The 64,932-nt window shown below is 31.5% G+C and overlaps 4 protein-coding genes across 8 annotated transcripts; 1 reads left to right on the forward strand and 3 right to left on the reverse strand.

Moving 5' to 3' along the window:
- The first annotated feature begins 1,903 nt into the window (after window positions 1-1,903).
- LOC125065238 (acidic leucine-rich nuclear phosphoprotein 32 family member A) lies at window positions 1,904-7,679 on the forward strand. Of its 2 annotated transcripts, XM_047672750.1 has the most exons (7): window positions 1,904-2,094; window positions 3,603-3,979; window positions 4,089-4,180; window positions 4,392-4,529; window positions 5,002-5,052; window positions 5,363-5,488; window positions 6,148-7,679. In XM_047672750.1, the coding sequence occupies exons 1-7, from the start codon at window positions 2,047-2,049 to the stop codon at window positions 6,219-6,221; spliced, it is 906 nt and encodes a 301-aa protein (XP_047528706.1). In that variant the 5' UTR covers window positions 1,904-2,046; the 3' UTR covers window positions 6,222-7,679. The 2 variants fall into 2 exon arrangements, with proteins under 2 accessions (XP_047528706.1, XP_047528705.1); XM_047672749.1 differs by lacking the exon at window positions 4,392-4,529.
- A 724-nt stretch (window positions 7,680-8,403) lies between these two features.
- LOC125065218 (origin recognition complex subunit 2) lies at window positions 8,404-13,438 on the reverse strand. The gene is made up of 8 exons (XM_047672721.1): window positions 13,266-13,438; window positions 12,883-13,050; window positions 11,981-12,178; window positions 11,639-11,727; window positions 11,095-11,262; window positions 10,420-10,954; window positions 9,630-9,863; window positions 8,404-9,042 (listed from the first exon to the last, which is right to left on the reverse strand). The coding sequence occupies exons 1-8, from the start codon at window positions 13,285-13,287 to the stop codon at window positions 8,837-8,839; spliced, it is 1,620 nt and encodes a 539-aa protein (XP_047528677.1). The 5' UTR covers window positions 13,288-13,438; the 3' UTR covers window positions 8,404-8,836.
- Window positions 13,439-14,342: 904 nt separating this feature from the next.
- On the reverse strand, window positions 14,343-55,778 carry LOC125065134 (protein roadkill). Of its 4 annotated transcripts, XM_047672589.1 has the most exons (9): window positions 55,660-55,778; window positions 44,223-44,258; window positions 32,894-32,929; window positions 24,574-24,742; window positions 21,048-21,385; window positions 19,328-19,569; window positions 18,645-18,823; window positions 17,151-17,293; window positions 14,343-16,696 (listed from the first exon to the last, which is right to left on the reverse strand). In XM_047672589.1, exons 3-9 carry the CDS (start codon window positions 32,896-32,898, stop codon window positions 16,543-16,545), a joined length of 1,230 nt encoding a protein of 409 aa, XP_047528545.1. In that variant the 5' UTR covers window positions 32,899-32,929; window positions 44,223-44,258; window positions 55,660-55,778; the 3' UTR covers window positions 14,343-16,542. The 4 variants fall into 4 exon arrangements, with proteins under 4 accessions (XP_047528545.1, XP_047528546.1, XP_047528543.1 ...); XM_047672590.1 differs by lacking the exon at window positions 32,894-32,929; XM_047672587.1 differs by lacking the exons at window positions 44,223-44,258; window positions 55,660-55,778 and adding an exon at window positions 39,817-40,067.
- A 2,166-nt stretch (window positions 55,779-57,944) lies between these two features.
- Window positions 57,945-59,990, reverse strand: LOC125065282 (huntingtin-interacting protein K). The gene is made up of 3 exons (XM_047672812.1): window positions 59,697-59,990; window positions 59,138-59,245; window positions 57,945-58,094 (listed from the first exon to the last, which is right to left on the reverse strand). The coding sequence occupies exons 1-3, from the start codon at window positions 59,853-59,855 to the stop codon at window positions 57,999-58,001; spliced, it is 363 nt and encodes a 120-aa protein (XP_047528768.1). The 5' UTR covers window positions 59,856-59,990; the 3' UTR covers window positions 57,945-57,998.
- Between the last annotated feature and the right edge of the window lie 4,942 nt (window positions 59,991-64,932).

The raw sequence follows: 64,932 nt of genomic DNA on the forward strand, positions 1-64,932 counted from the left end.
CAGAACTGAATAACTCTTTTAGATATAGAGATTTGACCTTGCCACGGCTCACGTAGAAATTAATAACCCCTTTTTTGTTTCGTTGGATTCTGTTTAAAATAATTATAAAGTTATATTAGGTTAAGATAATTTCTAAAACACACGAATTAAACATGTCGTCTATTTTAACTTTCAATAAGTTTTTTTTCGTTCTAAGTATAAGAAATAAGGGGTTGATTTATGCTAAATCAAACATGAACAGTAGATTTTTAATAAAAATTAAATTAATTTTAATATTACTATCGACTCGAAATTTCATATAAGGACAGAAAGACAGGTGTCTTTATAAAGTTTTCTTCGCTGTGATTAAAATATTATGTTTGAATTTTTTAATAGAGTTTTGAAGTTGTTTTATTTTTATTTAGAGTTAGTAATTGTAAATGAACATATTGTACATGAATTACACATGTGTGATTATGATAACGTACTTTATTTAGGATTTGTTATTTTTTAAGCTTATATTTTGTGCCACCAAATAAATCCTTTAAAATATATCTCTAAGACCGCGTTTACACCGAAATAGCGTGAATATAAGAATGCAATTGCAATTGGCCGACCAACAACAAAAAGAAAGATTTTCATTGTTTTTTATTATTGATTTGAAGTTTTTGTATATATACATTTACACGTATCTACATATTATACATTTGATTTTGATAACAATTTTTTATGGAATAGGATTTCATTAGATTCGCCAACAACGACTACAGTTGCTTTATTCGTCATCATCGTACACATAGTATTTAGTGGTAAAATGATTAATTTAAATACATTATATTATTCATTTATTTTGTTCGATTCATATTAAGAAGTCTTAAGAAAGAATTATATGCTATTATGATGCTGGCGCTAACTTTACATTTTCATACTCTGACTATATTGTTACTATTAACTTTAAATAATCTTTATGTAATCATAAGGTTGTATGGATATATTGAATGTAGTTATCGTATGTATGTAATATAATAACCAGTATTAGGTATATAAGATAATTTTATAATTTCATAAATGTAATTTAATTCTCAATTACTCTTCATTGTAAAAGTAACAAAAATAATAATTAAGAGTAATAAATGCCAATATGTTTATTCTCTTCATATTCAATAGGCTCTTCCTATTTATATATAATTTTTATTGAATAAGTACGCACTTTTGAGTTGTCCAGTTATAGGATTTGATTTAATATATAGCTACCACCCGTTCGGAACAGTTCCAACAATGGAATAAATAAAATACGAAAAAAACTAAATATACCTCATTTATAAGTATTTAATTATATTATTTAGTTATGAGGAAACAGCAAAACCTTTTTATTCAATGTTAATATTTTATTAACATTCACTGTGAAACAAAAGCAAATATGTATGTTATACTGAATTTATGTTTATTTATAATATCAAACTTAATTACATATAGATAATTTAATTTATAGTGCATAAAAAAATCTGAAATCGTTTTAAGCAGACAAGTCTATTAATATAACAATATCTAGATTAATCTTTATTGATTTTGTAATCATGTTAAATTACGTAACATTAAATTTCATTTCAATTAAAAAAATATACATATTATAAACAAATACATTACCTTAAATTTAGATTGTTTAGAAATGCCGCCTAATTTAGTAGGACAGTAAGTTATGATAAGCAAGACGCAAAGACAAGTTTACTTTATTAATACTACTTAACATCAATCTTAAGAAAGAAATATATTATTTAATCAGTTTTATTAATACACACTAGATTTTATTATAATAATGGTACATTATTTTACTATTTCAATGCAAGTTTTAATGAGAAATAATAAAACGAACCGCTAAACGACAACGTAGCATCCGGTTGCTTGAATTGACCGCTAGGCGGCGTCTGTAGTATAACGTCAGTCGTGTGTAATGTGTATCTATAGTTTCCTTCTGTTTTGAAACCCAAGCAAGCTAAGTGATTTAGTTCCTTTAGCAATTAAAAAGGTTTTAAGGTGAATAAAGTGTGAATCTTCAGTTTCAAGAAGATGGAAAAGAGGATTGCTTTGGAACTAAGGGGAAGAAATCCCTCACAGGTACATTATTTGATTTCTTCGTTATATTGGAATGTTTTGTCGATACGTATTTCCTGGGATACTTATTGTTTCTAGACTACTAAAATTATCACTATTTTCACTAAATCATGAATATTGTCACGTCGGATTCAAATGCCGCTTACCAAGTACATAAATGTAGTTTTAAGATGTGGCGTTATTGTTTATAGCAGTCGCAATTACCGAATGTTACGTTCGTTCATATCCACGTTTTCACTTACAAACAGAAAAAGTACTAGTTTATTTATCCTTAAACCATATTTGATTACATTTAAGGTTTTCTTATAACAGAAACAAGATTTTTCTCATAATTTCATATTTGAGGTTAAGTGTTAAAATTACATTACCACATATAAAATGTAACTTTCGAAAGAAATACTGCTTTAAGAAATATCGACGGCATATTTTAATGTGTTTTTGACTATTTTTATAAATCATTCTATGCATTAAAAGCTAAGCCGCTATCACCATATCTATATAATATTTATATTGGTTTCATGAAATTTATCTACATCATGTTAATTTCATGCTGAATGTCTATATAGTAAATTAATTATTATAATATTCATATTCTGATTTGATAAGAATGTGTAATAAAATAGATTTAATTGTTTATGCGTTATTAATATCAAATGTATCCTACTCGACGTAATTTCGCGCCCTTTCACCCAACCTCGTTTTTTTAGATAAACTTTGTATCGATTACACAAAAAAATATTTCAGAAATAATCGATACGTCTGACATTATCAAAAAGTTTTCTAACTATTAAGTTATTGCAATTGTATTCTATTGACGCACGCCTTACCAAAACAGCGGCCATTTTTATTGCGTCGCGATGATTCGTGTCATCCGCCATTGCAAGACGAAAATTAACATTCCATTTTCTGATGAAAAACACGATGATCTACATATATCGACTCTAAATACGATTTCATCTTACACGTCTCTTTATTTTTAACTGAAGGTATTTGTGAAATAAACACTAGTATGTTGTATTTTCAAACTACGTTTTTCGGACCCATTGACAACTTGCAAGTTGCACCATTTTGACGTTTGGTTAGCTTGACTTTCAAAATTCTACAGAAGAAGCCAATTGCGAGACTTATTTCTCGTAAAATTCTTATATTACAGTTATGTACATTTGAATAAATTTAAAAAATTGAAAAATATTTTTGATTTGTCTTATATTTATTTTGATATGTTATCGTAGCCAATTTTATCATAACCTAATTAAATACAAGTAGATCTGCCACCATTTTCTCTAGTATATATAAATATACTATGTAGGTATACCATTATAAATACCACTATACCTACATTTATGTATAATAAGCAATCTATATGAGCTATTTAACTTTTTTCAACATTTTCTCAAGTTACTTTTACGACAATTTCATTTATGAATATAATTACAAACATGTTGCAATAATTTAAAAATACTTAATATATACAGAGTACATACTTTTATAAAGGTTCTTTCAATTTTCAGATTAAAGAGCTCAATTTGGATAATTGTAGAAGCACCAACATAGTTGGCCTTTCAGATGAATACACCAACCTCGAAATTTTAAGTCTTAATAATGTTGGACTCACAACTCTTAAAGGATTCCCCACTTTGCCCAAACTACGAAAGTTAGAACTTTCAGACAACAGAATATCAAATGGATTAAACTTCCTCAATGGATGCAAGAAATTAACACACCTAAACTTATCAGGAAATAAGATAAGAGATTTAGACACACTGAAACCCCTGCAAGAGTTTGAAAATTTGAGGAACTTAGATCTTTTCTACAATGATGTTACAAATATAGAAGATTACAAAATTAAGGTGTTTGCATTACACCCATCATTAAAATACTTGGATGGGTATGTATTGTTTATTTTAGCTATTGTATTTTTATTTGAATGATGATGATATGAAACAATCTTAAAAAATTTGTTATCATCTTTGTAAAAATAATTTTTTACACTTCAGGTTTGATAAAGATGATAGAGAAGGGGAAGACAGTGATGCAGAAGAGGAAGATGGAGAAGAAATGAATGGAAACAATGATAGTGATGACGAAGGTGAGAAATTTAAATTATTAATTCTTTATATACTTTATAACTGAGAGTAAGTATCTCAATACAATATTAATTGCTTTATAATACTGACAATTATTATAATTATAATAATTATCAAACTGACAGACAAAGTATTATTTTAAATAAGTTTAAATATTTATGAGTATTCAAATATAATTAATATATATTATAAAATGGAGTAAATGACTTACAGATCTGGACATAGACTTGGGTCCTCTAGTGATTGATGATGAAAGTTTATCAGAGAGGTTGCCCGAGGAGTCGCCTAGTCTTCTGGTCTCATTGTATACTGTTTATGGTCTCCTATTCCACATGGGTTATCTTTTAAGAAGTAAGCATCATGTGTTTATGTGTCCAGTGATGCTTAACTCACATCCCATGTGGTTTCAGTTTGGTTATTGGGATTTTAATAATTTACTTTACTGAATAATGAATTTTATATTTTCTATAAACTATTAAAACAGCCTGATGTTAAAAACACTATTATTAATATTTATGATTTTTATTACAAGTATAAAATATATTTAGTGCAACCATTTTAAATTGCTCTTTATAATTTATTGCAAAAATATTAAAATATATATAATTTTTGTGTTTAAAATTTATATAATTATATACATATAAATTTTGTAGATTGAAATAAAATCATGGTAACTTGCTTCTAAAATACAATTAATATAAAGTTTCGCATTATATAGCTATATTATGTATAACTTTCAGTTATACTATTTTTTTTTTCAAAGTATATTTTAATACCATTATGTAACCTAACATACTATTAATATTTTTTGTTACATGACCAGACGTGGATGATGAGGACGTATCTCTTAGTGCAGTCTACAATGCAAATCTAGGTATTCATATTTATTTAATTAATTAAAACAATATTTGATAAATATTAAACTACCTATCCTGAATTCACGAGGGTTAAATTAAGAGTGAAATGGCAGCCTAAATTATCAGCATTGTGGTACTGATGTGGTACAAAAATTGGTACTATAACTGTTCAGGTCTCTATCAGATTAAAAATAAAGTCTAGAACATTAACTTTCCATTGCGTAACGTCTAATAAGTGATCTCTCCAGAATAGAAATAAATTTTGATTAAAAACTTTTTTTCACTTATTTAATGAACATTATTAAACAAATATTTATTTGTTAATAGAGGAAGAGAGCTCCGCAAGTTCCTTATATGTCGGCAGCGACGTAGAGGAGGAGGAGGATGATGACGACGACGAGGACGGCGATAACGACGCCGACGCAGACGGAGACCACAACTCTAAGGCCCAAGGTAAACAGAACATTTAACATTCACTTATCAATATCACATATAGTCATAGCAATTTTTAAACAGGAAGAAAAAAATAATTCGCACATTTTATAGCCAGCTACATCCATGGGAGTAGAGCTATCCTCTGGCAACCATAGCCAGGTATCTGGATAAAACTGGACATAGTTAAGCTTTTTTGGGGTGTCTGGATAAATTGGATGGTGTCTTGCTTTTCTTTCTTTTTTTATTTAACTCTACATTATGAACTGTTTGTAATTGTTGTATTTAAAAGCATGTGGTATGTAAAGAAATGCAAATATGAATAAAGTTTTAATTCAGTAATAATGCAATAATAACCTGGTAAATAATGAAAAAAAGGCCAGTTTTATGGAAGAAAAATAGTTTTATTACTTTTAAAAAAGTCTTTAATATCCTTTTAGGTTGTCCTAATATCAAATGCAAACTGAACTTATCACTTTTTTAGTACTATCCTACCTGCTATGTCGTCACGAAAGCTATATACAGACATATTTAAAAATATGTCTGTATATAGCTTTCGTGTTAACTACAATATAAATTATGAATGTCTGGAGAGAATTTAAAAAAAATGATTGAATTAAATGCTACCAACAAAATAAACAATGTTCATTGAAAGTGGATAATAATTTAAATGTCTCTAGATGGAGAGGACAATACCCATGAAGAGAGCACTCGAGGTAAAAAGCGAAAACATGAAGATGAAGATGACAATTGAGAGTTGCCTTAAGCGGAGTTATCTTACTAGTTTGTAAGTGTACAGCACTCCGAAGCATCGGACAATAAACCTGATCATAGTTACGGTGTACTGAAATCATCCCATGAGCAAGTCATAACATATTAGATGGAAACTATCACCCAGCATGGTGTATCCGACTGCTCAGTGTCAATAACTGTAAAGGGGTCCATTGCGCGACAAGAACAATTAAAAAGAAATCTTCATCACGAATGGTGGTATCTTTTGTGTGAAATCTGTAGTTTGTTGTCCGAAAGTTGATATTTCAATTAAATTGTTTATGTAATAACTATTTTTTATTCTATTGACATGCTTATTTTAGTCTAATCATTGAAATGCAAGTGCATGATTTTAGATTTAAATTAGCTCTCGGGAATTCTTAAATACAATGTAATTGATTAGCTTTAAGTGATAGGAAGTTGAATAAACTTGCAAGGCGGTCAACATACCTTTGTAATTCTGTTTTCAATGCTGATGTAAGGTGTTCCGCCTGATTGTTGATATGACCAACTATTAGACTGGTTGAGACATATTTAAAAAGTTATAAATCCAATTGCATTGGTAATTTATTTACATATTTACCTACAAACCCGGTCTATTATTAAAACTTGATATCTATAAACATTGTTTAGTATTACTTACAAAAGTTGTCTTTCATTATTAAATGCAGTATTTAATAGAGTTCACTGTCAGTGTTATGTGATCCAAAACATGAATACAATAAATATAGTCAATTGCTTCATACATAGCTTCTAAATCATGTTTTGTACATTTATATGAACTAAATGTATTTGCGCTTCTACATACTAATTGAAACACGCGTATGTCAACCAAAACATGAGATGTGATGAAATTTTACTTTATAAATCTAAGGGACATTTGTAAATTGAGTACATAGGTCGGATAACTTTGTAATATCATTTAACGTCTCAAAAACTTGTGGCAGAGTGCGATAAAAATAGAGAAAAGATGTTGTTGTCGTTTTCAAATTTTTATATAAAAAAAATCTATATTACATTTGAAAATTATAAAGTAAATTTATATAAACGTGTTATTGATCAAAGTTGTTTTATATATACACACAACAGGTACTACATCCTTCATTAAATTCAAAAAGAAACAAGGCATAATACACAATTGATATATATGAGTTTGCATTTGAGAATAGAATACATTTCCTAACGTTAGTAACTGCACTTCTTTTAATTCTTAATTACAACCAGCTATAAAGCTTATGGCGCAGTCTGCCGTGAGTTTTTGTGTATAATAAATATATTAGATACTACGACATCGGTTTACCCCTTAAATTTATCGTAATAAATATGTAAAATAATTTGATTAAATTAGATGAAATTCTTTGATATCTGACGATTTCAGAGAATATTTTTCTACAATCTTTTTAAATTTTAAAAGAGCAATTTATGCACTAAGTATATCAATGATAATTTATGAAATGTTTGGTTAATACATCATGGTGAATGAGCCAGATATGTTGAAGAGAATTTTAGTTAATAATTTTATTGTATTATGTAAGTCATTAAGTTTAAGTAATTTACAACTTGGCCTGTTGATATATATTATAATCCTATTAAGACTTTATTTCTGGGATTGTAAAATAAAAACTACATACAAAGAAATCCTTTTATTGTTTAACATTCCTTGATTATCTACAACCAAATAAATAACTAAAGATATCTAACGTTTATTGTTAACCAGTGGCAAATTATAGAAAACTAATCACATTCATTGTAATTAATATTTTAAGTAATGCTATGCCATCCTCCTTGTTATAATACCCAATATATAACAAATAATGTACTTCTATTTTATTAACCCATTCATTGCCCAAGAAATTAATTAATTAATAATAAATAAGGTTTTCAATTAGGACGCTAATGTGCAGCGCTCTCGGCAGTGTACAAAAGTAATTTGGACCTCGATGGGCATCCCTAACATTGAATGGGTTAATTGCTCTCAGAATTCTGTATTTACGGCACCACAATAAAAAATTTCCATATTCAGTAATTGTTAGAATTATTTGTAAACTTAATCTACAATATTTACAATTCATAACTACGTACTTAGTTGTTTCGTTTTAATTTTCATGTAAACTAAAACTGTAAAATAATTTATTATTTCATAATAAAACTAAAACATCAGACTTAGAAAGAGATTTTTGTTCTTTTTAAAAATAACAAAGTAGCCTTTTTTACATTTTTCCCTAAATCTAAAATTTTAAAATCTGATGTGCAATCAGATCTTAAAACAATAAAAAGGAGTCTTCCAAAGTAAAGTAAACTGATGAATATCAACACAACAGTCGAAATAAAAGGATTGTTGACTGCCATTAATAAATTAAAAAAGAAGTACTTTTAAGATCTCATGATTTATGAAAAGAAATCAGTTCATGTGGTTCCATGAAGGATAAAAGAATGCTTTATATATAGCTTTTATAGGATTTTTGATAGCAATAAAAATATATCACCAATACAATAGGTTATTTTTGCAATCAAAAACTTTTTCTTTTGTAAGTATAAACAAACGACGATGACAAGAAATTACACATTAATTATAAAAAATGTCGTATAAAGACACAATCACTGTATTTTAATTTGTTGGTCCAAAAATTGCTGTAGTAAAGAACTTTCGATGGGTATGACAAGGTTTTCACTACCATCTAAGGTTCTTTTTATTTTAACTAATTTATGATCTAAAAACTCTGTAAGCTGAGCTCTTAAAGCAAGATCCGAGCTTACCAGGAACTGCTCACGAGCTTTTGAATATAAATCCTTGAATGGCAGACCTGAAAACATTTCAAAATTATTATAATCAAACAAATAATAAAGATATCTGATATTACACTAGTTATATATTACGAGATATTTCAAAATGAGAATTGTTTTTTCATATTGGGGACGTGGGCGTGGGACTAACTGAAAGTCTAGTGATCCATCCCACATTGTGCTACTAAATATGTAAATATATCATCAGTAGCATAGTGCGCAGTTTTCTCGTCCTGTCCCACGCTTTTAATAAATTATGTAGATAAATTCTACTTAAATAAAATTTTACTTGTATTATACTATATTTACATATGCATATATTAAAACTGTTAACTTGTCAGTATTATGTTTTTTTAGAAATCTCAATCGTGGTTGGGCGGGGATAGCCTCGGATGCCCTGATATATATATTTATTTTAAAATTTCAATAGCAGGATGAGATTTGGAACTTAACAATGTTTACTCCATGCCTGTAAAAGGACGTAACGCCGTTGTTGTCCTGCACCTGGACTTTACCAGCTCGGTCGGATTTATCATCCCATCAAATTGGGAAAGTTAGGGAATAAGGATCATTAATTAATCATTTACAGAAAAATTGCAAAAAATACCTTGGTAGTGGACTTGTTTCTGGTTTTCAAGTTGGTATTGGATAATGATTTCGAATATCCCCTTGGCATTAGAGGTCAACGACTGGAACACGCTCTTCAGCGACGACAGCTGCAGCGCGCCGCTGCGCTGCGTCATGAGTGAGTTCTCGTATGACGTCTCGTCCACGTACGGCAAAAATGTCGTGACGTCCCACCAGGTAAAATTAAACTTGCTGAGTTTTGAATGGTCCCATACTGAAATTTTTTAATTTGTGATTTGTCAGAGATTTTAAATATCCTATGGAGCTTATGACCGCATTCATACTTTTTTTATTATACAGCGTGATTCATCAGAGTTGATTATGTTGATTTTAATATATAAAATGCATTATATTTATTTAAATGTCAATGTAATGTCCAGCGATCCGTATGTGATATTATTCTTTGAGAGAGATCGGGAAGGTGAGAATTTTCATACACGCTTTATATAAAAACCGATAACGTTTTCTCCCTGTAAACAAAGACTAATTTTCATATTTTTTTGAAAATTATGTAGATATAATGAATGACGAGATCTGAAAGTTTTTATTATAAAGAAATATTGCGTTTGTTATAATTTATTAAACTTTCAATTTTCGCTATCAAACGATACGGGTCGTCGAGGCAAGCGGTATGAAACAGATATCAGTTATAAAAATATCTACTCGCGCCGCAATCGGCTTTTTACAATCCTGTTCATGTGTCGTATTAAATTTTATGAATAGTACTTCCGGTTTATTGGCGTATTAAGTAGAATACATTTATAACTTACGAAGTGGTGCGTTGATATGGTCGATCGTCGCGATCAAATGAACATTCTTCAATTGCGCCAAGCTTGCTAGGACAGACTGCGCCTTAGAATTCCTTAGCATGTTACCGTCAATGTTGTGAACTATAAGGAATAAGTCAACACCTAACTCGTCCAATTGGGCTTCTATTAAACTCACAACGTCTCCAATATTGGACGGAACGTGCGTATTCTCTAAGAAGTCGATGACGACTGTTTCTAAAATGTTCTTAATGGTGAGGCTGGGAAAGAAACCGTTCACTACTATACATGGCGTATCTTGAAGTTTCTCTGTTTGGAACCGTTGTAATACTGCACGTTTTGATCCAATGCCATAGAGAATTACATTGAAATTTTCACTTAAAACGTAGACCCATTTGTCAAACAGCTGGTCGTAGGTTTGCACGAGATCGCCGACTTTATCGCGATGTCGTTCAGACATATAGGCTGCTACCTCCTTCATGTTTTCATTGATATTCATCATCTTAAGTCTAGCTAACGTATGATCTGAAGTTGTAATCTAAAAATAAATAATGAAGATATCAATTGTGTTTCACTTTTTCTTGCCAAAAATAATAACTTATTAAACAAAAAATAACTGTTTTACATTCATTAAAAAAATAACAGTATTTTAAAATAATTTCAATTAATCTTACTCACTTTTTTACTAGAATTCATCATAAAATAATTGTCGGGCGTAACAAAATATTCAGTATCTTTTGGTTTCGTTCTGTTATTCCTGTGTTTTGTAATTTGAACATTGCCTTTTTTGCAGGTTCCCTCTTCTTCTTCAACCTCGGAATCTGTACCGGAAGATGAAGAACTACTCTGCATAAAAATAGTCATAGACATAAAATTGTAGAATAATTATCTTTTACAACGAGAATTAATACAGCAATTTAAAACGCATACAAAGTATATAGAAGTTGCTGTATAATAAAAGGATAGTTTTAGGACAAAAATCTGCTTAAGATTAGAGAATCTGGGATCAACTAGGGAGTTGACTTAAAATATTAGTAAGCATTGAATGACAGTAATCTACAAGAGATTTATCTGCCAAATATTATTATCTAGTATGTTATATGTTCATAGTATTATGTTCTAGTAGAGAATATATTCTTGAATGTGAAGTTATACTGGCTGACTTGAAATTTAAATGAACCTTTAAAACAATTATATTATATATTCAAAATTGGAATAGTACCTCATCTCCGCTTTTGTCTGGTATAAAATCACTACTACTGCCAGAGAAATCACTGTCTGAGCTATTACTGTGCACTGCTTGAATTATTTCTGAAAGAAAAAAAGGTATTAATATTAAAATTTAAATATTTATATTAAAAGCAAACTTGAGTAACAATTATTTAAGAAAAAGTACAGACTAAGAAAGAACTAAATAATTATAAAGGTTATATGTAAAAGAATTTAATTTTATATGTAATGGTTTACTAAAAAATCAATCTAAACAAAACTCTGATAAAAGTTTCAAAGAGATGAATTATTGTGATAAGCTTAAAATTAAGTAATACAGATGTTTAATACTAACTTTTCTTCATGATGTTAACCACATGTCTTGGAGTTGCCTCATTAACTTTTTGTAATAATTTTTTTCTTGGAGTTTTCATTGGTGAGTTTATAGAACTACTAACAACTGCCTTTGCTTTATTATAAAGATCATTTTTAGTGTGCCGGGATTTAAACTTAAAGATATCTTGTCCGTCAACATCATCATTACCAAAAAGCGCTAGAAACATTAAAAGGAAATAGTTAAAATATAGAATACAAATTATTCAGTAATTTTATAACAATGTCAGCATTTAGTGAATAATTCAGTTATTGTATTATGTAATGGTCTTAAATGTATGAGTAATTATAGTTAACTAAATAGTCCCATTAGTCGAAATTTAACTATAATTCATTGCTAATAAAATATTAGATGCATTGATTTGAAAGCATGTAAGAAAAATGAGGCTCAACTGGAAGATACCTTGTCACTAGTACAAGAGGTATAAAGTTGTTGCTTTACATATTAATATATAGTTTAATAAGTTTGAATACAAAAATATTATATTTGTTAATCATTTGTCACAACACCTGCTTTTTTAATATGCTCAAGCAACCATATTACTTCCTTTACTTTGTAAATATTTTTTGTTAAAAAGTTACATTTTTTATTTTTTTATCCTTAACTACCTATCTTGCTCTGACAATAAGCCTACAACATACTTTTATATAATATTAATACATATTGTAAAGTAAAACCAGCAGTAAAATGGAATACAAAGTTTTATTTAATTGGTTTTGTTTTTTGTTTATTTTTAAAATTGTAAATAATTAAATTAAAATTATTTATTTTATTCCATTTAATTGTTATCTACTGGACGAAAGTTGTAAAGTGGCAAGAGCTTAATATAAAATGATATTTTTTATTCAAAAAATAGAATTCACCTTTGGGTTTTGGAGTATTCTCTTGAATTTCTTCATCAGAACTTTCAACATATGCACAATTTTTTCTTTTAACTGGAGTCATGTCTAAGAATTCATCATACTTCTTAGGTTTTGTTCTGTTTCTTGTTAATCTTTTCGGCGTATACTCAGGACTAACAAGAATTTCATCTGTAAGGAATACTATTTTGTTTATAGATGGTAACTATTTTCTTAAACTAAAATGTGATCTTAAATATTATTTCGTAATTTAGAATACCGTAACTGATCTTATATTAGTTTTGTAGATTTTATGTTTATTTAATAAGTATATAAGTTTTTCTTTATTTAATTATTGTTCAATAGAATAAGATACTATACAGTTACATATAAAACATTTGACGTACCGTTATCTTCAAGATGGTCCATTTATATTTCTTTATACTACAATGATTTTTGGGTGACTATCAGATTAGGATTCCCAGCTTAATTTGGTAATTACAACAATTTTGATTTTGTTTATTTTTGTATAACCGCCAAAACTCATTTATACCTGTACACGTGACCACAGATTACCACAATGCTGGTTGCATTGCTCTGTCACTGTCATTACATCATATGTCACTATGTAATATAGATAGCAAATCTTGGCATAAATAAAAGCCAAAACTAAAAAAAAAAAAAAAATAGATACCAAATACATTTCTCTCTTACTAATGAAATACCACAAATAAAAAAAAATACCGTATGATTCTTCTTGAAACGGTTGAAACTTAAAATATCGACTATTATATAAGACTATTGTCTTGAAAATTATTTGAAATATTAATAAAGAGTTCCACGTGGTCAATTGTTCTGCGATATAGTTATGTATATCGCAGAACAATTGACCACATGGAACTCTTGGAAGCTAACATAGGGTGCGTCTGTACCGAAAAACTAAGACTTATTTACTATTAAAACTGGACCTCTAGATTGTGCCATCAGCATGCCCCTAATAATATTTCTAAAATATATATACTACATTACTTTTTTTAAAATTGACACATAGGTACTATATACACCTAGTCAAAAAAATAAAAAGGTACTGAACCTTTAGATATTTTTGTAAATATGCTTTGAACCTGCGTCGAAAGTTGATACAATTATATGCAAATGGTATTAGCACATATAACCTATCAGGATTATTTATTATAAAGATATTCGAATATAACCAATTAGTAATTATAACTTTAAGCGTGGTGTCATGTTTTTAAAGAAACAATGAAAGCCGAATATTCGGGCTCGTAAAAAATTCGGTTCATTTCCCGAACATGTACTGTATTTAATCCGTATGTTTATTATTCATATTTATAGACAAATTTAATATAAAAAGACATTTAAAATAGGTATCCAAAATATTAAGTTTAATGATCTATAAAATGCAACAGTATGAACATTTTATAAAGGAATGCTATTAAAAATTAAAATGAAAAAGACGGTGGTATTACATTATTTCATTTATTTGCTCAACTTATTGACAATTTCGAAAATCACAGTTAATATTTCTGACAATTGTTTTGTAACTATCATATTACGCGACAACAGCTGCCAGTATGTAAATGGGAAGTGGGTATAAAATGGTATTATAAATATTATTAATTTTATTGGCCACAGTATATTTCTATTTATTTATATATTGTAGTTTTTCATGGAAATTGGTACATTTTCTTAAGAAAATTATAGAATAGGATATTTTATTCGAAATTTTTTTAACTAATAGAAACAATTAAATGTGAACTGTTTTCAAATAACAATAAAAAATAATTGTAATGGAACGAGCATAAATGAAGAGTGATTGACTGACTTGAAAGACACAAAATACATAAAAAGACACAAAACCAATGACTATATTTACTTAAAATAATTTTAAATAAAGCCAACTTGTCAATCTAAATTTAAAACATTTCTAACTTTAAATATACAGAAATTTTAATGAGAAAAATCACAATATGCCATTGGAATATCACCTATGTGTACTAAAAAAATCATGAATGGTGTCTCACAATGATACCACTTAAAATTTAGTACTTAGAAATATTTTAATGGTGGGATCATAGCTCATCTATATACAACACCAACAAATTCAATAGACTTATTACAATCACTCGAGTCACCTACAACATCTAAATTAATGTCACAGAGCTTTGTACAGTAAGCAACACACAGAGGCCAAGACATTGACTTTGGACTCGACATTGATAATGTTTGTACAAAACTATGTTACAGAACTTTATAAACATTTATTGCATTCGATTACCATACTACTTCGAGTAGATCAAAAGTGCTACTTTAAACGTCTACCGAGAAATTTCTGAAAGCATTTTTTGATTCAGTGAATCATTGAATACCAATTATTTTACTAGGCGAATATACTTTTCCAATCTGTTCAATTTTAATCTTCCAACATCTCAACAAAAAAATATGACACGGCCGACATCTTTTTTTTAAATATGAGGTCTATATTGAATACATTGCAATAATTTACATTAAACATAACCATAAAAGAATGTTCACAGAAACGACATATATAAAATATACCTTCGAGTCTACATCGAAAACTACGTAAACGCGCAAAAAGCGTCCAGCATATTATCATAACATACACATTAAAAGTAATTATTTAAAAGCGGTACAGTAAAAGACCGCGAGAGACAAAAACGTTAGGATCGAATATCGTCTTGAGATCAATAATAGTAAACAAAGTGACGAATCCGTAGATTCACAACTAAACATACGAACACATCCACCGGCCACTCTCCTTCCCAATCTGGTGTAAATATATTCTATATTCATTTAGCTCACACACACGAGGCCCAACGTTAGTATAAAAGTTGGCTGATTGAAAACTTTAAATACAAATACTTTAAGCGCTAATATGTTTTGGCGGCACTATATGTCACCCGAACCACATCCAAGATAATATATACTAGTGGTCATTCTGGTCTGACGATTATATAACAAAACTGTCGACAATCCTCTTATAAAACGGCACAATTTATGGGAAGCCATATTCTAGAGCAATTGCTAATAAGACATTGTATTTATACTTTCACTTCCATGTATCCAAAATAAGAATGGCAATAGTTATCCTTTGGCATAGAAACTTCGTGGAAGGATATACCCAAAATGGGGTTCTATTTTTAGTCACTTAGTTCATTACAAAAAATCACTTATAGTATTGCTCTCGTCGCTATTTTATATTAACTTTACATAAACGCCGCTCACGCTCGCAGCCGTATCGGCCCGAAACCGCCATGTGCGGAGACGAATTCTTCACTCAGGGCGTACATCTGCGTGTGCCAATGGTACATACGAAAACTGTCGTCTATGGTGTGGGAAAATGATTCATCGATCACCGTATCTTGCACGGTATCGTATATCACACAGGAGGATATATTTTTCATAACGCCACGACTCTAAACAAAATGTCAACGAACCCAAACGATAAAAACGGTCGAAACGAAACATATCGCTTTCGCGCCTACGGAGTAATTATCATTTAGCTTAAAACGAAACAATGGAAGTCTTCAATCGTGTTCGGGTCAGTCGTCATTTGTTCGAATTTCGCTCGTCGGGGCGACGAAACGGAGGTCCGTCGTGGTCGGTGCGGTCTTTGGTATGAGTGTGTCTGTGCGGGCGGAGCTAGGCCTGCTTGACGCGCTTGCGCGGCGGCCCGATGGGCGGGATCTGCTGCTGCTGCGTGGCCAGCGCGCGGAACGCCTCGGCGATGAGGTGCGGGTGCGACGAGATCATGTTCTTCCAGCCCGCCGTGTCCATCACGTCCGTCGCGTGACTCCTGCGGGAGACGGCACAGTTCGGAGTTATAGAGAGATACTTTATACCACAGCAAGTGGTAGGAAATACTAATAATATATTCATTGTGATATTTCTTTAAACATTAAATATGTTTTTAGTGCATTGTATTATTTTAATGTCTGTATGTATACGGTCAACATAAAATGATCGTTTCATCTCCACGATACGAGTGGTAGAGGAGATAAGTTAATCGAATTAATAAATATTCTATTTGTCGGCTCTTTAGATAGGATGGCTCTAGTCCAATTTATGAACTACGCAACTTGAATTTTTAAGTTGTTCATTTCATAAATTAGTCTGCCAAAGTGTACGCGTAATGGGCAGCATCTTGGAATAAGCTACAAACCTTCCCCTTTGCAGGAGAGGAATTCCATTATCCGCTAGTAGGATATACACAAGTTGCTATTGTTATTGTTAAAATGTGATGAACTGACGTGTTAATGAAGTCGATGGTCTGCGCTTTGAGCTGGTCAGCGGAGTGCAAGTCAGCGAGTATGAGCGTGTCGGCCGCCGTCTCCACCGACAGGCTGAGGCAGAGCGCCTCCTCGCACATCACTTTCAATCTGTCTAACGCGTACTGAAACAAATTATAAGCATCATGAAAAATCTTTATAAGGAACCCAACTTATTTTATATAGACGCGCAAATGGACCACCAATGCTAAGTGGTCACCGCCAGCCACCAGGTCATATTAAAAATTCCTTACATCACCAATACGCCACCCATATTGGGAGCTAAGCTGACATGTCCCTCGTGCCTATAGTTAAACGGCCTCACAAACAATTCAAACCAGAACACAATAATACAAGTAATGCTGTTTGGCGGTTGAATATTTGATGAGGGGGTGGTACCTATCCAATTAAAATTAAATTTTATTTTATTAAAATTATATTACTACCAAGTAAAATTAACTTTATTGATTAGATTTTTTTTTATTAATTTCTTATAAATGTGATTTAATTACTATTTATACACTATTATGGAAAAAGACTATGTATCAATTATCTATCTATACATGCTTTACTTTGCAAGCCACTGTAGTCATAATTCTTCTAGGATATTATATTCGACTAGACGGTTTAAGTAGTATATTCCTGGTTTACCAATGTTCTATATAAAAATACAGTAATGACAATTGTTGTTATGTTATTTCAATCCACTATTTTTAACTTTCTCGTTAGATCTCAATAACAATCAAAGGCGAAAAATATAATATGGAGCCTATCTTGGTTGAAAATTTTAAGTTAAGCTTACTCGGTCCTCGTAATGAACGGAATACATATTACATATTAACAGGCGTTTAAATATCGATATTCAATATAAATCAGTAAATTGGGAACACCATTTAAATTACTCAAAATTACTAGGTCAAAAGTGTAATGTTCAAATTTAAATTACTTCTATAATTAATCGAAATAGTTTAATGTTGATAATAAGTATTTCATAACATATAATAAATTCGTCAGAAATTTATGATAATTTAATATCATTTCAAAGTCAAGGTTCCATTATATTACGTAATACATACCTATTTAACAAGCATACCGTTTTTGTTATTACAGAATAATAAGAAATTACTGAAACGATGAATTTTCTTCTTAATACTTAAAATATTCCTTTACCGTAAAACCAAAATATATATAAATATAACTACTATTACAATATTTTAATTCGTTTACATTACATTTAAATTCCTATTAATCAATTTTTAGTATTTGGACTCAGCTTTTTGAATTTTAATCATTACCTCCAAACATTTAAAAAAAAAAGTTAAACACGTAACATGAGTCCAGTGCGATCACATATAAATATACTCAAATAGTATGTTACTAACTTACCATTTTAAACTTAGCCATTGGCATCTTGGCGAATATTTACAAATTAATTATTAATTTCAAAGGTATATAATAACATTCAACATTTAATACCTTGTCTGCTGCCGCTAATAAATCGTCCGCCATTTTGTCAAGATTTGGCGCGCGATCTGTGTATATGAATCTTAACATCTCCCGTAGAACTTCGTGATCAACATCTGTAATGTCTACTCGATTTCTTTTTCTTTCTTCCATTTCGTGTTCAAACATCGCCGCAAATACAGGACTCCGCGCTGAAAGATATTTTTACATACGATTAAAATTATGTTAACAATTCGATAATTAATGTAATAATAACAATAGAAAATCCAACATTATAAATGATAACCTAACAACGAATATTTTTATTAGCAAGTTCAATGCATATATTTAAATCGTTTTATGAAATAGGTTATTACTGGAATATTATTAAAAACAATGTGTATCACTGAGGGAAATTACTGTTTTAGTTTAAAAGGGAATCCCGCTTATAGAATGTTTAGTAACTAACGCCATTGTTTAATTTCCCAATTTATTGTTTATTATGAGGTCTAGGAAAATTGTGTTTGTCTTTTAATATCATACCCCTTATTTATACCTACATTCAGGTACAACTTATAAGACATAATAAACTTAATTATAATTTCATTATTTTAGAAATTTCTATAAAGCAATTAAAAGATTTTTAATCATCAAGAAAGACCACCAAAAAAGTGCATTAAACAATTATTATAAAATAAATATCATATTGTAATTACCTGCTAATATTGCTTTGTGTGCTTGAAACTCCCTTCCTCCTACCGCTAACGTGACATCTGAGAACCTTTCATTGTCAAATAACGCGCCCAAGTCGTCTGACAACCGGCACTCTGGTACTTTGAACTGAACCACGTTACTTTGTCCGCTAATATTAATGCTGTCTGCGACAACTGACACCTCACAGAATATCGTCAGTTTGTCTTCTGGTAGAAGGCCGTTCGCTTCGTCCAATAGGAAATCTCTATAATTGAAAATAATAAATCATTAAAGTCGATATACATATTATCATTATCATTCGCATTATTTTTTAAGAAGGTACTATCGATCAAATAGGCTACATGATGGTAAGTGGTCAATAATATAAAAAATACTTGCATTGGAAAATATATTAACCATTTATTACACCGTTACGGCGCCGCCAACCAAGAGATCTAAAATGTTATAACTCATGTGCCTGTAATTACAAAGGCTCACCCAGAATTTAACTGGAATACAGCAATAGAAAGCCGGTGTTTAGAGGTAGAACACTTGGTAAGTTAGTGGTGCTCACACCAAACTGGCCAATGACGAGTGTGAAAATTCGAATTAAGTATTGAATCATTTTTGTTGCAAAATTATTATGTTTCATTTTATCGTGTTTATTGTATGTGTAATGAGGTTTATAAGAGCATTATTGTGTTTGTTTACAAAAACCCTTATTTATACTTATATGAAGGTCGAACATTTTAGACAAAATAAATGTAACATTTTGGAATATATCAATAATAATAGCATATTATTAAATATTATATAACTAAACTAAAAATAAGCAAAAAATAATTTGAATAGAAAAGTTTTTCAATGTTGAAATATTTCTCAGAGAAAATTGATCTTTAACCTTTTCGAAAACTTATTCACGTTTAAAATTGTGCAAGCCACGTTGGACTGTAAGTAATCTGTTTTAGAACGACGTCAACGTAAACAAAAAAAAAATAACAAAATTTCCTAACTTGATAAAGAAGTTGTATAAATGTATGTTCGCAGAAGTGCTAATGTTATCAATATTCCTATAACGTTTCAACTTGCGGAAGTCTCACAATACGAACGTTGATCGAAACAATTTAAAATATATAAAAAACTTAGAAGACTATAATCGGATAAAAAATATTTAAATACATATAATTCTCTTTGAACTGTTTTAGTTAATCGTTCATAGAATTAATAAACTATTTTAAAAGAGAGTGTTATTTTTTCTGTGGGGAAATGTATTATGTATATTTGTTAAATGTTTTTACAATGTACTTTATGCCTTTGACTTATATAATATAACATATTTATCATTTATGTATTTTTGTCGTAAATACGGCTTGATATTTTAAGTTATCTATATTCTGCCCTGATATTTATCTTTTATCATTCTTCCGTATGCGTTATCTCCGTTAGTTCGTTCGATACAACGGTTCGTTTGTAATTTGAATTCCATTTATTAGAAGAACCACTTTATTCATTTAAAAATAATTCGTCGTCAGTCAGCACAATCCTTTGTTACTGCTTTAAATGTCATATTTATTTTGCTTTCATGAAATGTTTGAGAAATTTTATTACATCGAAAAAATATAATTTGTGTACGAAATATCCGAAAGAGTTCGAATTTAAAATGACGAAAAACATAGTTATTATTTATATTCTTATAACGTAAAGTTATCTGCAAAAGATAAATAAAAATAACATAAAACTCACCTTCTGATAAACTTTTTGAATCCCCAGTCTTTGCCTTGGACGAATCTGTATGCACGTTGTGATTCCATTGCTTTTGTTTCTTCTCTTTTCGCGTTTAATATTGAAAATTTAAATTTTGCTCGAACTTCTGATTTATTACACGACACTAATAATAAATATAACGATAAATAGTCTTTGCTCTCTTCATCGAGTCCTTTGGGATTTACGCGAAGACACCATTTTAACTTATCACTAGCACCGGCTGAAAATGTCGATGATTTTAACACTTCACCCATCTCTTCTCTACAAAAACTAAAATTATTTATTGTCCACATATAACTGAACTTCACCACTTTGACCTGAAACAAAAGAAATATAAATTTTATAGATGTTACAGATTCTATTCAACTTTTATAAAATCACTATATACGTATACAAGTAACCATATTATTATAAGTTTGTAGTATAAGAAGAGGAGCCGTGGACGAAAAAATACAAAAGTAATGAGCTCATTATACCTGTTTGTAATTATATATGATACATATAGTATATTGATGTCTCCGGACCACGGCAAAACCACATCCTTTGTGTGTTGTGGTATACTTTTTATCGCCTTCGATAACTACGAAACAAGTGGTCGCTTTGAACATTAACTACTTATTTACGATAAACAAAACACCATATAAACTGTCATATGTATGTATGTAAATCCTTTTAGTTTGGTATTATGCGGCGAGGTTATTGATTTACGAGCGATATATAAAGACATAAACAATTCGCCAATTTCATTACGTTGGATGTTTGCGTAATTTGTTTTGAGGAATTTTGAATGATGTTATTCATCTGGACTTACAATTGGTATATGCAGGTTTCGAAAATAATATTTTAAATTTCTATACCTTTTATATAAATATCTTCTAAACGTACTGAAGAGTTAATTAAAGTCGGTATTAGCAATATTGAATGACAAAGTGTTTGTTGATAATTTTGCAAATATCATATAACGTGGATCGAGTGAATCGCAGTACACGTGTCGGGGCCCAAGTATGGCCGAGGTGGGCACATGGGCTACTGGAGGTCAGGACTAGGCGGTTTGTCGACGCTTGGAACTGGTCGTTGCCCCCGACCGTTGCTTGGCTTGCCGACTTGCGGTGCTGCTGAGGTCTTCGCCCGGTCACCGACCCGCTCCAAGGCCGCCCGCATCATCCCCGCTGTCTTGGATTACACTTATACCAATCGCAAAAACCAAGTCCTAACTAGCTACAATGATCACATGTATTTTTTTTTCATTTATATTTTTTAATAAATATCGCTAAAATTTACTAACAATTTGAAAAAGTTAATATCGGGTTTTATGTAAATCAGTTTTCCTTGTCTGTGCTGAATTTCTTAATGATAAAATACTATAATTGCTTTCAGAACACTAAAATATACTTAAAATGCTATGATATTGTACACTATAATAAATAAACATGTACATTCTAAGTTTTTAGTGAACTTAAATGCATGGAATATGACGTAATAGATAAAACAAAGTAAAAAAAAAATCTGCGTGTTCAAATAAAAGAGTTTTCATTACATTTCTAAATAACAATTGCGTGTTTTAATTTAAAACGTGTCGATCTGAACAACGCAACGTGAATCTTTGTATATGACGAGCGCGATTGCACGTGCTCGGTTCTTAGCTACGTAATATTCCATGAATGTACAAGGAAGCGACTGGTAATTTGATTAATCATACGCTATTAATTAGAACGCAAATAATGCAAACTGCATCTATATATAAATAATCCGAAGACATATTCAACTAAAATACAGTTATATATTATAGCATTGACAACGAAGCTACCTTAATAAGTAAGCGTACCGCTGCTTGAAACGTTTCTCTTGAAACACCGTTATCTTTAGCGAACCAAATAGATTTTGGCAAAAAGTACCAAAAAAGATAATACCAGGTCGCCATCTAACTTGTTCAACGGTCGTTCTAATTTTGTCAGTTCTTGTTTTGTTCGTGTGACAGGAAATAAAATTAGGTTTCACATTTTACTTAAGATTACCCTTTTATTGTTTCAGAAATCGTTAAAATAAGTTTAGTTCATATCCTTGTAAAGGAGGTAGAAAAAATTAACGAATACATTTTTATTAGAATGTTACAATTTCAATGATGTTGCTAATTGAATGTCGATTTAACAAAAACTATAATTATTTTAAAATAAATTGCATAATTAATGTTTTCATGTATATTCAAAATAATTATAGACGCAATAAATTAGCATATCACAAAACCAGCACTATTATCTTTATATACGAGTCATGGCCGCCTTAATACAATATCACACACGTTCGTATTTACTTCCTTGTTAATGTTCATATTAACACAATCGTCGTTACACGTAATATTTCAAGAGCAAAGATAACGACCCTGGTAAACAGTATTATCATTAATTTTAATTTATATGATTTCAGTTTGAAAGAAACTACACAAATGTGGAATTAGTGACATGAGAAATTAAGATATCCGTTATGTAGCTGTAATATTTTATTTGGAGTTTAACATAAGTAAAGGTATTCGTTGTTGAAATTTACGTTATAAAAACAGACTAAGCTAAAGATTAATTTAGCTATTTAGTATAGTTGTTTACAGGTTAGAGGCCCGTGACGCCGAAACAGACGCACGAGTGAACTTAATTGGCTCCGCTGTAGGTTTTGAACTAATTTTTTAGGTGACGATCCTTGTAATTTTGTCTTTTGTAAGGTCAGCAGCAGATAATATTTTCGTGATAACTAGATTATAAAATCTTTGTAGCCTTGATGTTCAAGTATAGCTTTATTGATTAGGCGAAACGTTTCGTGTCTGTACTTAGGTATCAGATACCTACTTTATTTTTTGTTTTAAAATTCCGGTGTACGTGAGTTCGTCATTTTACCTTTAGACGGCTTTACTGATTTTGATATAAAATATTACAAGGGTCACCTATCATAATTTTTTTAAAAGTTTTTAACCTATTTTAATGTTTTAATTATTGTTTGGAATTTTCGCATATTTTTTTTTTAATTTATATCATATGACTTATTCCTTAAGATATAGTCTATTTTACTCGTACGAAATCAGACGAAATCTAGTATTAAATACAATTACCAACACAAAAAGTAATTAATTAAAAACTAGTAAAAAATATACTACTTGAATAAATAATCAACCCATGTTCATATAAAACGATTAAATTTTAGAATACCTGATTGTATTGGAACTAGCACCGAAAGTACCAAAGTCCTAGCTCTGGCGGTTGGACAGAACTTGTTTAAAATTCAGGTACCAGATCCCACTAACAGGTGTAAATAAGATCTTGCAAAATACTGAAAGTAATATCCTATATGACATGCTAACGACATATTTCAGAGACTTCATAGTTTATTATTGCAACAACAACCCAAGATTAAAATACTTACAATATCTCGATCTTAACAGCTTGCTGCTCTAAGCCTGAGATCAGTTGGTGGTACCGGTACTTAAGTCTAAAAGTAATGATGCAGGTTGGGTGTATACCTGTGTAAAGCACCAGTTTTCCGCAACGGGCGTGTTCCCGTCGTGCAACGGGCTGGGCACGCGGCTCACCGCCATCCCGCCGGCGCCGTTGGAGGACACGCGCGCCGACTGTGGAGCGGGCGCGCCGCCGCCCGACCCCCCACCGCCACACTCGCTGCCCGACCCGAGCCTGCAACGCGGGTGACGTTCAATATGCATACTTCAATCAGGTGATGAATGGGTGATCGTGACATGTCAGAATCTTAATTATTTGTAATCGATGCCAATTGCTGAAAACTTTTAAAATAAATACATAAAATTATTAAACTATTTTCAGCACTAGTCTGATTTAAGATATATATACATATAGGTATAACCCGTACGAGGAAAAATATAGTATACCAGCTGTTTTAATTCTCACTTAAGAATATAGTACGTAACGCACTCTAATTATAATTAGATACATATGTAACGATTTAGATAACGCCAACGGTTTAGCTAATTGTAAGGACAAACGTTAGCGATTGAAAAGTGTATCCACATTTATAACACTAATAAAAGGCATTAATTGTAACGCATCTTTAATCACTTTTTGCATAAAATTATCCGATACGTTTTCTATGGTAGTGTGTCAGAAAAATGTAAAGATGTATGCACAACAACACTCCAGACTTATATTGCCATCGAATGAATGGTATAAGAACGCATACGGCATAAATAAACAGATATTAATTTATATAGATGTTTATCACATTAATCACATTTTCGTATTATTGCATTATAAATATCTTTATTAGAATTTGTGGTAGGTATGTATTATAACAGTTTCTACTGGAGCTTGTAATATGTTATTCAATTTATTAATACAACTTAAATTACAAATACTTTAAAAGAAATGATTGTGTATAAGTACTGACCTTTAGATTAATTTGCTTCCTAAGTTTATATTTTTAAAAATCTTAAATAAAAAACTAAACATTCAGCCCAAAAAGAAACGTAATTGACCGACGAACTATACATAGGGCCGAGCGAAGCACAGCCGTCCAGATACTTATATTATACACTTTAACTTTTTTTTAAATAACAAAGTGTCTGATGTGCTGTGCATACAATTACCTAACGGCCATAATTTATTTGCGTATTATCTTCCTCATATATAAATAGTAAAGTTAATAATGAATTAGTAATTAAACTGCACAAAGTATTAGTAGTTAAGGTAATGAGGCAATAGAAACAATTTACTTTGGAACTGAATTGTTGACAAACATTAATTGAAAGTTCTTTGGATATGACTCAAAGTCAACATTCACAAACTGCACTGGCACTAATCGATACATGTGCTTATGTCTCAGCTTCCGCTAGTCTTCCACGAACTGTTGTGTTAGATCTCAATTTTCGTTACGGCAACGAAGGAATTAAGATAGACTGTAGGTATTGTAATAAACTTATACACAATAATATCTTAATATATGTTATGAGTGGTATTACCATATTAGTATATCAAGTTTTAAGATTTTACTCTTTAAGTTTTTATATTCGCCTAAATTTATAGTCCACTGTATGACAAGTTGTCTAATGTTGTGTATCCAGTAAAGTAATAAAGTGCCTGAAAATAAGTACGTATACGCTATATGTGCTATCTCAAAGACTCAGACCTTTCCAACATAAAAATAGAGAAAGAATCCAAAGTGTACGGCAATGGAGAAGGATCCAATACCTTCACAAAACATGAGGCACAGGCTACGAGACGGTCATAAATTCTCAACGAGAAAGTCACAATTCCAGGATAGTGTATCCCTTGCAGAGGTTGCAATATCGCATCATACTTTGGGTTAGGTTGGGAACACTAGTGAAGAGGACATTTATGGCGATTAACAAAGAGATTCTGGATTACAACATGTCTTTTGAGATACAAATATCACAGTAAAAAAATGAAAATTTTAGATTAAAATTAACAGCTTATTATTAAAGTAACATTTCTGATAAATAGCATAGAGAATATAATAAATATTCAAGAGGGCAATTTGAAACCTCACTTAATTTTATCGATATAGCCAATCCATGAACGTATTTGAAATTAATACCTGGATATAAGTAATAATAAATCAACGTTGCAATTAGAAGGTATGCTAACTAGTGACCTAGTGGCCTAATGGTAATACTTGAAAATTCTCATGGAATAGAATGCAAGGCAAAAATGTAGCAACGTCGTAATACGCCGATCAACAATTGCGATTTCGCATCCTAAATCTGGGCCGCGAACAAATTTTCGTTCGTTCGTTACAGTAGGCGGGCAGCGATGTACCCGTTAGTGAACAATAACTTCATGGCTTAAGAAGACTTACAAGTAATTTAAGTATATTTTTGCTTTTAGGTTTCGGTGTCATCAAAAAGTCGAGAGTATATCGAAGTGGGACGTTACAATGCAAGATATTGCCGTCCTGCGAGACTTTCACGAACTGTAGTTCGATTACCAAATACACGTTAGAATCTGTGTCAGTTTCATCACCACACTGCATCCGTTCACGGCTCGCGCGCGGTGGCTTTGTTCAACGTTCAGCAGCTGTGTGCCCCGGTAATTTATTAGGGCGAGCGAAACGTCCAGGCCGCAGCCCTACCTGGTAATGAAACCACTAAGTTGCGAGAAAATTGATCTACAATATGAACGCTCATTTGTGTAATAAAAAAAATATAAAAAATATCAATTTACATTAAAATGTCTGTTTCAATGAAAATTACCAACCATATTAGTGAATTTTAGAACTTATGTAACAATCGTTAATTAAAAAAAATATATAAACACTTTTTAGTTTATTAAACTTGACGATTAAATTATATGTACAATTAATTGTAGGTATCGCCATGTTATAAATAAAAACAAGCGCAATAAACCTAAAGAAAAAAGGCTAATGCGTCGTTCATGCAAAACGAGGACAAAGGGAAACAGTTATTGTAACAAACCGCGATTAACGTGTAACGCATTACAGACATCAGCGCAAAAACTGTCCAACGAGTCACTAACAAAAGTAGGTTTCATTAATTTTATTAATCAGTACGACCCAGAAAGTTAAGATGTTGATGGAAGACGATCTGACTAAATGGCAGAATGAAATAAATTCAACTAAGATTACGTGTTGACAATGATATAATAAAAAATCAAATATAATACTATGAAACAAATTTGGATAATGTAATTAATACAATAAAGATATTTTAGATAAAACTATTATTATAAAAGCCGTATATTTGCGCGCATATACACTTCTCCTATATCGCCAAAATTTCCATGTAAAAATGTTTCAGTTTCGACTTTAGGTGGTCAATTTTTCATAGCAACGAATACTGATAAGATATCCGATATAAGCGATCTGTTCGAGGTCGACTAACAAATTTGCCACTGTGGCAAGTAGAGCGGCCCGACCGACCTACATCTAGTTTCAGTTAAACCGCTCCTATTATCGTTAACAATAGCTGAAGTACCATATCAGTTTGGTTTTATTTTCCACATTCATTTCTATCTAAGTTATCTTAGACAAACGTAAATAGTATTCCATTCGTTTAAACAGAAGATTATATTACAAAAAGATTAATTAAAAGTCATCTATGTATAATAATGTTAGAAGTTTTCTATTGAGCACTCACGTCCCACGCCACTACAATTAACTAAAATATTTTTAAAAACGTAGAAGGTAAGAAGTTCATTACAAAGTTAAATTTATTTAGAGAATTTTTAAATATACGGCCGTTTTGAGAAGTCAACAACCGGTAAAAGCTTGAGCAATCACCGACACACGTTTCATCGGTCTCCCGGGGTCTTATTATAGATGTCATCCGACCTGCTAGTATCTTCTTCTATATTTAAAGCCCTCGGGACGTTCTTGTAATATAATTATCTTATTCAACAGAAATATGTCAAATTACTTTAATACAGAATAGTGGCAACACTTCAGAAAATCTTTTAGATTAAAAAAAAAAAAAGAAAACGTGTGAGTCCGATCATTTAAAAAAAAATGTATATTATGAATCTATTTATATTGTTTTAAACAATATTTTGCAATAATGTTATATCAAACAAAAAACGAAATCTATCCCTGGCTGTAGCGAAAAAAATGATATTTGGCATCAATAATCGTTTTCAATCATATCATTAATAATATGGTTTATTGACGAATACTTATAATAACAGGACATAAATGGTGAACAATATAGCACTGTTTTACAAATCGGCAATGAATAATAACGATTTGCTAAAGACAATGGCAACAAAATTAGGACGTAGAACAATGATCGCAAATAGGTGTGCGATATAATTTTTTCCAAGCGATGTCTCAATGATGCAGCGGACGTGCCACTGCAGGGGGGAGTAACCAAGTGAGCAATGCCCTCTTAACGACAACTGCGTGCTGTGACTCAGACGTCCTGAGGACGACCTGACAATAGGGTCCTCGACTGGGCTGCTTGAAGGACGGATTGTTTATCGAACAAACTCCTGTGATATCATGCATTCGTATCATTTATTTCAAATTCGCGTCTCGTACTTTTATATATATTACATTTATATTATTTAAATATTAACACACTATTAAACTAATAAAATCTTGAATAATTACTGCTTTTATTACTGCATTTAATAATAGTAAAATCTCATTAGTACTATTACTACTAAGCGTGTTTTTGTTATAGTTACTATACAAACTAACTACTACCAATAAATAAGTTTTGATGTCATGGATTTTAATTTTTTTATAAAATTCGGTTACCTCGGTTATGATAAATAAATTCGTGGTATATTTCGTCGGTCTGCACTAAAGCAGATAGCGAAAATTGATAATAGACCACATAAATGGATACAAGGTCAGTTCATCGTCTGAATATGGCACAAAAGAGCGATGCTGTCAGATGTAGGCTATGTAGAATGAGACGAATGACATTTCTGCATATATTATGTAATTAAGTTTCCATCTTTAAAATATAACGTTTTTTGTACAGATTTCGTTAAAAAATCAATTCAAACCATTAATAATAGTATATTTAATAGTTTTTTATCGGTACGTGTATATGTGTATTAGCTTTATTACACATTAGACTTAAATTTGAATAGCAAAGATTATAAATGTATGTAAATGTATATTATAAATGTACTTTGGTACCGCAGAATAAAATACACTCGATTTTATTAACGAGATACATAATTTACACGTTAGATACTCTTTTAGGCATGTTTTTCTTGTGTAATTAAAAAACAAAGACAACAGCAAACAAGCAAGCGCCTTAAAGCAAGGAAGTATATTTTTCTTATTGTAAGTCGTAGTTATTAACTTTTGTTCTCAGGCCCTTTTAAAATCACATCTAAGAAAATATGGAGATTTTCTGGCTCATTGACTTCCACACGTTTTAAGACATATGTGTTTGTGTGCATTTACGTAAAATTGCAATATGGTAACATGTAGATACAGTTAAAACGAATCGTGGGTGTGACGTGTATAATCAAACACACGATACTGCCAAGGTTATGGCAGTCGTCATAGTCCGTGGCAATTTGTAACAATAACTTCTCAATGTCAAAGCTCGTTATTTAACGCTATGTTCAATCATATTATTATTATAATTTGTTGAAAACTATTGCATGTTACTAATTAAGCAAATGCGTGAAAAACAATTCAGTCGTTTCTTTGTTTTAAAACGAGAATTTTTTATAAGTAAATTGAATATCAAACCAATCACATAAAGACCGCTCGCTAGTCTAAGATAATGTATCAGATTTATTAAACAATATTGCCCAATATTTTAAAACATGACCTGATCCATACGTGATATACAGTTGAATACGTGATATTAACAAACACATTAAATTAATATAAATAGTAACAGTCGGATTTAACCTGTCCGTAGGCAGATGTTTAATTGCAAGGTTATGTAGCATAAACATTTCGCGGACGAGCGAGCTAACGCGGAAATAAATGACACCTCTATTTGTCCGAGATGTACGAGGACGTACAAGGTGACCGCGCCACGTGTGCTGTGACGATTGTGTTCGCATTACATGTACGGAGTTAGGGTTAACACTTGACAGATGTCAACGAAAGTGGAACCGATAAATATCCGCAAGACTATTTTCATCACTACTACTAACCTATAAAATGGTTAACTAAAAACAAAATCCTTATTATTAAAATCATAAAGTTATTAATATTGTTGTTGTTAATATAAAAAAAATTATAAAACCTTTTTTCTTTCAATATAAGTCATTTGATTAGAATACAATTGAATTTAAAATTAGAAAAATGCCGTTTGAAATTTGAATTTTACGAAAAATAAACAAAGCATAGGTAGGTAAATATAATCAACCCTATATAAAATAATACTTTAGCGTTATGAAAATGAGATCACTCTACGGAGGAAAATCTTAAGAGAATAAGATAAATTATCAAATGAAAATAAAATCTCATATATAAATATTAATCTAAAAATAAGATTGAAATGATAAAATCAAACGATATTTTGTATTAAACTATTATAGAATTCTAAAATTAAACACACAAAATTTTCTAGGAATTTTCCGTTGATGTAAACTGGTATGCTGTTTATTGATATTTACTATTATCTATATCTCTTACAAGATAGAAATTTGAACTTTTTGTCGCATTTTAATATGACGTCTAGTATCTTGTGCAAGCTCGAATTGTACCAAACCAATAGCTACAGTATCAATGATAACAAAGTCATAATTATGAAGATAACGTTCAAGGATATCATTTATTCTATCATACATCGTAATTTTTCATTTATTCTTATTTGAATAATTTGTACCTGTCTATATGTATAAAATAATATTAATCGTAAAGGAGTATTGGTTGTTTTCAATATTCACAACTGTAGGTCTACTTTAAACAGTGTTCTAGATAATAGAGAGAATTTTATTAAGTTTCAAGTAGTCTTTATAAGACTATTTAATTTTATTCAATAATATTTATAGTTTATTTTAACATAAACAATTTATCATACAATTATATTATAAGGCATATTTTAGTACGTATAAGGATAATTAAATTGATTTACCTACTAATATTATTTATAAATACAAATCGTAAATTATTTATTTAACATAAGCGTAATTACGTAGTATATATAATAATGTCTATTTCTTAGTAACACTTTATTTAACCTATTCATTACATATCATAATCGTATTAATCTCTACTAACGTATTATTTATTTAAGAATTATTGCAATCTACGTGTATATATAAGTAAACGTCGATTCGAAAAACATAAATCGCTCATACTAATATATTTAAATAAAATATGTGTAAGAATAGTTTTTAATACGTCAACACTGAATCTCGCTAACAATGCATTACTTATATTATGTACAATTTATTCTCTTGCTAGTTATGCCCGATAAATGTGACCAAAAAATGCCGACACTATACAGTGTAACGTCGAAGAGCTTATTTTGTACATTTTCCATTTAATTTCAAACTTTTATTTAATAAAATGAATATATATATTTTTTCTATAAATATTTTAAAATTATATCTCGTTTAATGTTGTGATAAATTGTAACAAAAAAATAAGGAAATGATGATATAAGTAAATTCGACGATATTACACGATACGACTAATATTATCGAATTGGCATTGACGAAGATAAAATTACAGGAAATGTTGATTACTTAAAAGTATTTTTTATACACGTTAATCTCACCGTATTGAGTGAATTTTGCCATTTCTACAGTAACTCAATTTAATATTAATATTTAATACTAAGTGGACCTACATTTAAATTAAATAAATACATATGAAGAACAATAATTTTAAATTATGTCTATATAATATATGAATGTTTACCCAAAATATGTTTTATAATAAATATTGCAATATTTATCCTTACTTTTAGTCTTTAAATAAATTTAACAGTGATTGTATTTCGAAGCCTATCTGAATGTCCTGTCTCTTTTCATAGGCTATATATATTATTTGAGGAAATATGTAGAGGTCTAACCTCCCGCGCAACCTCGTGGCGAGGAATCGAACAATTGTCGGTTATAATGGAGAGTTGGCGTTACGTCATGACCTTACTATATTGTAGTGACGTCGGACATGCAAACCTATTATGCCTAGCGTATAAACCATAGCGCATGCATTTTAAAAACATTATTACCTAATATATAATGTACACCTTATTCATTTAATAAACAAGTGATAATGTTCTTTTTCAGGATTTTAGAAATTCATTCGAGTATTTTTTGTGTATGAATATTAAATTGTTCGTTAGTAAATACTTATTATATATCTGTTACCTAGATAATAAAATAATATAAATTAAACCTATTACGTACTTCATTCGAGTGGCTCGCGCGGATTGTTGTTGATACCTAGAAAGCAAATACGTTAATATATTCAGGTGAATTCAAAGAAGGTTTAGGATCAAGGCATTTAGCAAAAAGATTATTATTGGCAGCGCCGAGCGAGGATAAGCTTCTAGGCGGAAGCGAGCGAAGCGAGGCGAGGCCGAGGACACACGGCAATTCACGAATTAAATGCAAACCTGAAGCGGTTGAACTTTTGACCAGGGCTGTTATAATTATCATAAACCATTAAGTTCTACTACGTTTGTTTCTCTTTAATTATGTATAACTTATTTTATTGTTAAAAAATAAGCATTCCTGTAACGCCCTGGCATTACATAAACTAAACAAGTCTTATGTGCAAATTGCAATGTGACGTATAACACTGGCAGTAAAATAATTTTGAAATGATTACGTGGACACTTAACACGTTTTAAATACAAAGAGCAAGAGTTTACGCGAGACGATTATGCAACATTCCAAGTGCCATACGTGAGTGGGAGTCGCGCCGGGGAACTGAAACCGACGTATGATCTGCAACTCGCTCGGCGCACGAAATGAAACGACAATATTTGGCAACGCAGCTATTGGAAAGCAAAGACATCGACAGTAACGTAAAGCCGCATAATACATTAATATAACTAGGATGGATTGATTTATAGCTCCACCGAGAAACTGTGCCACCTCGGCCCTACTACAGCAACACGTTCTACATAGTTATGCCACGAATATGCAAACAGATAGTGAGGGCAGTGAGAATTTATGGCTATTATGGGACTGAAGAGTAAACAACTACGCGGAAATGCGAAATAACGTTAAGCAATTCGGTAATGAAAAGGCCGGGTGCTACTGGCCTCTAACTTTATTGCCCTATGAATTACTAGATGACTAAATAGATTGGAAAGACCTTGACTTCGGCCTGATATAAACTATGTGACCCTACTTCCTCAAACATCTGCGAGGGTCGTCTCTGCAAATTGTATTTAAATTATGATACGTTTTCCGGTAGGCGGGGGTCGTACAAAAGATTTTTTAATTACATTTATTTTTCCACTTTTACAGCATACATACATACATACATACATACATATTTAAGACAAACATTATTAAATAAACTCAATTCTAAGACTTAAATCTAGACAAAATAAATACCCTTGAAAATCGCGATGACGCCATGAACGGACGAATTAGGTGGACCTTGGCGTCTAAAATATACCTACTATACAAATAACCAACACGACGTGAGATGGGTAAAAAATAATATTTGCATGTAAAGTTTTTTTATCTAATCTCGCAAATGCTGATACTCTAGTATCACTTACACACCAAGAAAAAAATACGTTAAACAATAGTTGGCAAGTATATATCCAAAGGTCATAGGTATAAAGAATAATGGATCCGTTATTAAAATATTTACTAGCCCTGACACATCGCGCAGATGGATGTGGGTGTATATTGCACGTAAAAGGCGCGTACAATTCATATATGTGTGTGAGTATATACCAAGACAGTCTGTACCAGCAAGTCGGCTCACCAACAGCGGCATCGAGAACGCGACCCGGTTCACCGATCGAGAAAGCATCTGCTAAACTCGGTTGAGGCCGCGATCAGCGGTCATACAAGACTTGTAAATCTTTTATGTTTAAAAAAAAACTCTACTCAAAGCGATAATAATTTAATAACTGACATGACCTCTGCTACAGGATTAAACCAATGTTATACCCGCCGACTACTTCGGTGGACCGCGAACCTCGAAATCTATCGAGGTTTCATAATACTTCCGTCTTGTGTGTAATATATAACTCCCAAATTAGCGACTCCTTGAAATAAATATATTCAGAACATATGTATACGACTATTTATTTGAAAACCGGTATCTAAATTGTTATCGTGTTCGATTTCTGTAATATTATTGTAGTAAAGTTTTTTAGTTGAAAATTCATGCTTATTAGAAGCATATAATTAATAGATTATTACTATAGTAACATTATATACTATATTATAAAGATTTATTGTTTCAAAAAGTCAAATTGATAGATTAAATATAACTGTAATTTTAAATAATGTTTACATATAAAGCAAAACAAGTGTGAAGTTTTTGTTCTGACCATGAAATTGTTTTTAGTGACAAAATATTTCGTTATCTGTAATTAAATATAGTTTATTTCGTAACAAATAGCAGTGATTTTTTTTATGGAGGAAACAAATAATGATTAATGAAATAATAATAACAATGAACATATAAGTATAAAATCTTCGAAATTACTTGTCAAATACTTTCCACAATTTAAAAAATATAACATAGTAACACTAACAAATATATCATATTTTTCTTCCTGGTTTATATTTATTGTAAACGACCAAATTTTTTTAGCTAGCTTATTTATAAAAAATCTGTTATATTTTTTAATACTTTATCATATGAACAAGAAACAATGTACAGATACAATAATAAAGAGAGAGAATTAAATGACTATTAAAATCATACTTATCCCTTGATGAGATTTCTTTCAAGACATGTATATATAGTCTACTATAATCAAAATTTAAAATTAGTAAATGCGTTTCATCGACTGATCAAATCCAAGCGTAGAATAAAATATTTTTCCGTTTTTAAAAAATTAATCAGAAGTAATCTATTTATCAGAACCTCAAAATTACCCAGTTAGTACACAGCTAGAATAACGGGGCCAAATTTGACATCGTAATACATTTGACCTACATGAGAAATTAATGACGTTTGAAAAATGTAGTAGTATAATAAGCTTTATTGGTTTCATGACATATTTGATAAAAAAAAATACAGATAAATCAATAAATAATACAAGTGTATATTCATTATAGAATAAAAAAAATAATATGTTTGTTTCGTAATTGCTAATATGTATAGAAAATATTATACCCTATAAATGATTTATTTCCATTCATAAAAGTTTACAAAAGTATGTAATTATTTTAACTATTGCGGCCAGTGTCGGTTTCGGGTCACACTACACAGTAAGGGGCACAAGGTAAAAGATGGTACATTGAAAGCGGCCTTAAGCCCAATAGCGATCTGCGACCGTGTCGCTTCCTATTGGTGTGGAGGCGACAATGCCAGTACTGCCTCCAACTGTCGCGAAGGTGACAGCTGCAAAGGTCGATCACCACTTGAACATTGGTTCCAGGTTGTCTTCGATTTAAGTTTTAGTACATTTATGAGAATTTATCGTGCATTTTTATATTTTGTTTTATGCGTCAGTCAAATTACAAAATTAGAGAACTGAATGACCTCTCTGTCGTATGTAATTTAAGATGACTATTCGTTAAAATATTGAAAGTTAATTTTATTATGACCTTAACATGACAGATGTAGATTTTTTTATCGAAAGCAGGGATTGCGGTCACCATTCTTATTATTATTGTAATGCATATAATAAAGTTAACCAATTATGTTGTTTGTTTTTCTTATTTAAATCGTTATCACGTACTCTATTTAACTTAAACATCCATTAAATATTTATATTACTATAATAATTATTATCATAAGAAATATTTTATAAATGGCGAAATCATAAAGGCAGAAAACAGTGACCCTAAATCGCTAAACAAGACTAAGGGAGTGAAACGCAAACGCTCAAGTTTTACGGGTCAACCGTCAACAGAGCATTTCGTTAGTGGGAGGTGGATAGGAGAGAAGGGTGTATAGGGCCAACGGGGGAGGACCCTGACACAGATCCCGAAGCGTCGCTGAAGCGCCGCGGAGACCTCGAGATTCGACTGTTATAATATCATCGATTCCTCGAAGCACCATTCCGAGTTACGCTCGAAATGGGTCAACGCGCTCGTCTCTTCGTAAGCACAGAGTGCGTGGCGATGTCCCCGTCCCGAATTGCTCCCTCGGCAAATTAAAGCCGCGTGCAACCATGTTCCAAATCGGCTACTGACTATTTTCAAGATAATTAATTTGTATTATTAAAAGAATATTTTACATAGAAGGATATTGATGTTGTCGTATTGAATTTATAAGAACTTGAATGAATATTTATTCATGGAACCACTTAAAGCTTAGAAATTCCAGTGCAGATCAGATAAGTGCTACGTTGTGACACTTTACCTTGCTTATTGAGGATGTTCCACTATATTTATTTATAATATATGCAAGGTATTAAGAAACTTGCTTTTGCTATTGCTTCAAACAAATAACACTATGACATTAGTAATGACTTTTGACGATTTTCGTAATAGAACATGCAATCATTATTGCAATTAATCAGTAAGTTATAATAATGGTACCTTTACTTTTTAAAACGAAGTTGACATGACAATGAGGTCTCATGCAAACGAGATGGCTGGTTCTAAACGAAACCATGACATTTACTAAAGAGAATTAAAATGATTAAATATGTTAAGGTTCATTACAAGGTTTTAAGCTTTGTTAGTTATTTGGAAAGTTTTTTTTGTATACAAATACGACTATTAATAACATTAGTGAAAGTTTCTTTTTGTGCCCGAAAGAAAAAAAAAGATTAAGAAAAAAAGAAAATATCATACTTAGCATGTATTGTGAAAACTACAATCAAGATCGTTAAGACAAAGAAAAGACGCTACGCACCGAGCCGAAGAAACGAGGCGGTGACGCACTTTCCATCACTCGCGCAAAATTTCACACATTCTTAATTAATAAAAAAAATAACTTCAATAAATAATATATATTTCATAAAAATATAAATAATAATAAGTTTAATAATCCATTAATTTACTGTTACTTCAAACAAGATAAGTATTCATTTTATGTAATTATTACATAAGTATACCCACTACTGAAACAGGAGCAAAGAATGGGCCTGACCGCGATCTTTTGCTTTGTGAACGTGCGCCGGTGCCCCTTAGCTAAATTGATACACTCTTGCGAAATAACCTCGCCCAACTTATTCCTACACAATCAAATTAGACGGCACCGGCCTGGTTTCTCGTAGATTTAGAATAGAGAATATTAAACACATATAATTATTACAAACTTCAAGTTTGTTTTTCTTTGTCTTTAAGAATGCATCTTGCTTAACTTTAATATCAACGGGCAAATCATGTTTAAAAGTCGATTTAGCTTGATTTAGTTTAATTTATCATTGCGCTCGCTGTATAGTTTAAAAATTATTATATCAAATTATTTACAATATTTATTTATATTTTAGGTGAAGTCAAATAAGCGAAATAAAACGTACTAATTATTCCTTGAAGCAAAGTATTGCTGAAATAGAGTTCATAAGTGACCTAGCGGTGAAACTTAAGAGCAGTTTAAAAGCTCTTTTAAAAGCTGCACAGAATTTTCATTTAAAATGGTCAAATGAAATTATTTTTTATACTTTTTCTTTAATTGGCTTTCTTATTTGAGTTTTATTTTTGTTTTTGTAGGTGATTAAATATTTCAGCACTTCTGTGGTACTCTTTTATTCATCAATGGTTTTATTTAAGAGGCTTATTATGGTAGTGGATATTTATATAAGTAAATAACATTTAAATTTAGGTGATCGCATCCTGCGCCTTTCGAGTAACCTCCGTGACTGAAGGTCATTGACCTCTGGAAGCGCATCCCGCAAATCCTTATCTCTTGCCGACACCGATACAAATGCGCCATATAACCTCCGTATACTTACCTACAGAGAACGTCTCAAGGGGAAAAGAAACAAACAAAATGAGGCTTAACTATGTGTTACACACATTAAAATAGGTTTTTCAGAAAATGTACGGTCTTTAAACAACGATTTAACACTCGTTGTTTATCCAATAGATTGTGTACTCACGAGTGATAGTGAAGTATGTAAATGGAAAATCAGGTTATCTAGTACGTTAGCGTACACACTATTCCAAATATTCTATGTATCACAAAAATCGTCGTCGTCGTAATGATTTAAACTAAAACGAAAAGATAAACTCCAGACAAAATTCAATACCTATACGTGTACCAAAAGGACCGAAATGTTAAATTTAGATTTATAACAAAAAGAAGGAGTCCAAAAAAACTTTCGGGAGCTGGCGAGTCGCTTTCCGGCCTCGTTTTGTTACCTGCTTAAAGGCCTTTGCGAAACGGCTTTTTATAATGTGGGATTATTTATATATCGAAACAGAATAATTTTATTTCAAATCATGATAAACGGTTTTGAATGGCTTGCGACGTGAACGTTATACACAAAGTATAAAAAATATGTTTTACTGAATTAAACACATCAGCAATGAGCAAGTTCGAAATGATAATGCTTGATAACTTTTGCTACTTGTATGATTTACTAACATACTTCGAAATATTATACAGAGTATAAATATAAAATACAGTGTCAAAAGATAAAATATACGATAAAAGTACGTTTATAGAATAAATAGAGAGGTACAATCGTGGGGTTCACTTTTTAGGGTAACCGTAACGAACGAGGGTGCGGACGAAGAGAAAACATCGGCATCGCATTAACGGACTCTGACAGGGCCAAGGGGACACTGAACTGATATAAATACACAGCATTCTGTTAACTTTAAATAAGAGACAATAACAGTTGTCCTCATAAAACTATTATTAATAACTAAATGATAATGCCTGTCGTAAAAGTGACTCGATTTCTATGCTGCTCCCTCTACCTGTCGTTGGCGTTCAGCTTACACAACAAAGAAAGTTATAATGCGTGCGAGGCTAAGTAACTTTCGCTATTTGCAGCGCTGCTTCTTACTTGATTACAAAAATAATTAATGTTACTGACAAGGACAGTTAATTAATAGTGAAACTATCAAATGAACGTTAGCATATCGATAAATATTTATGATATTCGATAAAAATATGGGGAATCGAGTAATAATTGAATATGATTATCCTTCAAAAATTAATTTATATACATATAGTAAAATAAAGTAGTTCCGCGTTGACATCAACAACGAAAATAGCTCACCTCGCTAAGGCCATTATTTGATCGTATAATCCAACTTTCCAAGTTAAAGGCACCACTTCGTCAACACAAAAATCACCAGGAATAAATAGAATAGTGGAAAAGTCCACTAAAGCTGTCTGGTGTGTGAGTACGTATCACGTTTGACAGTTTCACTTCACCACATGGTTGTTGTGTCGCGCGGAGCAACGTAACGGACGTACGACACGTTGCACGAGTGAGGGGCGACTGGTCGGTTTGGTCGGCGGTCGCGTGTGCCGCGCGCTGCGGGGAGTCGCGAGTCGCGAGCGCTCCTCTCGCCTGAGAGCAGAGTTGCGGGGCCAGTGAGGGCGGAGCGCCTTCCGACTGGCACCCGCGGGACAGCTGCACGGACCGTTTCTACTCCGTCTCCATTGTACCGGTGAAAGCTTATGCATCCATGCTGTCCACTAAGCTCTGGCCCAAAAATAAGCGTTATTTTTCCATTATGTTACAATTTTATAACATAACCATATTTTTAATATGAAAATAAGAAATTATGGTTGAAAAATCGGCGTGTTACCGATTTTAATCGAAGTTGACCCCAAGTTTATTGTGTTGACTAGCTTATATAAGTATTATTCTAATATCAACAGAGGTATGAAACCTATCAAAAATGCAAGTTTGAAAATAAATATTCAACATAATATTTTAATTTTACATGCGTATTGTTATTATATAACACGAACTAGATTCAAACTCATTTTTGATATACACATTTAAACGATAACTTAACTAGTTGTAGTGTATCGGTTTAACGTGCATAGTTACAATAGTGTAGAATCGTAAATATACCTATTTTCGAGTATTCCTTTACAACTACACTCACAATTAATAATTATATGAAATTGAATAATCTACATATACATATGCATATCATGGTATTATTATAAAAAAAATAAAGTTACTTTTAATCGAACAATTAAAATAATGTAATAATTTTATGAGAATAGCATTAAATTAATATGTTTATATAAGATATTTTACATTATATTCACGCACTATATATAACGCATTAGATACTCCTGAATTACGTAAACAAAATTACAATTCAAATATTTTATTTTATTCACACATTTAAACTTGAAAGAATTTAGAAATTAAATTACCGTGGAAAGCATGATTTTCTATAAACGTATAAATTATCGTTAACTTACAATAAAAAAGATGTTACATAATTTTAATTTTAAGTATTTAGTTTGATATAAAAAAACAACTTGTGCGATATTACCATTTAAAGACGTGAGACTGTGAAAACCATATCGAATTCACTGTAACTTGAGCTCAAGAAAGGGAGGTGAAACTTTTTATGTGAACATAATATAAAATTCATTATAATATTAACTACACAAACAAAACCGAAGAAAACTTTTTAGAAAATGATGCAAAAACAAATCTTTATCATAATTAAAATTAACCAACTACAAACGCATTTTATTATTTTGTTATAAGGAAAAATAAGTTTTTAATAAATTTTCCGTAAAGCAATTGTACCTAATTATTAAGGACCATGCAAAAGGTTTTATATGGGTTAAATAATACGCGTTTTGGGATTGCCTGAAATGTACTGATAGGGTATATTTTTTCACACATTGTTTTCATACAAATATTTAATCTTAGTCGTAATATTTTCTCAGCGATTGCAAGCTGTCCGTTTGGATTTCAAATGATGTCAATTGTAACCAAATATTCAAATTATTTCTGAATCTCATCTACATTTTAATTTAAAAAGCCTCTGTATCGATTGTAATCTTGTTGCATATCTATGAATACATTTAATTACCATAGTTGTTTATTACATACATTTTCTCTAAGCACTTGTGAGTTTTAAGAGCGACAGCACTGCCATAGATTCACTCGCGCGCACTTTCCATGATTAACTTTCTTATTTACTATTCGACTTGACCTTTCCTTTCTATAACGTTCACTTTAAATACAGTCCAATTTAAGTTCCAAATTTATAGGAGAAAAACTGATCATCCTTTTAGATACTGTCTGATTCGTCATTATCATAAACGAGTTTACATTAGAAAGGGTTCGTCGTGCCATGATAGTACGCACTGGATGACGCGCTCGCATCTAAATTTTATGACGTTAACAAAATGCTTGTAATTGTTTTTACTACTAGTCATTTCTGAAATCGTAAAGAAATAAAGGTGGTTATTACCGAATAAATAAGAGTCATAATGACATTAGTTTATTACATGATATTGCGGATTATTTTATTAGATCGCGTATTTTTTATTCACCTGTAAAAGAATGAATGACGTACGGTTTTTAATAGCTATCGCGATTCATGACGTAGATATAGATTCTATTTGAGTTATAATTACGTAACGGGTATAAGTATATTGAGGTAAATAAAGTGACTCACTATACTATACTGTACACATTTGTACACTATATACACATACTGAAATCAAAATAAAAAAACAATTCAATTATTATAATTGCTGTTTAAGGGGTCTTACGTATATATTTTCAAAAGGAACCAATATTAATAGACATCGGTATCCGTTCCTTTGTCTATTACCCTATCGGTTATCGAGTCATACTTAATTAACCTTCTGTTTATTGACCTGTGAAAAATCATCGGGGCATTCATGTCACATAATATGAGGCGATACACCTATGCATGTTTTCAGACCTTGTAAAAAATACAAAACCATATTAGTAAACTAACACAAATGAGGTAAACAAAATAAAAATGAACTAGTTGGTACACACGATTTCGTAAATGATAGAGACGGAAGTTTTTAAATATAGAATATCAGAAGAAATTGTTTAAAATGAGATAATATATCAGGGTCAAATATAACTATACTAGTTGAACCTTTCATCGATCTCCTATTCACACTTGTTTTTTTTTCATATAGGTAATTAACACCTTTCTAGTAGCATGCAATTTAAAATAACCACAAAGCAAATATATCTTCATAAGACTACTTCTTATTATACAGCTTATGTGTTAAACACAAGTAAAATATTTAATTCGTATTAATGTATATGTAGACTTATATACAAATGAACAATTATAATATTATAATATCTAATTATAAGTGAGTATAAATTATGTAAAGGTATAATAATAATAAATAATAAATATTGGACAACATCACATACATTACTCTGATCCCAATGTAAGTAGCTAGAGCACTTGTGTTATCGAAAATCAGAAGTAACGACGGTACCACATACACCCAGACCCAAGACAATGTAATGTATAGAAAACTATGAACTTTTTCTACATCGACTCGGCCGGGAATCGAACCCGGGACCTCGGAGTGGCGTACCCATGAAAACCGGTGTACACACTACTCGACCACGGAGGTCGTATAAAATTATATCAAAAGAAATCAAATTTATAACAACGTAATTATTTATTCCGGAAATTATTTCCGGAAAGAATTCCCAAAGCAGCATTTTATAGAAAAAGAAATTCAGCACGATAAAAGTAAGTAAATTATAATCACAAAATAAACTTATAATGAGCGAAGAGTAGGGCAAGTTACAACAGTCAACTCTCAACTGTCGCGCTGTTCACGAACTGAGAAAGCTTCGATCGCAGCTGGTGAAAACCTTAACACGTACCAGCTGTCACGCAGCACGCTTTAATATTTTACATCCATACTGCTTTCAAATATGTCCGTCAAAACTACAGGTATAATATAACTGTGAAAGTAATCGATTTATTTATATATTTATCTTTACTTACTATATATTATAATATGCCTTAAATTATTTGAATAATTAATAGGTCATTGCTCGAATTTAATTCTAATTCTATTAGCTAATCGCTAGTTTTCGTGATTCTTCCATTAAAAAGGCGGAACACTGCAGTGAAAGTGCATCACGGTTATTGCTCGCGCCCGCGCATTCAGAGCATTTTTCAGCGAGTAGAGAAACGCTAAGAAAGTGCCTAAAAGCAGGAGAAGGTGAAGTAAAATTTGAAAGCGCTACACAATAGCGCGTTGTCGAAATTGGAAAGTTGAGAGGTGCGCATTGATTGCGTAACCGCTCTTACGGAGCACGGCGTGACGCTGACGAAAGGTACCATGTGACGTCACCGGCATGAAAGTGCATCGGCCGGCGCCCCTCCGAGTGTGGAGGGCGGGTGCACGTGTGTTGCACTGCGCTTCCTGCACCGGAGGACTTTCTATTGGGAAACCGCATTAAGTTCTCTCCTTCTCCGCTCGGCTATTGGGAAATTCGACTCTCACGAGCCGCAACACGAAACGAGATGCATCTGATTGAGCAATGACGCGGTCCACTTTACATTGCGCTTACACAATTAGAGAGGCTTAGGGTATTATCTGTTTCTGCTGTCTATTGACACGGAATAAACTATAAATGACATAAACGCTGTGACTAAATTTTAAAATATTACTTACAGTTTTGTAGCTATTTACAGTCTCGTGTTGCAAAGCCTGAAACAAGAAAGAAACATTTTATTAAAAAAATTGAGTAACCAATGAACATTACTAGAGATATATTGTAGTATTTCCTTTACTTATTACTTTTTATACATATCAAAATTTGTAGGATTTTTATGAATCAAAAATATTTAGGTCAATTTTACGATTCTTAAGAAAACATTTGACGATTCAATACTTTTTAAACCAAATTTATATTTTTTTTAATATGAAAACAATATTTATGACTTTTAATTTAGGTCAATTAATCCTTTTCATCTTTGTAAGGTACATTTCAGGCCAATGTAGTTAGTAGTATTAACATTTTTCTTTAATTTCATATTTAATTTTACTGTTACAAAACATTTAAACCTACACGTATCAATTATTTACGGTAATAATTTTAAGTGTATTGTTACAGCTAAAAATTGCGCATGGAAACCCAAGCTACTGCCGTTCCGAACATTAAACTAATATTAAATGTCACTTTGATTGACCAATAAGTGAGAGAGGTTAAAAAATTGAGGTCTTAACTACGCAGGACGCTCCTCGAAGCAGTTCATGGTTGAATGGAACATGTACAGTATTCAAATACCCATTGACAATTTACTTTATATCTTTTCTCACAAACCTAGGGTCGATAATTGTTTGGCAAATTAGTAGCGGTTCCTAATTGTCGGATTGAGAACGTTCGTGATTTAAATAACGATTTTGTCTTTAAGATCCATTATATAAGGTCCGATTTTCTTTATACAACATCGGCATTCAAGAAGTAGGTTGAAGCAACTCACACTGAGGTAGATTACACTTGTATATCACAAATTCTCATTAAGTCTACGTCACAAGATGGTAAGTAAATGTTTAATAGATGCAAAACCATAGTTGAAGGAATATTAATAGCTAAGCAGCAACAAAATGTTTTATTCAAAATATTCTGAACTATTGAATAGTAAAATTATTTACTTTAATGTAGGATAATATTAAAGGGTTTGATGTTTTTATCAAACCATCAAACTGCTTTAGAAAGTAAATAGCAATTAGCATCGGGAAAGTTGTTTCATGCCGAATAGATTTAAATTGAAAAGCAATGCTCGACTAAGTTTCCTAGGCAATAAATACTATCAGAAAAGCGAATGGCTTGTGTACTTTCTAGTTGCAAAGTGGGCAAAAGTTACGATATCTCTTGTGATATAATAACCGTTCGCCATCGCGGCCTGCGCCAGCAACGTGCGCCTACGCAAGCATGGTTTATTTCACTGTATATGTCCGAAGGACCAAATATGAAACGAACAAGTCCTATCATAATATTTAAAAAATAAAAGGTATATAAAACGGATAAACGTATATTTTTTAAATTACTTATTGAATATTTATTTTAATACGATAAATACATAGTAAAATGGTAGATATTTTTAATATTGTTTGAAAAAATATCCCCTAATTTATTTTAGTGAATTGCTTAGAATGATGCATTATAATATGATTATAATTTATTTAATAGATATTATAGCAGGTTACAATTATCAAACTGAATATGGAACGTAATCTTACATAGATATTTAATGTTGCCGTTACCACAGTTTTCTAAAAAAAAACTAGAACAAACTCGTTATTGGATGCTACTGAATTAACCAGTGTATGTTTACAGCAATTAATTAAAAATATAAATTTCATAGGAACCCAGATGTTTCTACAATAATATTTAAATATTAAATCTAAGCATGTACTTCCTATATATGTTATTACGTAATGACATACAAACGATAACCCTGAAAACTGAAGCCCTATGTACTGTTGCGTCGTTAATGTTATGTAGATCACTGTTTACATACTGTTTCAGAGCTCATTCTATATTCGAACTATACATACTAAGCTGCAATTTTATTGTTTAAATTATAATAATGCATAAGTTAAGTTATTATTATTATTAGTTTGTTATGTATTTCATACATATACACTATCGGAAAAAAACTTGACTAGGGATTAGATATAGCATAGTATGAAATCTGAACATACAATCTTAATAATAAATATGAACATAACATCTGACCTATTTTTTAATATTCTCTAGAGACAAACAGTAAGATGGAATATTTCAATAGAGGTCGTAGGAGTTAGTTTTACTAGCTATTCAGTATTCAAAAGTATTGGATAGCTGATAAATTGCAAGAGATTTCAACGAGAAATACGTTCACCGTCCTAGATGCGCGGTAGGTACTTTCGTTTTGAAATCGGCTCGCACAATTGGCCGTATCGAGATAAAAGCGGACCAGCTGCACGGAGAACGGTGGCTGAACGCATTCCGTTTCTAATATATCCTTTACCTCCAAAACTTGAAGGTATTCATTTATATTTAATTAATATTCGTCAAATAGAGGCTAAAACAGACTGGGTGACCATTTTACATTTTAGTATTCTTATTAACGTATAAACGTTTTTTTCTTTGAGAGTATATATATTCATTTGTTAATGATAAATGTTTTCTTTTAATTTAATTCTTAGTTTAATGGCTTTTAGTAGTGCCGACAGGTTTACGTCGCCAATGTCACGTAGGATATTTTCTACCTAAGCTATTTAGTGATTTGAAACTAAATACCTATTTCGAAAATAAAAATATTTTCTTCCCCTTTTCAAATAAAAAGTCCATCTTTAATATAACATTATTTTAACTGAGTAAATCTATTTCAAGTTTTATTCGCAAACGCCTTACTTAAACAAAACAGCAATTCGCAATAACACAGGATTGCTGATATATTTATTTTCACTTAAAACAAAGACCACATTATATTAATTTAAATCATGAACATTATCAATGAATTAATTTTTTTCTAATAAAATTGCTGTATAACTATAGTTGTAAACATTTTAAACTAATAAATACTAATGATCATATTATATTGCATCCAGAATTGTAATCCTTATGTAAGCCTTATTATTTTGAGAGCAAGAGAATTGCCATATGCTATATATCAATTATGATACATATCATGAATCATAAACTATAAAATGAATGGAGTAGGTATCACTTTTAATTAAATTCATAATGTTACCTGGGAATGAACATTGTATGTATACAAAATTTGTTAAAATAAAAAAAAAATGTATCTAAGGTTTAGGCGAGGCCGTGACTGTCGAAATTTATACACGGTTGGACCGTGACACAATTTACTAGAGCATTCATTTTATATTCGCCATTCTATCTCGCCTGTGTAATGATATGATTCACATTAAAGCAAATCGGGACCCATGTCGAACTACCTTCATAATGTAATTCGCTATAAAACATTAATAACTACGATCGAGTAACACTAATTAATATTTAAGAAAATGTATTAATATTTCACCTTTTAGAGCCGGTATGTGATAGAATATGGGCACGTTAAATTCTGTGTCATTTATATAGTTAGTGTGCGCCAGATTTCATAAGCGATCTCTCCGTACCCTGATCTAGGTTAGGTGGTCGACATCGGCAACAGCGGTGGCGTATCGAGCGCGTCCGATGTTAACCTACATACATCCGTGGCACACATAGCTGCTGCTGGGGTCGACTGTCGAGAGTACCCGACACCCGTAACCGTACGTAAAATTCGTGACCCGGCCCCCCTACCTTCTCTGTTCTCGTCATATCACAATCGACTCATTGGACACAGTCATCATGTCCCACATGTTTGTAACGCCTAACGCGATATGAAAGTTTTATATCATTATCTCGTTTTGTGATTATGTTTGTACAATTTTGACAGTATTTGTATTTTTACTTCTGAAGCGTACGACTGGCATGTACTCGATAAACGTGTTAATATTAAAATTATATTTGTTGTATTTTAGTCAGCGTGTTAGTTTGAAAGAGTTTTAAAGAGATGAAAATTTACGTAGAGTTTAAGTAATCCAAATACATATATAAAAGGCAATGCCCTGACAGACTGAATATAATAGAACGAATCGGTACATTCGTACTAGATACGTGATAAAAAAAACTTATCCTTGGTGTGGTAATTTATACCTAGTTTAACTTTTTTTTAATTATTGTATGTTTCACTCAAATATAAGTCCCAATGGTGAATATATATTACAATCTGAAGCACATCTGTTTTCAAATATAAAAACTTCGTTCAAACTGTAACGTCCACAAATTATATTTTGTTTCTACAAGTTGTGGAGTTCTTTATATTGTTTATTATAATAACAGATAAAAGAAGATTTCTTATGTTTACCGAAACAGATAAATTTACATTTAAATGAATCTACCTATTGTACAACGAAATAACGCATGCTTATATAAGATGTTACTCGAATTAATATATAACACCATAAACCTGTCTATAGTCCACCTGCCTGTCGATTTAAAGTTCTCTAAGTGTAGTTAAAAGCGCATAAAACGAGACTAAATAAAATCACATCTTAACTTATTTATCGCACGTATTAAGTAGAGATCATTATGATTAATATTCAAATACCAAGTAAGAGAAGATTCTAATTTTTAAAAAACGAGACGGATTGCTCATCTTCGAGCGTGTTTTCCCCGTGGCATAGAGCACTTATTAAAGCATCCGGCCCGAGCCCTACAAATCGATAAACCGATTTTAATACAATATTAGTTGATGAAAGATATAATATTCACTTAGTGATAGCATATATATGAGTATTAAGTTGTTTAAAGCAGTGACCCATGTATAGCGGCATGCTTTGTCTTCCCGTGCAATAGTGCACTCACGGGGGTCGATGTCCGGACACGCAACACTGCCACAAATCAATAACCTAATTTGAACAAGGTTTGATAATAAATAATATATTATGCGAAAGTAATATTATTACCTTTTTATTTAATGTTACACTATTTAGGTACTAACTGATATATATCATTTTATTTTCTTTCTTCATAAGAAAAAAATGCTATGAGTTTACATAAGCAACTTAACGCAAAAACAATGTAAAAGAATTATTAATGTTCTGAATGATACGAATAAATTTGAATCTACTACAGCGTTATTTTTTAATTTGTCATACTATCTTGAACTATGCTTAGACCTTAATTTCTTTATTCATATATAGAGATATGATAACATCAATACCTAAGGCTATTTACGCGATACACATGTTTAGCGAACGCTAACGGTGAATAACACGATATGATCAGTCACGACTGATATAAACATTAAATTATTTAGAGTAGTTTAACATTTAAGTTAAAAACAAGTTTTTAAACCAAACTATTTTATAAGTATTTATAATTGGACTTAGCTTGTCTCTGATTATATTCAATTATAGAAAATTCTTCTAAAATTAACGTAACGTTTTGTAAAGAAAATTTGATCAGTAATCACTACTAAAGTACAGTACATTCTAGAAAAATTATATACTATAGTTACAGTTATTCAATTTTCTAGAATGTTATGCTAGAACAAGATTTAAGTCATAAATCAGAAAGTCACAGTAGCAGACGTAAGTTATATTTTATACATTTTTTGTAACGAAATATATGTTATTAGTTTTTTAAACTATAATCAACCGATGATTAAAAGTTTCCGAGCTTTAATGCAAAGCACGCGGTTGACGTGACAATGCAGCGTCCATGCGTGTGCAATGCGAGGTCGACGTCCGCGACGGGACGAGTTGACTAAGGGATACTGACCCGTCCCGAAACAACCCACTTGTTCTCAATGATTGACATATAATATACCTGTTTGATCTATCCACTACCTTGTAAGACTAACAGCCTGTCATATCAGTGCCATTGAATACAATTCCGGTACTCTTAATTATGAGTTGATTAACTAATAACGCAATGTACAAATGTTTAAATTACACAATTCATTTTAGACACACGGCTACTTGTCTTATTATATATTAGGTATGACCTTCATCGACTTGGGGTTAGCAAAGTACAAAAAAGTCACGCCCGCGGTGGCAAATACGAGTAAGTCGATAATATGGAATTCCCGAGAGTATCGAACATCCTAGCATTACGTAATTACGTGTTTTTTTAGAATTTGAATGTTCTCTTTGTACAATAGATAACAACAAAATATTAAACTACATAAATGTTTACAGATAACTTATACTTTTAGTTAATGTTGTTATTCGGCAAACCTCGAAGTAGGTACTAATCCTTAGTAATGGTGACTAAAATATGGAAACATGATTCTTTAAATTTTATTGTTTAAAATAATAAGTACTTAAATGACGACAGATATGAGATTTTTTTCTAAATATTGACTATTGACTGTGAGGTATACTGGGACTGAACTAGATAATTTTATCCTTTGCGCCTTTATATTAGACTTGCTATTTGAACAAAATTCTGTAGATAATCTAATGTGCATGTGCGTTAGGTCTCGTCATACATCATAACGATTATTGCATCATAAAATTTTTCGGGGTATTAAAGTATTGGAACGCTCCAATAAGTGTGTTTTAAGTGAGTTTTTTTGTCATTTTACGTACTTTCGTGATAAATTCTATGCCCGAGATCAGCAACCGAGAAATAATGAATTTTAAAATTCTAAAATTACGGGTCTATTGCCTTTATCGTGGTTAAAATTACACTGTTGCAGCAATGATAAATAATTCATAATGACAATTTATCACGAAATTGATATGCCAATTGGTCATCTGTTTTAATATAACTTAGAAACTTGTTTTGTTTTTGTTACAAAACATTATAATTTACGTTGTACAATAGTTATATAAAGCATTACAAAATATCTATCTAAAAATGTGGTCGGAAAAACAAGGCTTTATTTCAAAGAATTTCCGAAACCTAATATTGTTATTTGAAACAAGGTCGACGGGATGGAGAGGCCGGGAGAGCGGGAAGGTTTCATTTATTACACCCTAAGATCCTTGAGAGAAGTTAGCCAAGGCCTACCGGGCCCGGAAGTGTCCTTCAGCGAAGAACCTTGTTTTTTATGAGAATTTTGATAATCTGTAACTTTTAACTATGATATTATTAGCTGAATGTGTACTAATTGTTTAGGAAATGTATTTAAGAAGGAAAAAAATCATTTACCTACTTAATATTCTTTGCTTAAATTGATTTTCTTTATTTTTTCTATCTATTCTTAAATATAGTAATTACCTATAACCCATTAAAATTACATATGACATTTAAAGCAAACACTAAGATATGAAAAACGTAGTCCATATTGCACAAAATTATTACTTAAATTAAACTTTAAACACACAACTTATTACATAGTTACTACGCCTTACTTCGGACTTTATTAAATATTGGTATACAGTAGATGTAATGGGAAAATAATGGCAAGCCCTGCGTGATTAACATTTCACCAAAACCCTGCCAACATATAATGTATCTTGTGCCCTTAATTCTCAATAAAAATCAAACAACACCATAGAACTAAAAAGCATTGCTGATAAAGGAGTGGTTCCTACTCTGCCACCAAGTAAATAGCATGATGGTATTTTTAAACATTAAATGAAAATTTAACAACTTATCAACTAAAAAACTTTTCTGGAACAAGCTTTTATGTACAAAATTTGGTTTCTGTGCTGTTGAGTATTAAGGAATTCCTTTGTGTGGAGCCAATCCTTGGCGTACAATCATGTCAAACTAATCATAAAACATTGTCATCGGAACTGAATCAACATGCAAAATTTCAACTAAAACAAACTGTAGTATAAGAGCAAATTGTTCTAATTGAGTTTGCAAGATTTGTTCTAAGCAAACAACCTCGCAACTTGTAAAAATTAAGAAAATGTCAAATATTTGAAATTATTTATTTAATCGAAACTATATACTACACCTACTTATATATTTCAGTTGAGTGCTTTAAAAATGAACGTTTTTGAAGATTTTATACCATGTAAAATGTTGATGTTAAGTAGTTTTAAAGTTTGAAATAACTATAATACACATTAGGTTACACGCAATTGTAAATGTATTAATTTACAAAGACTAGCACTTAATCGTTTTTACGTTTAACGAAGAATAAGGCGTTATGAAATATAATACGTCTGTAATACTTATTAATTACGTAAATAAATAAAGCGTCATTAGCGCGATGGAAAACTTTAATGGAAAGAAAAAAAGTAAGTATGTTGTATATCACCGCGAAGAAGTCAGTCATACTAATATTATAAATGCGTATATTTGGATGGATCGATGTTTGTTACTTAATCGCGTCAGAACGGCTAAAGAGATCTTAATTCAATTTGGTACAAAGATAGACTATAGCCTAAAAAATCGGAAAAAATTACCTAACACCTGCACCAGAGACCAAAATGAAAAAAAAAGTAATACCTAAACCTTATATCTTATGTTTAAAATCTACATTAAAATATGTCTCAACGAATATTGCGCACAGTAATGAGATGTTTATTATTTGCGCCGGTGATGAGTTTAGTTCAATTGTTAACAGTAATGTGCGGTGTATTAATAATTATGGGATTCGGTTGTTTTTCTTAATTTTTAAATGCCTTCTTGCAAGTTGAGATGATGTATCATTAAGCAGCATGCAGCATGCAAATGGCTACCTGTATAAGTGAACAGTTTTGTGTGATCAAACAGTCTTCAATCGGACGAGTAGTCTTTTATAGTATTATTTTTTCTTTTAGTAAAATCTCGGATACTGCTTTTCCAGCCTAAACGTTCTTAAGAATAAGTTTTTGTTCGAATAACGTCTGAAGATTTTTGTATGCATATATGTGTCGAGACGGCCCAGTGGTTAGCAAGCTTGTATCTTAACCGATGATTTCGAGTTCAAGCCCAGGCAGGCACCACTGAATTTTCATGTGCTTAATTTGTGTTAATAATTCATCTTGTGCTCCGTGCTCGGTGGTAAAGGAAAACATCGTGAGGAAACCTGCATGTGTCTAATTTGAGCGAAATTCTGCCACACGTGTATTCCACCAACCCACATTGGAGCAGCGTGGTGGAATATGCTCTATACCTTCTCCTCAAAGAGCTTAGCCCAGCCCAGTAGGAAATTTACAGGCTGTTTATATAATGTTATATGTGTCCTTTTTATGTACCTAAATCCAAGCATTCTTTCGAATAGTAGCGATAATTTAGAATATATTTACTTTTGTATTCCTTTCTATTGAATGAATTACTGATTTTAGAATATTTAAACACGTTAATATAAAGAATTATTTTGTTTAACTCTATTGCAACTCTATGGTTTTATTCTATATTTAATAATATTTTTTTCTCTCTTTCTGGCTGTCTACATCGGGTATTTTATTTTATTATCTACAAAAATATTATGAAAATGGTCTCTATAAAAATAATAAAGTACCATTACCATTACACACCCAACTACAATTTGTATTACTAGAAAAACAATTTTTAATGGATCTTTTAAAACATTATCAATCATCCTGTGTGCACTTGAAGGCAATATTTGAGAATCAGCTTAGCACATATCTTTCCAAAAGCTTACATATTTTGAAATAAAAATGATGTCAAATATTAATATATAAACCATATTTAAAAGTTGGACTATAGTTACTTTAATTACCTGAGTTTAATTAAAATGTATTTTTAAGATAAATATCCACTAAATTATGTATTTGTTCATATTTCATGCTATATTTATACTTGTTCTAATATTCGAAGTAAGCCATTTGCAAGTATAATAAGATTTTATGTAAAACAACTAGTAAAAAATTTGTACATTACTATTCCCTAATTCATAAAAACTGATAAAGCCTTATTAATTAATTGTAATTTTTCTGTCGAAAATAAGGACCCATGTAAAAGTTATAATAATTATATAAAATTCAATTTAAATTTTGTCGAAAATATAGTTATGAATTGTGCTTCAAATTAATTCTCAAATAATTGTCACATATAATATACATAGAAAAAAATAAATATATATATATAAATATAAAAATTGGAACTACTTCTTTGTACAGGGCAATTCAAATGTTTGCTTTTTCTGTCAAGTAATTCTCAGTAACACTTAGCAGTTATTAAGCTTGTGGTGTTGCACACACTCCTGTGATTGAGATGCACTTAATGCCAGGTGTGCTGTGTCTAATCAATCTCTGTTTCGGATTTCTGTCCTGTCAAACGAAGATAATGGGAAAACTGAGTTCTCCGGGCTTACACACAAACTTGAACCATTATACAACTTCATTATAGTTTTTCTTATTAGAAAATAGGTAAGTATTGCTATTGGCAGTAGAATATGTGATGTTCTAGTGTGAAGAACCCAGTCACTCTAGTGAACTTTTACTATTTTTGAATTTGAAATGTTCTAGGAATATTAGGACTTTGGAGATGTTTCAAATACATAACAACAAATATATATATATATATATATATATTTGAAATATTCTACTATACAACTTTATGTTTATTATAAATTAGATAAAATGTTCCAATAGTAATTTTTGGTCATCAGTGATAGCCACAAATTTTGAATGCCATAATTATAAAATTTTAGCATCTGTTGTTTACCAGTTTATTTGGCAAAAACATTGTGCCATGTGAAAATTAAAGATATTAATGTACTAAAAGTTATTTTTATGATATGCTGATGTTTATTTTATTCCACTAACTTAATCAACAACTTTTTAAGTAATGTTTAAAGTAACCTATTTAATATAACACTTTTAAATAATTCAGAAATGAGAAATAAACTTTAAAATAAATAAGCTTCAAGTTTTTATATAAATTTTTTGGCATATGGAGGTAGACTTACCATTACAAGAAAAATAGGTAGTGTGCGTGAAGTATTAGATTATTGTTTATTGAAAATATTTAAAGATCATTAGTTACATAAATATCTTATAATGTTAAAACAAAACATTATAAACTTATTTTTAGGATTCCTATTTTTTTAGTAGCGATATTGATATAAAAGATACGCATATACATGTGTAATAATTGTGTATATTTTCAACATAGATTTGTTACTTCAAACATTTATCATTTTTAATTTAGTGAATCCATAGGTAAGAAGAAAAATGTAATAAGCAACGTACCAATTCTACACTTAACCGTTTAAAAAGAGATTTAATATGAAATATTTATATTTTAGTATATTGTATTATTGAATCGAAAAAAAAAAAAACAATTTTTAAAAAAAATATTAAATCTTTTCAATACTATGAACTATTTGGGGCGTAGAAATTATAACGCAAGTTTTATTAATAATCCCGTGGGTTGACAACTGAACACATAACGTGAATATAATGTACAGACGAAACTGACGTTTTGTACTAGTCACCATAATTTTCGAATATATTTGCTCCTCTTATGACCATGTAAAAGCTTGATCTATTTATAAAAAATAAGGCTTGCTTTGATGTTAAACAGGGAATTGTAAATTTATTTCTGCTGTAAGAATATGTATTATCAAGGCCGTAATTATGTTATGTGATATAGATGAAAGCTCAAGGGACAAGTGTTTTTGACGTTTGACGAGATCTTTATATTACTCACCTGTTAAAAATAGGGCTTATAATTTATAATTAGCACTACACTCAATTAAAAAGGAGTATGAACAAAGAACTAAACAATAAAAAGAACACAGTCACAAAAGAATTAAAAAAGAAAACAATTTACACACTACACTCACACTTCGTCTTCAGAACGTAAACCATAGATAAAAAATTAAATATATTGAGTATTGAATTGACAGATAATATAATGTCTTTGGTGAATTTAATTATATTTCAGTCGTGAAATAAATAAATAAAAAGTACTAAATATAAAATATTTAGTAAGTAACTATAATCCTAATTTCTTTGTTTTTATAGAATTGAGTTCAATTAACTGCTAATTGTAATTAACTGTAATTAAATAAAAAATAAAAATATCACAGTTTCAGAATGATAATTTCGTTGGAATGAACGGATACAATTTTACCACAAAATTATTTTATTTTTATAGTAAATTTTTTCTACTCTTCTTTTGGTATTTTTTTTATAAAATGGCCTACGGCAACTTCACTTACAACACCAATGCCCTACCAAAATTAGCAACTAAGATGTTGGGTTCCTTGTGCCTGACTGCCTGTAGCTACACTGGTTCAATTATTGTTCGAACGATATACGATCAGACGGGCTTACATATGGGCCCATCTGGTAAATTTGCTTACCACAAACAGTTATTTAAAAAAATAAATTTTAGGTAAAAAACTTTTGTGATTTAATAATAGCCATCTAATTAAAAATGATTCATGATCAGTACTAGAACCATGTCTGAACCCCTAGGCAATGCAGGTCTTTACCCTTTTCTAAGTTCTTAAAATCTATTTTTTCTACCATCTTTTACAATTGTATTCATAACTATAATGTTTTTTACTATATTTTGATATTAAGCGATCATACTTTTGAAATAAGAGAAATATTTGACTACTATATTTACTTTAACGATGTAATTTTAAACCTCATTTTCAATATTTAGCCTGCCTAAGTTCCCTGCACTGCTTAATGGTAATTCGATCCTGTTCATGATTTTCTACGCGTCCACCGTCAGAATGCACGTTCATAATGGCCTCAACTCTAGAGGCATTAAAGCGGTATGGCGGCTTTAGTAACGTGGTGCAACAGTCTCAGGGAGAAACAGTACACGCAGCCTTTTGGTCGTCGGAGACATCCCGCCAGCCCGGGTAAGAGTAAAGCGACTGATTCACCTTGCGTAAAGCAACCTAGGTAATGTCCAGCCATTCGCATAAAAAATACTATATTACTCAGATTTTCATGTTAAAACAAAAATCAGAAATCGAATACAATATCGATTAAATTGGTATCAACTCATCCCGTTGGAAGAACTTCCGTAGAAAAATGATCTAGACACCTACCTACACTTTGTTAAGTACAGTCATTTTAAGATAAACGTGCTTAAATTAGTCCTATCTATTTCACTACAAATATATACCAATTACTTACGTGACGAACGCACATCAAGGTTCCATTTTTTTAGCATTGTCCAAAAACACATGACTATTAATGAATTTGCGGATTGTGCGGTGAGTAGCACGCGGCACGATTTGAGGCGCGTCCGCATTTAGCTATTAAGCAACATTTAGGTGCGTGTGACCGTGAGCATTTAGCATCGGTAAGAAATGGACTTTAGCATAAGTTTGTTCAATTTTAAATCAATTGACAGTTCCAACAGTATTTATCAAAGTACACAACATTTAAACAGATTAGATATGTTTATAATTTGAATGTAGATAATGAATAATGTTTTACTATCTGATTATCTACCTAAGTAGGTATGTGTAACATTAAAAACTATTTTTCACTTCTCCATTGATAAATAAACTCAAACTTCTACTACAATGAAACATTATAATATTTTTGAATTACTATCTAAATTATTGCAATTTGTATTTATTGTTGTGTAAATTGTGAATGCAAAACAAAGTGACCAAAATCACCTTGTTTTGCGTTTTGCATTACAATAGCCTTGTGGTTGTGTTTAATATTTTACAAAAATCGTTTTTTGTAAAACATTAGGGGCACAAGGTTAGGATAAATATAAGTTACAGACAAACATCTTTTTCTGTCAAATAATCATTTCATAAAACATCATTTAATATCAATTAATTTGCATGATATACTTTGTATATGTGCTTAATGTAATAAATATGATTTTGCCAAATTTTGTTTGGATCATGAAAATTTGTCATTTGCATTTTACTAAAAAAGATTTAGCATTAAATATACCTTTTTTTTTTAAATTATAGAAGTGAAGAAGGTAATTAATATAAAAAACACTTTAGAGATTAAAAATACTCTATTACACATGTATAACACAAACACTGTCTGTCATTAATTTGTTAGGGTTGTAAGGGCCGCCACCAAGTCACCTCTATGTTCTCTAAGAGTTCTTTCTGCTAGTGTCCGAGAGATTTCCATTTCCTTTACCTGTAGTTAATAAAATTTTAATCATTAAGAAATATTACACAGACAATATGTTTAAATAAAGATAAGATTTTTTAAAGAAATTATATATAACCTATTAAAATAATTGTTCAAAAGAAATTAGACTAAATTTATAACTTAATATTTAAAAATTAAGAAAAAAGATTCAACCTGAGTTAATATACAGCCAAAATACACAACAGAAGCTTTACTGAGAAGGGCTTGTAGGTAAATGACTAGATATTGAATGTACCTGACTTTGAGTTACAGCAGCTAAATAAATAAAAACAATTAAAATTGGTAAAACCTTTGTAGAATGCTACTGCCATTTATTGCAAACTAGTTAAAAATACTACTATGAATATTTCTTTCTTGTCTGGAATATAATTAAAAATGCTATCAATATTACAATTTTTTTAAACCTAGGCAAAACAAACAATAACCGTTTCATAAAAAGTTTGAGGTACTGATATATATATATTATATAAATAATAGAAGTTTTACTATATTCTTCCTATCAACAAGGAATATTTTTCATACATAGTATTCGTTTTCGCTTTTGGTTTTGTCCATGGGGATTGTAAATTTTGGTATAAAAAAAAATACCTATGTCCAAAAGGATTCAAGCTTGCTTCATACCAAATTTCATCAAATTCAGGTCAGTGGATTAGCCATGAAAGCATAACAGACACAGAAAGTGTTAAGTTTATAATATTAGTACAGGAATATATTGCACTTACATCCTTGTTGTAATTTTTTATTTAATATTTCCCTACAATTTTTCACTGACCGAATTTAGCTAAAAGGTTACATACCTATAAGTTGTATGACATACATAATTTTTTTTATTCTTAATAAAAGAATAGTACCAATTTAAAGGAATTACTAATATTCCTATTTCCCCCTCTTAAGCGGTATGTGTTAAGAGTAATGACGACAATAGTCCAAGGGGTCAGGAGACATCCTGTGAGTTTTTAATTGTTAGGCAGCCCATGAACCATTGCACCATTGACTTTTAAGATACTGTGAGGTAAAATATAACTTACTATTAATTCAATGTCATCCTTTTTAACTGAAACTTTTTGAAGCTCCTTTTCTTTTTCAAGCCTTTCGGCTGCTTCTTTATTTCTACGATCACCAATTAATGAAAGAGCCTGAAAATTATTAACAAAATTGTATAATAATAACTCCTATAATTTATGTTGCTATAATAATTAATTATAATGAAAATAATTAAATTTTATATCACATTAAATATATAGTTATGGATAAATATTTTTATTACCTAGCTTTCATTACGCTGTTCAAATATTTGTGCAAAACAATTTATTGAATTATTTTTTTATATATTGTTATTAGTGCCAGAAAGTACTTGATAACGAATAAGTACTTTATTTTTTATTAATAATTGGAAAAAATGTTTGAACTAGTCAAATAGAAAGTGATAATTTCCCTTCATAAATACAAGGAATTTTATATATCTTATTATGATGAATAATAAGATAACACAAATTAAAATGCACAAGAATAGATAGATAATTTTTGTTAGACCAAAATATATAATACCTTCATTTATTCTATAGTCAGTACTATAAATTTACTCACACCAGATATGTCTTGGGATGATATTTCTTTCTCCTCGGCATAGTCAGTTACTTTTTCTAAATCAGCTACACCACTATCGTGTTTTGCAGCCTTTTTTTGAGTTTTGTCTTTTTCTAGTTGTATATCATCAGTATCACCATTAACCTCTTCATCGGCCATGTTTATGACTTTATCTTTTAAAATATTTTCCTAATAGCAGTTAGTTCTTGTAGTATTACAAAAATATTCATATACTCAGAAACATTAATAACAAATATTAAAACTTATTTTGAGTAGTTACTTCCTAATGAGATAATTTTTAATACAATTTTTTTTTTTTTTTTTTTTTTTTTTTTGCTTTTATTTGTGTCAAAAAGACACAGATTATTTCGCCAATGTCACGTGCGATGGAGAAGACACGGTAGAGATTGATTGGTGCGGTCGAGATTGCAGGATCAATTTAATTTTGAAGGCATAATAGTAGTAGACGGAATTAAAAAAACCCACAACCTAAAACAACACAATAATAATAATTAGATAAAAAAAAAAATAACTGCTATTTAAACACAGAAAAACAATCACAAAACTATTTATAGCTTAATCTTATTACGTTCAATATATTTACATAGAAATTTACAAAATGGACTAAACACAAACATTAATAAACATTCGACATTAATAGGGCGAGGAACTTTTGGAGGGAGAACGTCATATGCGGGATAGAGGAGTTTGGGGCAAGAGAACAGTATATGGGGTAGGGAACCTTCGTCTAGGCCACACTCACACAAAGAGTGATCTCTAACTCTAATTTTACATAGATGTATGGGAGTACATGCATGTCCAAGGCGTAGTCGGCAGATAGTTGTGGTGATCCAACGATTGGCTTGCCTGTGAAGTGAAAACCAAGGTCGCCTTGGGATGTCTGGTTGTAGAGATGCGTAAAATCTACCTTTAGATTTTGATGAAACTTTCCAAACAGAGTTCCAGGATTTATCCAGATGAGTTTTCGCTAAAGCACACAAATCCTGAGTTGAATTTTTAAAATGATCTAGAGAGCCAGTTGTTATAGCAGCTCTAGCGAACGAGTCTGCGGCTTCGTTACCGCTTATACCAGAATGGCTTGGTATCCAGACAAGCGATATTTCTAGCCCTTTTTGGTGACACGAGAACAAAGCCTCCCTGATCTTAAGGATGATAAAAAATTTCCGCCTACTACGAAATGGATTTTCCCTAATTGCCAACAGACAGCTCAAAGAGTCTGTCAGGATAACAGTCTGTCTTAGGTCATGGGATTGGGCAAATAGGATGGCTTCCAGAATGGCAATCGCTTCACCGGAAAAAATTGATGTTTCAGGAGGGGATTTGAATTGAAGGATAATTTTGAATTTGGGAATCCAACAGGCTGAACCGACACAGCTATCGGGGGATATTTTAGAGGCATCAGTAAATATAAGGAGATGGTTTGACCATTTTTGATGAAAGATTCTTTGAAATTTACAGTTTGTTTCAGGAGCCCCTTTAGTAAGACCAAGATCTGTGATAATTGGAGGATTATATACAAGAGCTCTAAATGGAGTGGAAAAAAGAGGATTTGAATGGAACCTCAATATAGGATGCGGAAGTTTGGTAAATTTTAAAAAACTATCTAATAACAAGGATGGGCTTTTAGGACGAGCACAGAGTTGGGACAGTTTGCTTAAACGGGACCAAAGAGGATGAGAGGATAGCTGTAATGATTTTACCACGAAGCGGTCGCATAAAAATTGTCTTCTTAGTTGTAGAGGAGGATCAACACATTCAACTTGCAGGGCGTTAGTGGGTGAAGTCTTCATGGCTCCTATAATTATTCTAAGGCATTTGTGTTGGATTCTATTAAGTTTATCAGAAACGGTTTTATTAAGTGGATCTAAGACAAATAGTCCATAGTCTAAATGACTACGGACTATTGCATTGTACAGTAGTTTAAGAGAATATGGGTGAGCTCCCCACCAGACACCTGAGACAGCTCTAAGGACGTTAATGCCCTTTTCACATTTTTTGATAATATGTTCAGAGTGACAAATTCCGTTCAGTTTGTTATCAAGTATTATGCCTAGAAACTTAGCCTTATTGACAAAGTTGATACGCTGATCCCCACAGAACAGGTCAAAGACGGGAATAAGCCTTTTTCGTGTAAAAGCAACTGCTTGAGTCTTATCTACTGATAGAGATAAGCCGTGATCAGAGAGCCATAGGTCAAGATAATGCAAAGCAGAGTTTAAACGCAATGTTAAGTTTTGGACGGAAGAAGATCTATGATATAATACAATGTCATCAGCATATTGAAGGATGTTACAAAAGTTATTAACAGACAATTCGAGATCGTGGGTATAAATGCTGTAAAGCAGAGGGCTTAGGACTGAGCCTTGCGGGAGACCTTTCCAGACGAATCGGGGGGGAAGAAAAAAATTTTGGTGTTTAACAGAAATTGATCTGCAAAATAGCAGGTTACATATGAAATGTGTAATCCTCGGAGGAACGCTCAGCTGGTGCAGTTTTTGCCTGAGTACCGGAAGAAGAACATTATCATATGCAGAAGAAATATCTAGAAAAACACCCACAAGGTACTCTCCGTTAGAAAAGGCTATTCGAATGTCTGTCGTGAGAATGCTGAGACTATCGAGAGTGCTCAGACCCTTTCGAAAGCCAAATTGAGAGGGTGAGAGAATATTCCTGCTTTCCATTATCCATTCCAAACGGTTTTTTAAGAGGTGTTCAGTTACTTTTACTAATGTAGATGATAAAGCAATGGGTCTATAAGAACTTGGGTCCAATGGGCTTTTTCCTGGTTTGAGAATGGGGATAATAATTTGGGACTTCCAAGATTCCGGGACGATTCCTGCTGAGAAAAAAGCATTAATTAAATTCAAATAGACGCATTTAGCTTTATCACTAAGGTTTACTATAAAAGAATAGGGAACGCCATCTTCCCCTGGAGATGAGTCTTTAAGTCCCTTTAGAGCTGTATGGAGCTCTGAGAGAGTAAACGGACCATCCATATCATCCGATACAAGTGTTGGAGTCAGTGTAATAAAGCTATCCTGGCATGGGACAAAGGGAGGTGCCAGCTTGGCAGCAAAATCATTAAGCCATATGGAGGGATTATTGGCATTTGGATTTTCTGAGTTGAGGGAGCGGCGAAATTTCTTAAGATTTGTCCAAACTGTTTGAGGAGGAGATCGAGGACTGAGGGATTCACAGAAGTTGGTCCACCCTAGCTTTTTCTTTTTTTTGAACAGTCTTTTAATTTTGGCATCAATACGCTGATATTTGATGAAATTTTGTGGAGTCATAGAGACTGTATATGACTCTTCGGCTTCAGATCTCCGTTGGACCATGACATTACATTCTTCATCCCACCAAGGAGGAGAAAGCAAAGTCTTTTTATTTATATTTTTTAGAGGAAAATGGGCATCAGCAGAGGATTTGATAGCATTAAGGAAAAGTTCGTAGTAAGCAATAATATTTTCATCATTCACAAAACCAGGGAGGGAGTCTAACATGGCATCAACAGAGTTAGAGTATGCTGACCAGTTAACATTTTTTAGTCTGTATTTTAGAAGAGGGGATGATTTGAAGGATGTGAGGGATCTGTTCTTAAGTGAGAGAAGGATAGGAAAATGGTCGCTTCCAAATGTTGATGGGAGGGTATTCCAAGATATTTGTGAGGATAGGGAGGGAGTTGATAGCGATAAGTCGACGGCAGAATAAGGATTCTGATTTGGATAAACTCTACGAGTCGGCGAGCCATCGTTGAGAATGCATAAATTTACATCATCAACGATGTCCACCAACAAGGGAGCAAATCCGTCACAGTGATAGGAACCCCATAATGTATGATGGGCATTAAAGTCCCCCATAACAAGAATAGGGCTTGGAAGGGAAGAGAAGATGGAGTGTAATTCAGGAGCAAGAGAAGAATTAGGATGGGGAATGTAAAGGGATAAAAAGGATATATTAAAGGCTTTTATAGCCACGGCATTGATATGCTGGCTAAAAGGAGGTAAGGGAATTTGGGAGAAGGGAATAGAGTGCCTAATCAGGATGGCACTACCTGCATACCCATCACTTCTGTCATCCCTCAAACAGGAAAACCCCGGAATCCGAAATCGAGAGCCGGGAATTAACCATGTCTCAGAGAGGGCAATAATGACGGGTTTATATGAATTAATAAGGGAGAGGAGGTCAGGTTTCTTAGGACGAATGCTTTTACAATTCCATTGAAGGAATCTGATTGGGGCCATTTTTAAGGATGTTGAAGAGTTGATGTAAATCATTGGCAACGTTGGACGGTAAAGGGATTTCATTACATGTGCTTAGAATGTTAAGGAGGATTTTGGTGAGTAATTCTAATAAGTTAGAATTGTTATTAGGAGGGGAGGGATTATCAGCATTTAGAGCACAACCATTTGGAGAGGAGGAAGGGCAATTGCCAACTATGGCTTGGTGGGCTTGTTTATCATACCCCTTCCCTTGAGGAACTCTAGGGGCAGGAGAACGGAAGATGGTCTGTCTATATGATCTATTAGGAGGTGGGGAGGATTTAGATGGACTAGGGCTTGATGGAATATATACAGGAGAGGAAAACATCTCTTTTGCTACCTCAGCGTAGGACCTGCGAACATTAGGGAAGCGAGAAGCTGCCTCCATGTAAGAGATATTGTCCTGAGACATAACAATTTTTATTGATTGCTGTCGCGAATACTCTGGACAATCCTTGTCTGTAGCAAAGTGTTTACCAGAACAGTGAAGGCATGTAGCATTATCTTTAGTAACCTCACACAACTCACCTGTATGAGATTGGGAACATTTAAAACATCTGGGAGTAGATCTACACTGAGTCTTAATGTGGCCATAACGACAACAGTTTAAACAAATTATAGTAGGGAGATTATATGTTTCAACGGGAAGAGAGGTATGGAATGAATATATTTTATTGGGAAGGATTTGGCCCTTAAACGTTATTACCACTGACTGAGTTGGAATCCAGTTCACAACTCCTTCGTTGATGGTTTTACGATTTAAACGCCTCATTTTTAATATTTCACCACAACCATGAGGAAGCTCGATAGACTCTATAAGGTCCTCCATAGACCAGTCAACCGGAACACCTTTCACGAGACCCATTCTAGTTACATTGTAAGTTGGTAACGTTGCTTTGTACTTACATAGTTCCAGTATCGGGTTTTTTAAAAAATCATTTGCAGATTGGGCTGAG

This window comes from Vanessa atalanta, chromosome 7 (assembly GCF_905147765.1).
Source record: "Vanessa atalanta chromosome 7, ilVanAtal1.2, whole genome shotgun sequence".
Taxonomy (NCBI): Eukaryota; Metazoa; Arthropoda; class Insecta; order Lepidoptera; family Nymphalidae; genus Vanessa; species Vanessa atalanta.

Bases quoted from the DNA above. Each gene is read 5' to 3' on its own strand.
- LOC125065238 (XM_047672750.1), top strand. From the start codon at position 2,047: ATGGAAAAGAGGATTGCTTTGGAACTAAGGGGAAGAAATCCCTCACAG. The intron at 4,181-4,391 runs GTGAGAAATTTA...AATGACTTACAG, and splicing joins CAATGATAGTGATGACGAAG to ATCTGGACATAGACTTGGGT. The intron at 5,489-6,147 runs GTAAACAGAACA...AAATGTCTCTAG, and splicing joins CCACAACTCTAAGGCCCAAG to ATGGAGAGGACAATACCCAT.
- LOC125065218 (XM_047672721.1), bottom strand. From the start codon at position 13,287: ATGGACCATCTTGAAGATAACG. The intron at 12,179-12,882 runs GTGAATTCTATT...TAATGTTTCTAG, and splicing joins GAATACTCCAAAACCCAAAG to CGCTTTTTGGTAATGATGAT. The intron at 9,864-10,419 runs GTAAGTTATAAA...AAAAAATTTCAG, and splicing joins CCATATCAACGCACCACTTC to TATGGGACCATTCAAAACTC.
- LOC125065134 (XM_047672587.1), bottom strand. The intron at 21,386-24,573 runs GTATACACCCAA...CTTTTGTTTCAG, and splicing joins AAAACTGGTGCTTTACACAG to GTCAAAGTGGTGAAGTTCAG. The intron at 17,294-18,644 runs GTATTAAATGTT...AATTTGTTTCAG, and splicing joins TATTAGCGGCAGCAGACAAG to TACGCGTTAGACAGATTGAA.
- LOC125065282 (XM_047672812.1), bottom strand. From the start codon at position 59,855: ATGGCCGATGAAGAGGTTAATGGTGATACTGATGATATACAACTAGAA. The intron at 59,246-59,696 runs GTGAGTAAATTT...AATAATTTTCAG, and splicing joins CATCCCAAGACATATCTGGT to GCTCTTTCATTAATTGGTGA. The intron at 58,095-59,137 runs GTAAGTTATATT...TATTAACTACAG, and splicing joins AGGATGACATTGAATTAATA to GTAAAGGAAATGGAAATCTC.